This window comes from Peromyscus eremicus, chromosome 20, assembly GCF_949786415.1.
Source record: "Peromyscus eremicus chromosome 20, PerEre_H2_v1, whole genome shotgun sequence".
NCBI classification, from domain to species: Eukaryota; Metazoa; Chordata; class Mammalia; order Rodentia; family Cricetidae; genus Peromyscus; species Peromyscus eremicus.
Genome location: NC_081436.1, coordinates 31,806,199 through 31,878,287, shown reverse-complemented (window position 1 = coordinate 31,878,287; position 72,089 = coordinate 31,806,199).

Sequence of the window (72,089 nt, the reverse complement as noted above, 5' to 3'; positions counted from 1 at the left end):
TCTCTGCAATAAAGATAATAGCCTCTGTGGAGATCTAACTTCAGCTTGCTAACTAAATGCACTGTCATTTTGGAAATAAACTGCTTTGACTTGAAGCAAGTATCCATATGGGAGGAAAGGTTCTGTTAATATACTCATTTCAGTCCCATCATTGTGCTGTCCCATTAAGGTGCCTAAAACATTTCACTATTGATTTACACACGCATGCATAAACATTTTTGGCAAATTTTTAATGATGGGAAAATATTCACCCTCTAATATTAATTGAAAATGGGAAGACATAAAATATGTACTGCAAGCTTGTTCCTGTATAATGTAAAATTACAAATTACAGACTAGCAGGAAAGTCATTAAATATTAACACAGTCTGACTCTGTGTGATTTTAGATATGATATTTAAATATTTTTACATTCATTAGTGTTATTTTTCAATCCATATAATAAATGCCTATTACATTTGTAATTAGAGGGATCAGATTTTGTTATATAGACTGACGATCTAAATGTTGTAAGCACATATTATAAATTACTAATGTAAATTAATATTTTATATGAAAATTATCAACATATTCATTTGTTACTTATAATATCTTTATTTTTTTCAAATAGAGGGAGTGTTGATTTATTAAGGGAAATTGAGGACAACTTGCATGCATTAGTTCTCTACATTCACAAGGTGGGTCCTGGGGATCAAACTCAGGCATTAGATTTGGTGGCAAGTAACTATACCTGATGAACTACCTTGGCAAAATTAATTGCCAAAATTTACATTTATTTATTTTGTTTGGTGAAGTGTGCACACATACATGCTACAGTGTACATATGAGAGTTAGAAAACATCTTTTAGGAGTTCCTAAACTCCTAAACCATGTTGATCTCAAGAATTAAACTAATTTATTAGCTACATACAACTGTTCCATATTCTGATCGAGCCAAACACCTCACATAGAATCAGAGAATTGGCCAGGGTCATTGGGGCCTAAGAGATGGGACTATGTTAAGGAGACTGTCTATGTCTGGGCCAGCCACTGCCATAGAACACATGCTTTCAGTTCACTCAAAATTAAAACATATCATGTTGCCCAGATGCTAAGAAATTGCAACTTACTCAAGGAATGATATTTACATGGGCTGGAGACATGACTTAATAGTAAGTAGTCTTGCTATTCACATGAAGGCCACACACACACACACACACACACACACACACACACACACACAAATGCCAAGTATGAAAATGAATGCCTGTAACCCCAGGGTTTTGGATGAAGAGGCAGACAGATCAGATCATGATAGCATACTATAGAATACTGGTCCCTAACCTAGCTGAAATACTGAGCTTCTGATTCAGAAAGACTCTGTCTCAAGGAAATAAGCACTAGAACAGCACATTGATGCCTTACTCTGACCTCTCTTTATGTGTTTAGGTGTATACATCCACAAGTTCATGTGCATGATCTACAAACACCGCACTTTGTGCAACACACACACCCCCACACATACACCACACCACACCACTGTGTGACACACACCCCCTGCATTTCACACATTACACACTACACAAACACACCTTCCCACAACACAAAATGCTTGCTGCATGCTTTTGAATATAAATAATAAGATTTTCTGGATAACAACAATCATATATACCAAAATTTTATACACACATACATGTAATACAGTGTCTATAATACTAAGGCATAGTAAGTTTCCTTATTTATTTGATGTAATGGCATTTCTAATGCTGATTATTTGAATAAGTCTTGAAAGTATTTATTGGATTCACGGGACACATGAGAATGACTTGATATTTTGGACCTAGTGTCCTACAGAAAGATAAGCTTGAGATAACCTCAATAAGAACAACAACAACAAAAGAGTTCCAAATTAATGATCTCAAATTTCTGAACAAAGATGCCCAGGGCAACCACTATTACTGGATTAATTATGATCCTAGACTCTGTCCTGTGGATGTCTGTTATGCACACACACACAACTTGGTCACCATGGGAAAACAGTCTTTTCCCAGAGAAGTTCCGCATTGCTCAGACTCATCCTTTCTTATCATGTACTGTCTTTCTGTTTCTTCCAAACTTCTGACATATTATTTTCTTCTATCTACAAAAAGTCCCTATGAGGTAGAAAAGGAAGAATGCTAATGTACGTTTACTAGTTGAATTGAAGATGACCTTCACTAGCATGAAATTTCCCACAAATTAGCTACAAAGCTTGGAGCATTGTTGGAGCTTGAAATCGAATTTCTTATAATCTGTTTTTGGTTGCTCATCTATGAGGAGTAATATATATGAACTTGGGATGTGCAAAGAAATGGTGTGTCTGGTTGGACTATTTGTCAACTTACCACAAACCAAGACATATCTGAGAAGAGGGAACCATAACTGAGAAAATGCCTCCATAAGATTAACCTGTAAGCTGGCACATGGGGCAGTTTCTTTTTCTTTCCTTTTCTTTTTTTTGTGGAGGAAGGAGTGTGTTAACTTGTTACTGATTCTTTGTGGATTTAACACCATGTAGCGCTATTCTACTCACCTCCTTGTCCTCTCACTTCTGGCCTCTCCCTTGCAACTTCCTCACAAAATAAAATTTAAAAGTTAAAAAAAAAAATCTCAGCATGGAAGCTGTAATGTGGTCCAGTGAGTCACCCAGTATCCCCTTAGCCTTTACTTGTAAGTGTTCATTGCAAGGAGTCATTGGTCTGTGTTGAGGCCTCTGGCTTCTGCTACACTATCAATACTGGGCCTTTACTGGGACTCCTCTTGGATACCCTGTTGCTGCCTATATCTTGGAGATCCTGTAACTTTGGATCTTCACATCCAGCTCCTCCACACATTCAAACAGTTCATAGATGATGTGGATGTTGGGGTGAGCAAACTCACATCTCTGTTTCTGGGCCTGGGTGATAGTTGGGTTGGTCAGCCTGCCAGCTTTCCCTCATTATCACCGCTCTCAAGCTCTCCAGTACTGCCCCAGCTAGCTCAACCAATAAAGCAGATAGCAGGGAGTGGGGCCGATTCTCCTACTCTCATGCCCTTGGGGCCAGCAGTTTCTTTTTCTTCCTTTCTTCCTTTCTTCCTTTTTTTCCTTCCTTCCTTCCTAACTTCCTTCCTTTCTTCCTTCCTTTCTTCCTTCCTTTCTTTTTTTTTTGGGAGGGGGGAGATTTTCGAAACAGGGTTTCTCTGTGTAATTTTGGTGCCTGTACTGGATCTCACTCTGTAGCCCAGGCTGGCCTCAAACTCACAGAGATCGGCCCGGCTCTGCCTCCCGAGTGCTGGGATTAATGGCATGAGCCACCATCGCCCGACCTCACATATTTTATTTGTTTGTTTGTTTTTTATCATTCTTTAAAGTGGAAAAGCCCAGCACACTGAGACTGGTACCACCCTTGGGCAGATTGTCCCAGGTGCTGTAAGAAATCAGGCTGAGCAAGTTATGAGAAGTATGCCAGTAAGCAGCATCCCTCCATTGTTTCTGCTTTAGTTCCTGTCTCCAGGTTTCTTCTTCCTGTTCCTAGTCTAACTTGCTTCAATGATGGACTGTGATGTGGAAGTTGAAGCAAAATAAATTGCTTCCTCTCCACGTTGCTTTTGGTAGTGGTGTTTTATCACAGCAATAGAAACACTGAGACAGAGAGATCTTTCAGTTGAGAATTACACATACAATGTGTTTATATGAAATCTACCCCAATTCCCTCTCTTTCAACTCTTCCTCCATCCTCTCTTCACCACATTTCTTTCTCAACATTGTGTGATGTTGCTTTCTGTTTGTTCTTACAGAGGCCACTTACCTCAAATCCGTGTGGATTTAGGGTGATCTACGGGAGTATTCAAAGCTTCTCATTGCCCATATCTCTAAAAAGAACTGACACTTCCCTCCCGCAACAGTCATATGTTTTAATATCTCTCAGCTAGCAGTGGATTTTCATGGCCATTTCCATCTCTCCAAGGTGGGATTTTGTCAGACTTGAGATTGCTTAGGTTGTGAGCATGCTGACACAAATGCTCTGAGGTCATATGTGGAGCTGACTAGTGTTTTCAGAAAATACCATTTCTTTGTATTCATCTACCACATTTGGATCTTACAATATTTCTAATACATCTTCCATGATGACCCTAAGCTTTAGGAAGATGAGCATTGATATAGATATTCCATTTAGGGCTGGTTACTCTACAGTCAGGGAGGGATTCTTTTGTTTATTGTCCATTTATTACTGGGCTTGCTATTTCATTAATATAATTATTGATACACTCATTCATTTGTTCATTGACACACTTATGGACTGTTAAAATTATTTAGTATGTAGCTAGTTACAGGGTTTCCAACTTAGCTCTGCCAGTATTGAAACATATATGACTCTAATTTCTTTTTCTAAGAAAGAAGTGAGTCACAGAAACTACATCATGTTATTGAGGTGATAAAAAAGTTAATGAGCATAAGGACTCAGTCAGTACTTTCCTGAACTGGACCTTCTGTACCTCTTTATATGACTCTGGACTGCCTATGCTTAGAATCTAGGAAAGAGCAGAGAGTTAACTTTTAACCAGCAGTAGAGAAATAGATCAGGAGACAACTAGTAATTGCATTTGGAAAATAGATTCACAAAAGTTTGGAAAATGCTGTGATGGGATTAAGTGCATTCTGAAACCAGCTGTCCCTTTTCCTAAAATTTCTACAGTTACATGATTTTTAAAACTAATGCCTTTGAGTTTTGAAAACATTCATAGAGCATTAGGGCAGGTGTATTCCTGAAGTGTCCTTAGAGAGAGTCTCATTTAAAATATTTCTGCTGTATGTCACACAAACTCTTAAGTGGAATATTTCCCATCCAGTGAGCAGCTGCTGAGTGGCTTTAGTGGAATCCTCCACGTTCTGGCTTTGTTGTGCCGTGGTTCACTCTTTCTAACCATGTAGTAGGTCCACATTGTGTGCAAATCTGTGAGTAAAGCAAACACCATGGAAGAAAACTATAAGAAGAAAAAATATTTTAGGTGTATTTTGACCTAATGAGTCTATTTCAGTTCTAAGTCAGCTGAATTCTGGACTCCACAGTAATTAGCTCAACTGACCCATGAGCAATTTCTATTGCCAAAGTGAGTTCAGGGTGCACTATGGCTAGCAACCACATTTGCCCTAACTCACACACATCATACTTTGGATTTCTGTTACTGGAACAGTAGAGTGAATGGAACCCAGGAAAGACACCTCAGCAACTAGACAGTTTGTCCCATGCAACAGTGCTGCCACTGTGGCCATGCCAGTACCTATGGCCACATAATACACCAAATCCGCCATAAGCCTTGACTTCAGCAGATGTTCTCTTTAGTCTTGGGTTCACCTATGAAATGAAAGTCTTCCACTTCAATTCACATCTGTTCCTGACTTTCTTGTCTGGTTGTCCATCCTCCAGACAACTGTATAAAAGTCAACTCTACTCCATATTCCATATTCTTTTCATTGCACATAATATGATATTCATTTTACCTTTTGATAGCACATAAGACTTGCATACTTATGGATATAATAATACTAATGCACACATTTCCATATTTTTACAGAAGAGCAAATACCAGGAGGGTAAATGGTAAAATAAAACGTTCCATCGTCATTATACTAGCCTAATTCTAGTAAAGTCATTCCAAAATTCTGCTGTAAACACTTTCTTTCTTTTATTTATATTGTCTGTCCTCTCATGTATTGGAAATATTTCTACATCAAAGGCTGGCTTATTTCTTTTCTAGTAAAATACTTGAGTATTTTAGAGTGCTCACAGTTTTCTTATGTATCTATCCAATCATTTCTAAAACAAACTGGAAAATCTTGCCTTTTCCTTCTGCATTTTTCTCTTCTTTTGACTAATTCTTATACTAATTATCTTATAAATTAAAATATCCATTTAAAAGTTGGATCATTTTTTCCCTGTATTATTCTGTCTCTATTTTCTTGCCTCTCTGATTTCCATGATGACTTCAGCAAATTTACTTCCAATTCTTTGTGGCAAATGGAATTTCCTTAACCTTTCTCTTAGGTATGTTACAAAGGATATTACTCACAGTGCTTAATTCCTTCCTGCCTTTCTCACAATTTTATGCTCAGTGAAGTACTATTAAATGCTACAGAGAATCCATCAAGTGATATATAACCTTAAATGTATTCAGAAGAAATAGAGCCCACTATGGTTGGCCTTATTTTAAGAGCTGTAGCTGCTGTAGTGTTTATTCTATCAGCTCTGAACTTCGGACTATTGTGCTTTGTCTTAGGTAGAAGCAGAAGAGGGTGGAGTTATTAAAATACCCTAGTTTTTCTTAGAAGATCCATGAATATAGGAACTTAATTTATGAATACTTATTAATGGATACTCATTTTTTTGTGCTCAGCAATAGATACACATAGCTTCTGTACAAACATACACCTCCAGGCTCTTGTTTGGTCCTTCTACTTTGCTTTCCAGTGTTATGTTAAAATTGTCAAGTGCAAATTAAACTCTTTCTCCTCACTCTCCTCCCCTATTAGTTCCACTGAACTCATAGCCCTTGTTTGGATATATGCACAATCCACAAGTGTCTCTATACATTTTTTCATTAGTATCTCTTGAAATGTTGTGGATTTTTACCCTTCTCATCACAATCACTGATGTTCTAAGGAATAATGAACTCTGGCCTAATTCACTTCTCTCTCTTTTACTTTTCAGTCACCTGCAGATTCCTTCTCTGAGCAACTTTGTTGTGTTCTGTGCACCTTGTAGCAGATGTCCATGAAGTATGTGTGTCTCCTTGCTGGCTTGGAATGCTGAATGTTGTTGGAAAGCTGATTGACTTTCATTGCACTGAGCCAGGAAGAGCTACCAGGTGGAGTTGAGCAGGGATAAACATGGTGACAATTTTAGTCCTCTTCATTTTTTTTTTTTTTGCTTTGAAGCCCTCAGTCTGACATTTGCTGAGTTCTCTAAGATAACAGCTCCTTTTCCCTGCTCCATCTTCTGCATATCCTGCTATTCGTGAGCTCTGATATGGCTCATGCTTGCAGTAATCATTGGTTTCTCATGGCAGTACTGCCTTTACAGTGTTAACTGTTGTTTTACTTCAGCGTTACTCATTTTCCCTCTAAATTTGCTCATACCTCTATCATGCAGTCCTTTCACCAAAGTAATTTCATCAAAACTACATGGAGCATATTTTTTTCCTGAGAGAATTCTCCCAAATGAAGTAATCAACAATAGATATTGTCCAAGGAAAAAGATCCTGAGCACTGTTCCTGCACATTTATTGAATTTATAAATTTTTGCTTAAGGTGGTCTGGAAATCAAAATGTTTCATGTGTTGTCTCAATATTATACAGCTTACCTCCACACATGAGAAATAAAGAGTCCAGTTACAAATTCAAATCACTGGATGAACAATCAGTTTCTGAACTTCATGGTTTTTGAATCAATGCTGATCATAATGTTTATGGCATACAGGTATACTTTAAACAGTTTTGTAAATCTTACAGAATGATAACATACTTAAAATATCAACTTTGTATTCAAAGAGGTAATATGGCACCAAATATTTGTCAGAATCCCTAAAATAATTCATTCTGTTGTGTAATTTTAGTGAAGTTGAATTAATAAACAGAATATGGAATTTATTGACCTGCAGCACCAATTTCATCAGGGGCCTTAATTGTCTCTTCTATCAGGAGAACACACATTAGGAAGCCACAAGGAATGACATACTTGTTAGACATCAGAAGTGAAAGCTTGAAGCCCCAAACCACTTTTAGTACCATGTCTAGAAAAAATAAAGCACCTCATTCCTATCTGATTCAACTTGTTATAACTTTTAATACACACACACACACACACACACACACACACACACACACACACGCACATACAATACATACACCCAATAAAAAAACCCTGCACATACACCCAATAAAAAAACCCTTCAGACTTAAGCATAAGCAGTTGCTTCATACTAATTTGCCTCATTCCATTGACAATTGCTCTCAACACTTTTGTTTTTTTCAGATTAACAGTTACAGATTCCAGTGTGACCAATGAAATCACCATAGTATTCTTTTTGGATGGAGTATAGATATAAAGAAGCCACAAAATCTTGTGAGCTTTATCATCAAAAAAGTCATGTGCAATAGGTCATAACAGAAATAACAATGTATGGATAAACATACACGCAACCAAGATTTAAAATCACATGTGTTAGCTCCAAAGAGAAGTATTTGTCATAGATTATTTTGTTGGTGAAGAGGATTAAATTAATTAAAGTTGGATTAAAGGTACAACTTGGAATGTTCACATTCTATAATTTCATGATCATGAAGTTACCTGAAGGAAATATTTCAATTAAAATAGAGTTTGATCTAGTTTTTCTTCTCTCTCATCTTCTGACCATCGCCAGGGGAAGGCTCAGAGAGAATGAAGCCAAGCTAGAAATCATGATGAAAGAAACAAGTAGAAGCAGCATAATTAATATTTCATGTAGATGTCTTCTAGGAGCAGAAAATGAGCCCAGGAGATTCCCAAAGATCTAAATTTCTTTGGCTTTCTAGAGAATAACAGAATCTCATAGTAGCTGAGTATAGATGAAGTTGGCATCAGAAGAGACAATATTAATACGTTACAATAACATACTTTAAGTTTGGGAGATAAACAGTGATTTTTATCTTCAGGAATCTGGTGGTGGATGGTTGATCCCATATCCATAAAGACGACTGTACCTAGAGCCTACTAAGGATGGTGGTAATCCATTTAAACCATACATCACTATCATAAATCTAATTTGACAAGCTAGGGGCCTTAAGTTATCCTGGGAAACTAACCTAGGTACAGACACTTGACAGAATAGAGAATTGGACACATTTAAAGGAGTGTCCTGTGACCCCTCCCACCTTACATATTCATTGGATATCTTCCTTCAAGATTTCTCCAGAAGTGCTTATATCTATTTAAAAGGTGACCATATGAAAGTGAAGAAATATAGTAAAGCATTTGGGATCTGAAGTCAACATTAGTCCATTAGAAGCCTCAACAGCTATGACAAAGCTTATGGAAGCAATAAACATAAACTTTCACTGAGCGAATCATACAGTTGGGTCCAGTGGGCCCAATGGCTCCTTCTGTAAATATTTTCCCAGCTCTTCCATGTGCAGTTGGAATAGAAACATTCAGCAAGTGGTAGCATCTTATTTTGACTCCTCAATATGTTGAATTAAAAGCCTAGACTGACTAAAGAATAACTGTGTACTGTTGCTCATGTTAGGTGACAGTGTGAACCACAGAACATGGTCTAGGTTTACCTTTTTACAGACTCAAGATGAACAACTACTAACAGCTGATGGACAGCTACCAATTGACTTATCCAATATTTTTTTCTCAATTCCCAATTAATATATTCAACTGTGAATTCTCCAGTTTCACCTGTGAATACCTCTCAGTTTTATTACAGATTTTTATCATTTCTTATATGTTGTTTCTTAGCAAATTTTTAAAGATGTAATCAAATTAATTAATTTATTCCTATATAGTTTGGTAACTAGTTAGGACTTAGCAGAATTGAAGGTCATTGAGGATGAACCCCTTCCCCAATCAGTTCTGGGCAATTCCTCAGTGTCTGGTAAAACACTAATTTTGAAAATGGAGAAAATTTTATGAATTTTCCACCTTGGATCTTAAATAATATGGTTAATTGTCAATAACCCCCTTTATTAATGGGTTGCCTATCTTTGGAACTACTTTTGAAGAGGATAACAAGAATATCCCTGGTCCAAATTTCCTGTGATAAGGAGAAAATGTAATTTAAAAACTGCAGGAAAACATTCTGAAGCCAGAACATGAGAAGAAGCTTCACTCATCAGAAAACAAAATGATGGGAGGAAAAATTACCCATATCAGTTACTTTTCTGTTACTGAGATAAAACACCATAACCAAAACTATCTTATATAAGGAAAAGTTTATTATGACTTAAAAGCACAGAGAGAGAGAGAGAGAGAGAGAGAGAGAGAGAGAGAGAGAGAAGAGAGAAATAGAGAAAGATATTTTTATACATCTATATCTATATCTGTACCTATCAATCTATATCTTTATCTATATCTATATCTATATCTATATCTATATCTATATCTATATCTATATCTATATCTATATCTATATCTATATATCTATATCTATATCTATATCTATATCTATATCTATATCTATATATATATATATATATGGAAAGAGAGAGAGATTATAATGGTCTCAAGTACGAATATGAAAGTTCACATCTCAACTGCACATGAGGACAGAGCATGAATTAGAAGTGGGCTAAGACTATAAACTCTCAAAGTCCCAGCTCCCAGTAACATAATTCTTCTAGTAAATGTGCACCTCCTAAAGGTTCCACAACCTCACAAAGAGTACACCAATCCAAGATCAAGTAGTCAAATGTGGTAGTGTATATAGGACATTTTTCATTCAAGCAACTACATACTTTATAATGAGATATCTACTTGCATATTGTTTGAAGACTCTTCATCTAGGCACCTCTTATAGACCCTCATCACTAAATTTGTTTTTCCTTTTTCTTTGTTGCCTTTCTCTCTTAGTTTTTCAGATACTGGTCAAACTCCTAAGCTTTCTTGTCATTATATAACAAGCACTCTCATTCTCTCCCTGGAGGATGTCCTATCCCTCATCTCCAACACAACATGCATCTCTGCTCAGAATTCCACTGCCAAATCTGCCTACTTTTTGGACTTCTAATGCAGAAACCATAGCTTTCTCCTTTCCTCTTTTCAACGCCCTTCTCACACCAGCTAAGAATATCTTTAGCTTGCCTGCTTGTTTTGTTAGTTAGTTTGGTTGGTTGGTTGATTGGCTTCTGTTGTTTTCCCCTAAATATCAATAAAATTGGCCTCAAATTGTCTTCTATTCCTAATTTAAATTATTTGTCTATGACACAATGATCCCTGCCAGGAGATCCCTTGTTCCCTGGTAACAATATATCATGCTGTCCCTTATCAGAGAGCATCTAACTAATTCATTAGGAGAGACAATCATAAAACTCTACAATCTATGTCATATCATGCTAGAGAACTACCACTGACTGGTATTTGTGCATCAATTCATTTTCTAAAAGTCCAACAATGTGGATCAAGTGTGTATATATATATATATATATATATATATATATATATATATATATATATATATATATATAACCAGATGTAGTTATACCCATATAGTCCTCCCATCCCCAAAATAAGAACTCTGGAGTATATTATACATAGTTTGACAGGTAACTAAATGCTTTACAAATCATTCAAGATGAATAAATGAATAGAATAAAGGATCTGCCAACATTTAGCTTGGCTCTCCAGCAATGCTTCTAGAAAAGTGAATATCAGAGGAAGTCTATAAATTTGAGAAACTGTGAAGCAATACATTTCAACCAGTTTCAATATTGTAGTCTTCTTTCTAACATCTATCTTATATGGTCTTCTGATCCCTTGTGTTCTTATGTATTTTTTACCAGCAAAATACTTCCATGGGCACTAGAGATTCACAGTATCTGTTGCCTCACATATGTTTGTCTTCTTATTAATTTCCATACTCATTTTTTTAGTAAGTTTCATAACCAGTAGTTGCTCATGGCTATCAATTATAGTTTTGTTCTTGTTACTTTCTTACCTCTGACTCCTGAATTTTAGTTGTACAGGAGTTTCATATCCACTTACTTCTCATTCTTACAATTTTGAGTGAAACACTGTACACAATAATGAATAATTGATGCTTGTCATGTTGCTTTTTGGATCTGAAGGGCACACATTGGAATCTCCAGGTTCTTTTGTTTCAATAAAATGAGTTGGACTAGGTACATGTAGATCCTGGTAAACATAGAGACAGTTTATTAAGAAATACAGGTATTCCAAGTAAGGAAATTATCCAGAGAGTTAGGAAAGTTTTGGTCTCCATTACTAAAGTCTTTAAAAGGATTCTGTTTTTTTCCTTATTCTCACAGCTTTTGAGCCATCCTTGTAGATGATCCTTTTTACACACTTTTTCTGTTACATGTCAGTGTTGATGGGGAAAGACTCACAGTTTTGTTGTTGTTTTTATCAACTTTCTTCTTTAATGAGTATATCTTAATTCCACAATTCATACCCTACTGTGGTCACATTATGATGAATGAATTTCTTAATTTGTATTCACACAAAAAGCAAAGAACCAAAGAGGTATTTGTAAAATGGAAACAATCAGTGAAGCAAAGGGCACATATATAGTTTTCAATGCTCATTGCAAAATCACTATGTATCAACTATGGGGCTTTGTAATCTTAACCTTTAAAAAATGACTGAGTAGGTAAAGGTGTTTGTAATATTAGCTGGAAGACTTGATGTCAACTATAAAATCCATACTGTGACACATAGGGCCTAACTTCACTCTACACAAACATAAAAAGAAAATAAATAACTGTTTTGGGATGGTTTTTCTTTATGCTATGAATATGTGTTGCTTTCATTGTTTGATAAATACCGCTGTTTGGCCAATGGCAAGGCAGAATAAGTCTAGGTGATACTATCAAACTGAGGATGGAGATGAAGAAGGGCATAGGTGGGGCAGCCACCATCAGCCACTGAACGAACAAGATGCCAAAACACCAGTAAGCCACAGGTCAGATGACAATACAAAGATTAATAGAAATGAGTTAATTTAAATGTAAGAGCTAGTTAGTAATAAGCCTGAGCCATTGGCAAAACATTTATAATTAATATAAGCCTCTGAGTGATTATTTGGAAGTGGCTATAGGACAGGGCAGGACAGAGAAAAGCCTTTGCTTACAAATAACTGAATAAATAACTAAGCTACTTTTAAGGTGTGAACTAACATATACTTTACCTAAAAACATGAATTTAGCCATAATTACATTATTAGTAGGCATTTTAAGAAATAGAAACTTTATTCTTTACTTTGAAATAAAGAATTTCTTAAGAGAAGTTTTCTATTTTCTAAAACCTTTATTGTCTACTTGATTTCTCTGCTTATTCTATCTTCTCTCAACCCTTCTGGGAACTCATTCATTTGGCCAAGTGTTTTATCTTCTCTTTCTTCATTTTCCCAAACAGATGTAGATCTTTTATTTAATAACCGTTTCCTTCTCTTTTCTTCAACTTTGAATCCCAATTGCCATTCTTAAAGGAACTCTATTTTTTGATTGATGCTGTTTATGAAGAATAAATTATTGCCTTTGTTCAAGGAAACAATATTCAAGCATCACAAATGCCCAGGGTTGAATGGCGATTTAATATTTGTAATGTATTTTGTTCACTTTATGATGTAGTAGCCAAAGTGTTTAATTATCAAATTGGTTGAGCTTCAAAAACGTTCATGATGCATCTTATTTCCTTGTTCATATCACCATCTGGTCATATTCCTTGCATCTCTTTTGTCTTTTTTATTTTAATCTAGGTCACTACTTATGAAACAAATATATAATTGCATGATAATATTAGAAGGAACTCTGACCTACATTTATTAAACTGAAGACTTCTAGTATGCATTGCCTCCACTCATTTACTCCTGACAAGAAGACACCTACTATCATCAAACTAAGAGAGTGAACCTGTCTGTGATCCCTAACTCACAGCTGTTTGTTTCCTTTCTAGGGATATTACTCTCAGGAATATTTTATTTGCATTTAGACTTCTGTCTGTATCATGATGAAGTGAAAACCTTTTGGAACTTGTGTAGAGTGGGTAGAATTTAAAGAGACGATGAACTTTAATCTTGCAAGTAACCAAGCACCATTTCATCAGCATCTCCATGGGTGATCCCAAGACACTGGTATTTGTCAATAACCAGTGTTCCTATACTGATAGATGAGCTTTAGGTTTCTATACTTAGCACAAAATTCATTCTGAATTCCTAAACCAACAATGGGCTAGATTAGGTATTACATTTTTCAAATGTATTAGGAGATCATTATATTCTAAACCAAAGGCATTGTGTCTTTTTGTTGTTTTATTTTTAATATTTCCTCTAGGACTCTTTATTTTGTTTTATTTTTTAATATTTATCTTATATTTTCTATATCTTTTTCTTTATATGTACATTGTTTGACTCCATCTCTGTCGTGTGTGTGTGTGTGTGTGTGTGTGTGTGTGCATGTTTTCATGTACATTTGCCTACAGAGAACAGGAGTGGACCTAGGGTCCTCTGGAACTGCATGAAGTTGTGAGCTGACAAGCCTGGATATTAGAAATTGGAATCTATCCTTTTCAAGAGCAATCAACATAAGCTCTTAACCACTGAGCATTCATCCCACCCTACATAATGTTTTTTTTTAAATCAAACTGAGTATGCCTGATCATCTATTAATAAATAAAATGTTTCCTAAGTATTCATAAGCAATTTCCTTATTTTAAAATTTCAGCTAGGTATGACACTCTGGTGTTACACTTGACTATTTCTTTCCCTAGCATGTTTTATTTTAATTTAGATTATGTACCTCCCTAAAATAACTCTTCACTGGCTCACTACTGGCTTATCTGTTCTGACTAAAATACCATAGAAACTGATGGCAGGATTCCATTTCCATCTTATTAATATGATTTCTCTAACACTGTAAGAGTGATGATTTTGAAATACTTATAAGCAGACCCATGTATTTTACATCTCTGAGTATTTTATTACCAGTAGAATAATTCCCAGAATCTGCTTCTGTGGGATATGTTACCAAAGTCTCTATCCAAGTAAATCTGCTATCTAGAGTCTTACCTTTACCTGTCCAAGCCTAGCCTGACCTTTCCCAGTCTGTGCTTTATTCATGCTGATCAATCTTCTTTGACAATTTCATTTTTTACCATTTTCTCATACTGGCATGTTTACTCAGCTGTAAGTCAGCTCATAGGTAGAACTTTATTCAGATTATAAAGAAGCAAGACTGTCCAGTGTCTCATGACAAGCATGCATAAAGAAGATCATTGTGTAGAGCATGATATAATACAATTTTGTCAACACTTTTGGACCAATTTAAAGAATTCAGTTATTAATATGCAATGTGTAATTAGTTCCTACATATATAAGAGCCTCTTAGTACCTATATTCCATAATGTAAATACAATGTTTTATTACTAATTTAATAGTGTTTCTTTGGTTCTTTAGCCAACGTTTTAATTGCCTTGGTAATGCCTCCTTGAGGGAGCACAAATGATTATTGGTGCTTAGTAAGTGTGACAGTAGAACTCTTATTTTTAACAGTAATTTGTCATCTTTGTTATTCCATATTAATAAATAGTCATCTGATATTTTTATTATAAATTGACTAATCTCAGTTTCTCCAAAATTAAATGCCTGTGTTGGCTATGTTTTGTGTTATATATTGAAAAGTTATAGTTGATGTTTCCCTTAGCACACAGGTATAAACTACTGTTCTAATGTAAACATTCCACAGTTTATTAGAGTTGATTTTCTGTGAGTTGTATTTTCCCAGTCTGTTTCACAGTTCCTTTAGGCATAGAAGTGGGAATATACATTTCAGAAACAAACAAAATAAAATGGTGCCACAATTTTATACCATGCAAATATCCGGAATCATAAGATTTGATCCTCAGTCTTTTATATTGTCTCTCATTAGTGGTTTCATTTCCAATCCCTTCCATTCACAGCTAACTGCTGTGTCTCTGAAGTGTAGAATATCAACTAGTTGATTTGATTGGATCTTTATTTCAGGCCTTCAGTGAAGATTCACATATATGACACATAGAATTTAGGACAATTTTGGCTAGGAAATTAAAAAAGGAATGACCTTGGTATTGAGTGCTGCTCTAGATTGGAAAGAGGTAGGAATGTTCTGGTCAAAGAAACTCAAAGCATTAAGAGTAGGAACAGAACACCATGTCATATTGGCTTCATCAGCTTAACTGTGACAGCAATTGTTGGGAATTTTAAACCACAACTGAGAAGTTTCCAAAGTTCTGGGTAAGATTTAAAGTAATATTTATAAACTTTCATTAAAAGTAGTGACACAATTTGGGTTTAAAAGAAAAAGCAGGCCCCTTTTTGGTCCAATTGTTAAAAGCATGTGCAGGTACCAGCCCTCTCATAGAATTCCCAGCACCAGGTTTAGGACTCATTGTAAATCCCTTAATGCTTATTTTATTCAATTGGCATAAGAAATTGACAGCTCATTAGAAATAATGAAAATATAATTATGAAAACAAACTGAGAAGAAAGGATGGAGTCTCAGCTGGGGAATTAGTACTAAGTGTATATTTTCCTACACATTGTCACCTTGTTGTTATTGACATTAATTAGATTGTTTTTCCTCTAGAATCTTCACTCTAAGAAATCAGATAATGAAATGGAAATACACAAGAAAAAAGTAAAACAGTAGATATAGGACCAGGGAAATTTAAAGCACAGTAATGACTTGACATCGTATTCCCAAGTTGAGGATTCATTAATGATGTTAAATTTATGCCAAAAGATATAGGTTTAGCTCAATTATAAAATTGCATTAAATTTTACTGTGAAGATTATGTGTGTTTTCTAAATTAAAAAGCATGCTAACAATCACATGAGGATTCTGATGCTATTTCTAGTGACATAAACTGCACCAAATCAGAAATGATGGCTCGTACCACTTATGCCGGTAATGAAGACCCTAGGATGGAAAGGTACCATGAGCTTGAGGCTAGCCTGGGCTACACAGTGAATTCCAGACCAGCTAGAGCTATATAACAAGATCTCTACTAAAGGCAGACAAAGAAATCCACACTCCATTTTTTATTAGTTAACTTATGACTATTTCTTCAATTAATCTATATTTACTGTACATAGCAAAACTTCCAAACAAAGCAAAGTAAAAGGAAATAATATTTTAAAACTCAAGAAGGCTAGGACTCAACGTGGTAAAGGTATTTGCTTTGCAGGCATGAGCACCTGTGTTCAGGTTTCAGGTATCCAAATGAAAAGATGTGCATGACAGCATGCTCTGATGACCCTAGCATTTGAGAGGGGTAGGGTGGACATGGCAGATAGATACATGTTGGTCTTAGAGTTTTGATGACTAATATAGTGACCTGTAGAAATTTGCCTCAATCTCAACATGAACATACACAAACAAACATCTACACACACACACACACACACACACACACACACACACACACACACACAGAGAGGTTGACAGGAACACACCCAGAGTTCAGTAATGCATTAGTAGTATGGAAGTATGCCTTTTATTTAGTTATTTTTTAAATTTAATGTGTGTGTGTGTTTGGTTTGGTGAGACAGGTTCTCACTGCATACTCCTAACTGATCAAAAGCTTACTCTTCAGGATTGAACTTGTGGCGATCCACCTGTCTCTACCTTCTGAGTGGTGACACAACAATAGGTTCTACCACACCCATCTGAAGACTAAAATGTAGAGACCTACAATGATAACCACTCACAGGATTAAAAATGAACAATATGTGATGAGACAGCTCTGTTTGTCAGTTCTCTAAAGGAACACAACTGAGAGAAAACATTTATGAGAAGATTTATTAGAGTGGCTTACAGGCTGTGGTCCAGCTAATCCAACAGTGGCTGTCTACCAATGGAAAGCCCAAGAATCTAATAATTAGTCGTTCAGTCCATGAGGCTGGATGTCTCGGCTGGTTTTTAGTGTATGCAATTATCTCAAAAAAAAGTGGGCTCTATTGCCAGTGAAGGAATGACCTGCCAAAGACAGCAAGCATGCAAAGAGCAAAAAATTCCTTCTTCCATATCCTTTATATAGACTTCCAGGAGAAGATGTGGCCCAGAGTAAAAATGGATCTTCCCTCCTTAAAAATTCCATATTAAAGGTCAGTTTTTCCACATCAAATAATTTAATAAATAAATATCCCTCACAGGTGTACCCAGCCTTTTAGGTTTTAGTTATTTCCAGATATAGTCAATTTGACATAGAGTGTACCAATCACAATAGCTTACAGAAAACGAAATACCTTTGCTGTATCCTATAATTGTTTTAGTAATATTAGGAAAATGGATGTTTGTTTACATTAAGAAAATGCAACTTGAAATCATATTAAGAGGATATATGTCATCTGGTCCTGATGAGAGGGTTCTCTAGAGTCCCTATGCTCTAGATGATAGAGTGCTTGCTTGAATTATGAGATGCCCCTGAGTGAAAAATTGAACATTGACTAAACACATGCAGAAAATGATACTTTTACCTGTGAGGATCTACCTAGAGCACATATAACCCTTCTGTTTACATGCATATATATGTATCATCAGTGTACCTGGTACCCAGGGAGGTCAGAAAGCATGTCGGATTTCTTGGAACTGGAATAGTAGACAGCTGTGAACTTCTGTGTATATATTTGTTCTGGGAACTGAACCTGGGTCCTCTGAAAGAACAAAAAGTACTCTTATCCATTGATCAATCTCTCTACCCCTTCTAGTTTTAAATTAGATAGGTGACTTGTAGAAAATCACAAAATGTGGAAGGTTGGGGAAAATAGTCGGTAATTAAAAGAGCATAGGAGCTGCTCAGTTTGCTCACTAACTGTTGAACTGCAGGTGTATGAGAAACTCTGAGTATCACAGAAAATATAGATAAACATACACTCTGGTGACTGCCCATAGTGTTTCTAGAAATACTGACGCCTGAGTCCAGGCATATGAAATAGTTGTTTAAAAATGAAGCAATATGAAACAAAGAAAAACAAAATAGTAGTCTTGAAAGAAGGACAGCAATCTCTAACATATGTCACTCAGCAGGATATAATTTTAAACTAACTGAATTATTGGAAATTTGGAAGAAGAGGAAAACATAGTTATGCATAAGAGAGAGGAATAAAAACAAACATTAACATTGATGTGACTCACCCAGTTCAACTTTCAGATACTGATTTTAAATAATTTTGTAGCTATAGTTAAGAGAGAAAACATTATCATAGTGAATGATAAATCCTCCCAAAATATGGAATATAAACAAACAAATAAAATTCTAGAAGTAAAAACCATGATATTCTGGAAGGAAAGAAGGAAGGAAGGAAGGGACAAATAGGCCACTCTTTCTTTCCTGGGAGTGGCCAACAGGTTAAAAAAAATGAGAGAAGAGTCAGTGAAATTGAAAACAGACCAAGGAAGAAAATTATTCTATTGGAAAAATTGACATGTAACTACTGTCTGTATGCTTCTCACTTATGCATATCAGAAATGCAGTGATTTGGGAGACAATATCGAAAGTCTAATATACACATAATTGAAGTTTCAGGAAAAGATTGAGAATCATTTGAAATATTTAAAGAGTTATGGCTTCCAAATTTACATAAATTAGTGAAAACAAAAACATAACGATCTATATGTTTGGTGAAGTCTCAGTATGATAAAACTCCAGTGAAGACAAATCTATCTTTCTTGAGAGATGTCATTAGACTGGATTGTAATCCACATGAGACTTTTAGCCCCCAAATCAGAGGATTTTCAACTTGTTTTCAGGAGTGAGATCGCAAGATAGAAAGAAGCATCATAAGACCAAAAAATTAAAAACAAAAAACTTAAGAAAAAAAAACTTCTTAGAAGGTAATAGTTTATAATAATAAGGACAAAATAAGTTATTTACAGATAATTAAATTTCCAGGTCATTGGTTACTGGAAAGCTAACTCTGTTGAGACCAGGAAGATATTTGACATAAACAAAGGACATCCCAAATAATGTAACAAAGAAAGAAAACAATAGAGTCTGAGAAATGACAAATGGGTGGATAAATGCTAGTTTCTCAACCTTATTTTATATATATATATATATATATATATATATATATATATATATATATGTGTGTGTGTGTGTGTGTGTGTGTGTGTGTGTGTTTGTGTGTGTAAAACTAGAAATAAAAAAGAACAGCATTGCCTTTTGGATTTAAACTTTATTTCAATGTAACATTTATGAGAGGGCAGTAAGCCAAACATTTTTACTACAGAGTTTTAATGTTTTTAAATGATGTTGAAATAATATCTGTATTGTATTATTTCAGAGAGCACACGAAGAGTTATTAATAAAAAGGATACTTAAAAACAACTGACACTCTAAAAGGATACTGAGATTACAGAAAATGCACTTAAATGCAAATAGACAAAAGGGGGAATAGCTGGGCTTTAATGTGCTTATAAATATTTTGGCATTTAAAAACATTCACATTCAGAAAAAATGAGTATAATATCTCAGAATTTGTTAAAGATAGGTAATTCCAACTTTCTTGGAAAATAAATGGAATGTTAAAAACTAGCAAAATGCTCAGGAATGATGCTGCATGCCTTTAATCCCAGCACTCAGGAGGCAGAGGTAGATGCATCTCTGTGAGTTCCAGGCTATCCTTGTTTACACAGTGAGTTCCAGGACAGTCAGAGCTACACAGTGAGACCTTGTCTCAAAAAAACAAAACAAAACAAACAAAAAACAAATAAAAAACAACAAACACATACACACACAAAACTAACAAAATGGTACATTTGAGGTGTTATAAAAATATTTTTAAAAACTTAAGAGATATGTGCTTATGTGTGAGTGTGTGAAATCTTGTGAAATTTGTTTCTTTTCATTTTAATATAACAGTGCAAGTAATTGAATACAGTAAGATGGAATATAGAAACTGTAAATTTTACTCTTAATTTTTAACTGTGATTGGTAGGTATATGGAAATACATCAAGGGGTGGAGAAAGTAAGAACTTGGTAATGTAAGAGGGACAAAAGCCAAGGAGTCAAGGAAATGTGGTCACCAGAGTCACATGAACTGGAGGTGTGAACTGAGACTATAGAAGGACATGGAATCTGCAAAGGGAGATGTACCATTCAAGAAAGAGCAGAATACCCAAGATCTCTCTGATGAAACTGTACAGAAATTTGTTTAACTATGAACCAGAGAGAAGAAAGATTATTAATGAAAAATGGGTGACCATCTAGGTATGTTGGAATACATTCTTGAAAACCTCATGATTTTGACAGTAGTCTCCATGAAATGATGTCATCTAGGTGTATGACTTTAGAACCATAGATGTCTTTTATTAATTTCTTCTCCCCTGTTAGCCACTTTATATGTCCTGTAAGAAAAGTCACTCACTCCTACAATCCTCTCATTAGTCACAATGCTTCCTTTTCACAGGGAAAATCTTGACTTCCTTGAATATTCTCCTCCAATAACTACAGGTATGCACAGTGGAGTTAGCAAATTCTTATAGTGAGTTAATCAATTAGACATTTTTCACACAAAATTTAAAGTTATTATTAGAAATTCATAACTAAAGTTATTAAATATTTGAAAAAACTTTGCTTATGTGTTATGTATGTGTTTCTGTGTATGTGTGTAGTGTGTGTGTTTGTGTGTGTGAGTGTGTGTGTGTGTTTGCATGTGTGTGTATGACTGTGATTACTAGAAGAGCATGCTACTTCTGGAGCTGAAGTTATGAGTGTTTAAATCTGATGTGGGAGCTGGGAATTGTACTCAAGTCCTCTATGTGAGAAACAATAATTCTTACTTCATAATATGAGTACTGGAGACTTGGAGTAATAAACGTCTGACAGTTTATTTAGGAGCTCTTGGGAATTGGGTGTCTGCTTAGGTAAAAGAAAGAGAAATGCCTGGTGCATCGTTTTGGCCACATTGTCTGAGTTCTTCAGGGAGGTATAGAATTTCTGCTCATCTAGCATAGTCTACACTCTAAATTCCCCATTCTTCTAGGGCTTAAGACTCCTAAGCATATTTCCTGGTATATGAGCTCAGTTATGATGCAGACTGTCTACAATTTCCAAACTTAAGATAAACTAAAAAGTGTCCAGACAAGCAGAAACCAACTGCTGACGACGGAAGAGGGCTTGAATCTGAGCTTCCTGTGACTGCCATGTTGTCTATCACTGAGTCACATCTCCAGCTCATTTTTCCCCAGGTTTTTTTTTTCTTTTTGAGTAAAGAATGATAAAACATGGTAGCCATTTTTTTTTGTTTGTTTTTAAAGATGCATGTCTGGCTAATGATTCCAAACAAAAGAAAGATAACCAAATAATTTTATGAACTCTTCATTGTTAAGTCAAATGTGTTTCAATGCAGTAGTACTTCTGAGCCAGCCAGCTATCGGGGCTCCAGTCTATTTTGAATATTTGAAGAGGGCATTTGTGATACAAGACAATGTGTGTTCAGTACAATTGTCCAGGGTCTGCTCTGAGATTTCACATTGCATCCTCACTACTCCCTGCCAAGGTTTCCTTCCATTGCTTATCGCAGAGTGCTTAGATTTAGAAGGAAATCAGAATTCTTTTTTGTAAGAATTTGAGTGAAACTAGTCTGGATTTCTTGGGGCTATTTTTCAGTTAAAGGTTAGAAAGCAATATCATTGTTTAGTTAGTGTATATGTAGTTAATAGGTTTGTTTTTCTAGAACTTGAAAACAGTTGACAATAAATACAAAAGAGGGATTAAATTGAAATAATCTCTTAAAGATATAAACATCTAAACTTTATTGTTTCCGCTGTGAAAACTCCCTGTGGGCTAAGTTTCTACTTATTCTTCACGGTCTTTAGTTGTTTTCAATATTTCATCACCTTCTAGCTGTTGTGTGACCATCTGAAGCCTTCCAACAGCCTCTGTGATGCATGTAAAGACAGACAAGGCGGAGTTCAAATAGAAATCCCCACAAGTCTTAGTTCAAGTGAATCTAGACATTGCCAGAAGTCCAGACACTGAAGCCATGTGACATCATGAGCATTGCACCAACATTGTTCCTTAGATACATTCCTCCACTCTGCTCATTTTGGCAACAAAGAGGTTTTCACGAGGATCAGTTTCAATGCACTCACACACTTGCCCTCCTAACTGGAAATAACCACCATCTTCATTCTGAGTTTTACCACAACAACCATTCTTGCTGAAGGCTGACAGAGCTGTGTTCTGGAAGTCAGGTGTCTTGTTTAATTACCTGTTGCACAGTTTCAGGCTTACATCTCACAGGGAAACTTAATTTTTATTATCTTCTTTCCATGGTGGCTAAAAATTTTTTTTTTAAAAAAATTAAAACATGGTAAGTGAAACTAATTTTAAAAAAAATGCATGTCTAACTAATATTCATTCCAAATAAAAGAAAGGTGACCAAATATTTTTTATGAGCTCTTCTTAATTATGTCAAATGTGTTTCTTTCTAGTTGTACTTCCAAACCTGCTAGCCATTGAGGCTCCATCCAGCAGTTCTCCATCTATTGATTATAACCCCTTTGGTGGTTAAAAAACTTTTTCACAGGGGTCAGCTAAGACCGCATGCATGTCAGATATTTACATTATGATTCACAACAGTAGCAAATTATAGTTATGAAGTAGTAACAAAAGTAATTTTATGGTTGGCAGTCACTACAACATGAGGAACTCTATTTAAGGGTGCCAGCATTAGGTTGAGAACCACTGCTCTGGCCCATTTTGTGAACAACTGAAGAAGACATTTGTAATACAAGACGATTGTTTGTTCAATACATCTGTCTGAAATCTGCTCTGAGACTTCATGTTGACTCTATGTATGCCTCCAGTTACTCCCTAGTGATGTTTCCTTCCATTTGCTTATAGCAGAGTGCTTAAATTCAGAATTTCAGCTAACATGGGCAGCTTTTGTCTTTTAATTCTTCCTACCAAGATTGTAATTTATTGTGTTTTTCCTGAATGACAAAATTCTGATATACTCCTGCCTTTTCTCGGCAGCATCTGCAAAGACTCATCATGCAGTTGCTAAAGGTTCTCTTGTATAACTGGAGCTTGAACACAAAGCAACTGGGTCTGGATGTGCAAGGCTTATCTCATCATTTAAATGAGCCAGCTTCTGGAGACAGAGAGGCAGGCAGGCGGGCAGACAGACAGACCAACAGGGAGACACACACACACACACACACACACACACACACACACACACACACGCACGCACACACACATGCATACATGCACAGGTGAGTGCACACACACAAAGAGAGAGAGAGCATTCATATGGGATGACAATGATGTATGTATATACGCAATAGCCCATCATATGTTAACAGCATGATCACAAAATGACAATCAAACTTATTTAGATAAGCAGAATTAAACCTCTTGGAGATCCTTTATCGTAAAGGTAACAAAATGTGTATTATGTTGTCATCAACATATGTAAGTGTACATGTGTATGAGTGGGGAAGCAGAGAGAGTCTTTAGAGAAAAAAATAAAACATACACAGATGTGTATATGGAAATATATGCACAGAGTGTAATTAGTGATTGCTTATATTGAACTGCACTTTTAAGGGGAAGCAATAAAGAAAGTATACATGTACTTAGCATCTAACAGGATTTAGAGAATTTGCGAAACATCTTTATTGTATCTTTTCAGTTTTATAGAATTGAGAAGATTGGTTTCCTACACACAGTTGAAATTTCCAAGTATATACACATATTTCTGTATGGTCAATGCTTACTACTCCATTTAATTAATTCTCTACCCTATAACTCCAGCATAAGACATTGCTTGAATTCACTTATACTCCAGGCTTTATCAAAAGGCTTTTGTATTTTCTCACATTCCCAGAATGAGAGCCAACGAAAAAATGTAAGGACATTTTAAATACACAAATTCTAGACTTTTCTTTAAATATTTCTACATTCATTGAATGCAATTGATGATGCCATCTAAAATATTAATCCTTCTGAAATGTGAATTCCAGCTTTGTTTCATTCTTCCATGTCTCACTCAGATGCCATCTCTTTTAGGGACAGACACCTAAACACTCCTCCCCAAACTGAACTCTCTGCACTATGCATAGACCTGTCTCTTAGTTTTATACAACTGTATTCACTCACTGCTTTTCACCATGAGTAGAGAGGCCTTTCCTTTAGAGCAGGGTTAAGTTTTCTGCTGTGTATTTACTCTTATATCTCCTGAGCTTAGCTTGATGCTCATGTGCTGTAGCCACTCAGGGAATGCTAAGTGGATTGAAATTTTTATCCTCTATATGATTTACTTAATTTTTTCTAATAAATCTACATTCACTGACAACTTTAATGTGTCTTCAATCCATACACCATGAAGTTTCTCTGTTAGGAATACTCCAGATAGATATGGAACTAGAAAGTATCACCCTGAGTGAGGAAATCCAGATTCAGAAAGACAAATGTGATATGTACTCACTTAAAGTGGATACTGTATGTAAAGCAAAGGATAACCATACTACAACCCATAGTTCCAGAGAAGCTAGGTAACAAGGAGTACCCTAAGAGGGATGCATGGATCACCCTTGGAGGGGGAAATAGATGAGATCTCCTGGGAAAACTGCAGGAGAGGTAGAGGGGAGGAGATGGGGGATGAGAACATGAGGGAACAGGATGGTCGAGCTAGGGGAGGGATGGAGTGGGAGAGCAATGAAAGAGATATCTTGATAGAGGGAGCCCATTATGGGGTTAGGGAGAAACCTGGTGCTTGGGAAATTCCTGAGAATCCTCAAGGATGACCCCAGCTAAGACTAATAACAATAGTGGAGAGTGTGCCTGGACTGACATTCCCCTGTAATCAGTTTGGTGAATACCCTAACTGTCATCATAGAGCCTTTATCCAATAAGTGATGGAAGCAGATGCAGAGATTCACAGGCAAGCACCAGGCCAAGCTCTAAGAGTCCAGTTGAAGAGAGGGAGGAAGGATTGTATGAGCAGGGTGGGGTGTGGGTCAAGGTCATAATGGGCAAATCTACAGAGACAACTGAACCAAGCTCATGGGAACTCAGGAACTCTAGGCTGACAGCTGTGGAGCCGACATGGGAACAAATTAGGCCATCTGCATGTGGGAGACAGTTATGTAGCTTGGTAGCTGTTTGAGGGCACCTGGCAGTGGGATCAAAATCTATCCCTGGTATGTGAGCTTCCCTTTTGGAGCCCATTCCCTACGCCTTGCACAGAATTAATGCAGTGGGGAAGGGCTTGGTCCTGCCTCAACTGAATGTACCAGGCTTTGATGACTCTCCATGGGAGGCCTTACCCATTTGGAGGAGTGGATGGGGAGTGTGGGTAAGGGGATAGGTGAAGCAGGGAGCAGGAGGAGAGATGGGAGAGAGAACTGTGATTGTTATGTAAAATGAAATAAAAACTAAATAAAATAAAAAATATTAAGAAAATTCTACTTGTGGATCTGCAGGTCTAGCCCACTTACACCTGTTGAATTTTCCTCATTCAGGTCGCAAATGCCTTCCATCACATTTGCCAATGGAATCAAATAACGTAGACCAGGAATACAAGTGTTTTGTCAAAGTAGGAAACTAAAGTAAAAATCATGGAATATAGGGTAAATGGCAACCTTTTTTATATATACATGTATAATTTTTTTCTTTGATGACTTCATTAGCGCACACTTGACATATAGTAGCTTGTGAAAGTTTGTGAGTTTTTATGTGTTTAAATTTGCAAAGTTACTTCTGTATCATAACAAGAACACCTTGATTACTCTTGAATGTTGTCTTGTCTTCACTTATGGATCTAGTTCTAATAGAAAAGGATAGGAAGAAGCAAAGTGCTAGAGAGGCCCACAGAAATCCACAAAGATACCCCCACAATAGACTGCTGGCAATGGTCAAGAGACAGCCTGAACTGACCTACTCTGGTGATAGGATGGTCAAACACCCTAATTGTCATGCTAGAAACCCCATCTAGTGACTGAGGGAACTGGATGCAGAGATCCATGGCTAGGCCCCAGGTGGAGCTCCAGGAGTCCAATTAGCGAGAAAGAGGAGGGTTTATATGAGGGAGAATTGTTGAGACCAAGTTTGGATAAAGCACAGGGACAAATAGCCAAACAAATGGAAACACATGAACTATGAACCAATGGCTGAGGAGCCCCTAACTGGATTAGGCCCTCTGAATAGGTGAGACAGTTGATTGGCTTGATCTGTTTGGGAGGCATCCAGGCAGTGAGACCGGGTCCTGTGCTCAGTGCATGAGTTGGCTGTTTGAAACCTTGGGCTTATTCAGGGACGCTTGGCTCAGCCTGGGAGGAGGGGACTGGACCTGCCTGGACTGAGTCTACCAGGTTGATCTCAATCCTCGGGGGAGGCTTTGCTCTGGAGGAAGTGGGAATGGGGGGTGGGCTGGGGGGAAGGTGAAGGGGGCGGGAGGGGGGAGAACAAGGGAATCCGTGGCTGATATGTCGAACTAAATTATATTGTAAAATAAAATAAAAGAAAAGAAAAGAAAAGAAAAACTTCTTGTGGGTACATATGTTTTGAGACTTCTCTTTGAAGACATAAACAAATGTTTATTTACCCTAGTTTGGGGGCCTATGACAGATCAAAGAAAGGATTCTACCAAATACTCAGTGAACCAATTATTTTATTGGTCTCAACCAGCAGGAATATAGGTAAGTAGGTACTTTTAGGAATGTGGTTGACTCAAAGGCAGCTGCATTATTCCCGAAGCACATCCAAATGGGGAAGGACTCACATCCTTGGAGCTGCAGCCCTGGAGCTCTGTGGTTGGACTTCAGGCAGCCCATCTAATTGGACAACCTCTCCTTTCCTTGGCAATTGTTACTGTTTGAAGAATGTAGAGAAGGAGCCCAGTAAACTTTGTAGGTTTCACAAACTTCCTGGGTAGACACATGGTTTGTTTATTTCTCCAGCTTCATCCTTGTTGTCTATTTCTTACTTCCAGAGACTTAAGGTGCTTCTATCTAGTACGGCAAGTTTCAACTGGGAGGGAAATTTCTATACAACATTCACAAGTTAGCCAATCTGTCCACAGGATCTGAACATGTTTGTTCTCTCATACCCAAGATTCTGTCACCATCTGTTACATAATGTTCTTTATGAAGAATTCAGAGAGATAGCATTCCTGGATTGATCAGCTAGAATTCACAGAGACAGAATTCCAGGATTGACCAACTAGGCTATACCATTATTATGTCTTATGAAGACCAGTTGGAGACTTCCCTGGAATCACTCATGACTTTGTATGTTCATGACTTATTGGGAATTTCATCTGTACTAAATCATAGATGAGGTGATTTCTAATCATTAGGCTAGTGTATAATTGATCTCATGAGATTTTAGAGTATTTTTATTTAAAATGGTCAATCCTCACTGTTTTCTCCTGTTGCCCACTGACTATGCCATAGTTCTCAAGTAAGACTAATATCAGAGCCCACCTCTCACTTGCCACCAGCCTTGAGTGCTCCCCTTCCAGCCCTGCAATAGGATGAATGTTCTTCCCTGTGGTTCTCCAGATCATCATTTCTCTTTATCCAATGAAACGCATGATGCTTGAGTTACATTATGCATCAGCTTGGAGATGCTCCATAGGGGAGGCTTTAGCTGTTCAGGCCAGGTCCTCAGTGATGGGCAGTGTTATGGTAAGAGTAGAAGCTCAAAAATAATGTCACTAAATCATTAAAATAACAAACTCAAAATGATTTTAAACCTTCTGTGCTGTATTATGTCTCAGCAGTTGAGCACCTGATTAGCATGTTCATAGCTTTGGAGTCTAGCTTTAGCACGAAAAGTAGTTCACTAAATACTAATTCAGTGGTAATAAGTGTGGGAAGATCAGAAAACAGACAACAGAGGTTGGTACTTAATTTTCAGATTCCTCTGCTATCTTTTCGTGTTTTTGATCTTATTAGATCAAAATGTCCAGCAATGTTATCATCAAACATAAATTCCTCTTACATCAGGAAATTTCTCTTTGTCTTGTCATTATTTGAATAATATCAGTTTTTACCCCATTATGACAGATAGTTGACTAGTGGAAAATGTCTATTCAGTGGATATAAAGCTTGAGATACCCAGGATGAATACATTCTAAGGATCTGCTGTACACCGTTTTTCCTATAATGTTCAGTTGTGTACTTAACCATGTCTTAAAAGGATAAAATTCACATTAGGTTTTCATATCTAAGTAAAAGGAACAAAGAGCAAGTCCAATGTATTTTAGATTAACATAAAAATTTTGGATTCATATAAAAAAGTAGATGAGAACATTAATGCAAGATATAAATTAGAGAAAAGGGAGTTATTAGTTTCTACAATTAGTCCCACATTAAAGTACTTACAAATGGGTTATGACTTAATAAAGATCATATTTATACATCAGTCTACATAGGTATGTAATAGTCCTAAGGTAAAGACATTTCTTTAAAAGTATATGTGTGTGTGTGTGTGTGTGTGTGTGTGTGTGTGTGTGAAAAAACTAATCTAATACTTGAACAGAAAAGTAAGTCAATTCCAAAGAAAATTAAAATAAATACCAGACAATAAAGATATTGTCACATTTATATCAATGGAATTGAATTAAATTTAATAAAGTTATTTAAAAACAAAAATGAGAAGTCTAAATTATTAGACCAAAGTAACTTGAGAGAGAAATAAATGTGATATATGATATGATATGCACAGCAAACCCTTTAAAATCATGACAGTACATATTCAGATTGAACAGAGGCAAGACATCAAAACAGTCAAATTACCAATCAGAGAAAGAAAAATGAGGTTGATATATTAAGGGTAACACAAGAAGATACCAGAAGTGCTTCTACCAGAAATATGTAACAGACATATGTGTAAAAAGGGAATAATGTAAAGAGTGCCACTCTCAGAAATATGCAAGTTCAGCGGGTACTCAAATGCATGAAGCAAAGTTCTACAGCACCTCAGGAAGAAGCAACATGACAGGTGGACGGTGCCTCCTGGCTTTCTCTAGTCCACTGGACAAGCAGAGGAGAACAGAAAGGACAAAAGAATCCTTGTAAATAAACTTGTTCAAATTACATCCATAGGACACTCACCCACCAACATTATAATAAAAATGTTTTTTAAGCATATTAAATATTTACCCATGAAAGTGTATTATGAGCCATAGAGCAAACCTCATAAATTTTAGTAGAATTATAAAACTATAGTGTAGGTTATTTAAAACACACCAAGAACAAAACTCCAAAAAATCCTCAGATACCTTAAAATAAAAGATTCTATTTCTAAATAAACACAAACAGGTACTTAGGCAGAGAAACAACCATTTAAGAAATATTTTAAATTTAAGAAAAATCAAAGCAAAATATATGAAAAATTTTACTGAGCAGTTTAAAAATTCTTAATGAAAATTCAAAGCATTACAGGCTTATATTAGGTGTATTAGTTGCTGTTCTCTTTGCTATGATAAAAATCTCAAGAAAGAAAATTATGAGGGGAAGGCTTTATTTTGACTGACATTTTAAGGGTACATTCTGTCATCGCGGTGAAATCAGGGCAGCAGGAGGGTGAAGCAGCTGTTCACATTGCATCTGCAGACAAGAAGCAGCGAGACATGGGTGTTGGTGCTCATCTTTCATTGTCTCCCCTTCTAAGGTCCCCTAGAGTAAGGGTTCTCCACTGCTTTCACAGGAGTCAACTGAGACCATTGGAAAACACAGATATTTACATTGTGATTCATAACAGTAGCAAAATTATAGGGATGAAGTAACAACAAAAGTAATTTTAGGGTTGGGGGGTCTCTAGAACATGAGGGTTTGCAGCATTAGGAAGGTTAGAACCACTGCTCTAGAGTAACAAGTGCTCTTAACCACGGATACTTTGCTCCAGGTTCTTATTTCACTATTTGCAATGATTTTCTTCTACTAGTAGAGCTGGAATATTAACAAATATTTATTTATTTACTTATGTATTTACTTATGAATTTATGTATTTATTTATTTGTTTGTTTATTTATGTTTTGCTGCACTTGGAAACTTAGGATGAAAGAAAAATAACATTTTAGAATAAAATTTTAATCATCATTCTGTGGTTTGCTCCCTGGATAGATTATCTGAAACTATCGTAGTGATATTCTAAGGCACAGTGTTGTTAAAAGTTACTGCTAATATTTAAAGAAGAGGCCGACACAGTGGTGTGTATTGGTTTTCACGACCTCAATGAAATTTTTGTTGGTTACTATGGTGAAAATAATTATTATTAAACATGTTATACAAGTTTCACAAAACCATGTGGTATTTGTTAATTTTAACTCATTGTTGATGAAAGGATATATTTAAATGTTTCCTGAAGTACAGTGAATATATAGTCACAGATACCTGAAAAGAAAAATCACTGTATCTGTATATTGGCACTGCTTTGGAATCCAGGGGGAATAATTTTCTATAAAGTCTCATATTCTTTCAGACTATTCAGCCGACATAATTTCTGTTCACAATGAATCAACTATGCTATTGTCACACAAGAAAAGCTGTGGACTCTCCATAAAAGATATCATATGGTGTGTTCTAATAAAACTTTGTTTATGGCCCCTGACATGGTTTCAAGCAATTATTTTGCGTCATGAAATATTCTTCTTTTCATTTATTTCAACCACGCTATCAGGTAGAAGCAATTCTTTACTTCCATATTGCATTACTGTGCATGGATTCTAGTACAGAAAATGAAAGACTAGAGAGTATGCAAACAGCTTTATTCCTCCCAGCTCTGATCATTGTGATGCAAGAGGAAGGATCCAAGATATCCAGTGTTTGGAAAGAGACTGTTTTCTGCCTGAAATATGGCCATCTCTATCATTTTGTGTCACCCTCACACACACATTGATCCATTCATGGTAGCCCTGACATCCTGAATTAGGCCATGGGAAAACTTCACTTGAAAACCTCATCTATTAAAGATTCCATTTCACTTCATAAGTTTCAGATTGTAAATATGGAATATAAAAGTTTATGTAATAAAATATTCAATAAGTGATAACAGGGTGGCAATACACTGACCTTTTGCATATTCTCTGAAGTATACTTCAGTTTTCTCTGTGTACAAGACAGATGTTCACCCTGTCAGAAACCAAAGTTGACAGTATTGTACATGAAAGATTAAATTAACCAATAAAAATGTGTGGAATCCTGTAACTATTATAATATAACAATTATTTTAAGCAGAGTTTCCTAGAAGTGGTCTTTAGGCCCCTGGAGTTTGAGAACATCAGGAAGGACATGGGCATATACTATAAAACTCCCATGATAGGCAGCGGGAAGAAAGATGTTTCTCCAGACAGATTTGTATCAAGAGGGCAAAGAGGACAAGCAGATGTTGGAAATGGTGAGACAGAGGAGGTCGTCTGTGCTCTGCACAGTGGTGACTGTTCCAGTGTCAATAGTTTATGTGACATACTCATCTCTCAGATGACCAAGCTGATTTCCATCTCAGAGATGGCTGCTCTTGGGCAATACCCAGTTGTCTGTTTTTATGGAAAGTTCAAGATTCTATCTTTGGTTTTTGGTCTCCTTTCTTCTGGCTTACTTCTACATCTGTGCTTACCATGTGAGTGTTATAACAGGTCTTACTGGCATAAGAATTCCTTTAATTCCTGTCAGTTGCTCAGTTAGCTTAAACTCTATAGATTGGCCAGGTCTTCAGTGACGTCTGAGACTCCAGGGCCCAGGAAAATTATGAAAACTGTTACAGATTTTGTAAATATCTGCTGTACAAAGTGTAAGTGTGGCAGAAATATGATCTTATATTCTGCCTCTGTCAGTCAATATTTCATGATAATCATTTAATCTGCTTTATACTTTCCTTAATTATCATTTTAATAGCTACATAAAAGTTCATCAGCTTTATGTGTCAAAATCTGCTATATTATTTCTGCTATGTATAGCCAAATGATCCCAGTTTTACCATTAATCAAATATTTAATTTGGCATTACTTTATCACAGGGCTTTTAAGAACATAGATATGTGACTTTAAAAAAAGCTTAACTGCTTTAAAAATTTGTAACATAGTTTGATGATTTTTTAAGATCAATGTTACAGTTAATATTGTAAGTAAGAACACATATAAAATGGCATGTCATTAATAAACATGCAATGAAATTTAAGTTTACCAAGTATCAATTAAGGATAAGAAAATTGCCAGGCGGTGCTGGTACACACTTTAATCTCAGCACTCGGGAGGCAGATCCAGGCAGATCCAGGCAGATCTCTGTGAGTTCGAGTCCAATCTGGTCTACAGTGCAAGATTTAGGACAGGCACCAAAGCTACACAGAGAAACCCTGTCTCAAAAAAAAAAAAAAAAAAAAAAGATAAGAAAATTTAAATTAAAGAAATGTTAATTATTCTGTTGGTAAAAAGAATCTACTATGCACGTTGAAAAGTTCAGTTAGGGATCACTGTGGAAGGCCTCTCATGGAAGGAAATTTTTCTTTTTGGAAATAGTTGTGCTCCAGTGATCCTCATCGTTAAGGACTGAAGACATTCAGACTTTCATTCCATCTAGGATGAACTGCTCACTTTCTCAACAGCCTTTGGTCAGGCATTCAGTGGTACTCAATTTTAGGATATCAATATAAAATTATAATTGAAGTTTTTTTTTTCTAAAATCAGAAATTTATTCTGGAGAAGTGATAGTATAATATATGTTAAATACTTTGAAAATAAGCATATGAGTCTCTAGAAATCATGTTCTTGCTTAGGCCTACAGGGTCAAACTAAGTGATCATTGGACCCACTCCCCCATCCTTGTCCTTTTGCCCTGGTACGTTTCTCTCTATTTGGGAAACTTCCACAGCTATGGGTCTCGCCAAACACATATACCATTTAGGGTTATCCCAACACACCACGTAGCATGAGGTCAAGTAGGAAGCCAACACAAAGGAAAATATTGTGCATATATTGACAGAGCACATGGCAGCCCCAAAGTCCCTCAGGAACAAGAGGGCTGTTAGCAGGAGATGAAGACACTTCTTGATGCTACAGCCTTCATTCTGTGCCTTCCGGGGTACAGGGGACCTTTTGTTCTTATCATGTGGCTGTCAAGGGCACTGACAAGCAGAGTCACTGGAATGAAACTAACTGGTGTCAGAATTTTCTCGAAAAGATTTGCAAGCTTTTCAGCAACGTTTTCATCTCATTACAAATTCTCTGGGCCTTGGAGAGTTCTCTTTCAGTGTGTCACCCTGTGAAATCATTTTGTGATGATCTCTTCTTCCAGGGCCGCTGTACAAGAAGGCTGTGTAGTCTATTGGAACAGGGATGAGTCAGGCATGACTCCCTGTTCTATTCCAAGTAGCAATTAATCAAATACGACAGGTGGAAATTCCTGTGCTCAGCTCTCTGGTGACAACACATAGCATATCAAGACAATTGTACAAGTAGATTATAATAGGACATGGCTGAGGACTACTACCAAAGACACAATGCATCAAATATGATAGGTTGTAGATGGCAGGAAGTGTGTTGTTTGCTTACTATTATTTAACAAATAATATCATCATTTCTTGACAAATATTTTCCCACAGCAATAAAACCTGTGTGATGCTCTGTCTATTTCCAGGAGTGAGGAAACAGACATTGTGACTCTCCTTTGATGATCCTCATATCTCAGTTAAAGAGCACACCTACATCATGGGAATGGTGTGTGTTCATGTCTGTATGTGTATGTATGTCTATGTTATGTTTTTCTGTTGCATATGTCTGTATGTACATGTATATGAGTATGTATGTGCTTATATAGGTGTGTATATGAATGTGTAGATACATTTTTATGTATATGTGCATATTTGTGTGTTCATGTGAGTGTCATTTTTATGATGAAACCACAATTCTTTGCCAACAACGTTCACCAAGAAGACCTAAGTCTATAAATACAGAAAATTAATCTGAACAACTAAAGCTTCATGTCCAAGCTTAAGAGGATAGGCTACCACTATGATTATGTCTTTCTCATTCCTCTTCATATTTTTAACCGTATTACAATCTTTCTTACTGTTCCATGGAAACAATGGTTTACTTTAATTGTCATAGCTTTAGAAAAGCACAGAGTGTTCAGATGACGAAAATTCTTCAGATTATTGTTAAACCCAAAGAGATGTCTACTAAAGTGCTTAGGGATTTTAACATACCATTAGTTTCCTAGAAGCAGCAGGGGCAAATCCATCCAGACAGAAACACTGTGGATCTCAGAGCTTTTGGTGTAGGTGTGTGAAGAGACAGTTGTAGGAGTTGGGTAGGGCAGAATCAGCCTCACAATTTCTCTCAGTCTTGGCATTACATCTAGTCACAAGTCTAGCTTTCTGGTCACCTGGTAGAATCCTGATGCTGTCTATGGAGGAGTGGTCTATGATAGCATTCATGTGTAAAAATAAAGGTAATCATCTAAAGAAAAGAGTGGCACTTAGAAATGGCCTAAATAGACAGCTTACACAAAATCATGGGAAATCATAGCCTCCTTCTCCTTTCGTATATTACTAATGTTTCTTAAGGGATAAACTTGCACTGGGGCAGGTCTTTGGAGTAGACTTCAAAAATCATAGTTTTCTGGGTACAGTATATATGAAGGGAGACTTGGGAGGCAGGAGGGTCTGGAGTTCAAAATCATCTTCTGTTGTTGGTTGTTTTTTATCCTGTTGGGGGCCTGACACCCAGATCCCAAATAAATCACACATATGGAGGCTTCTTCTTACTTATAAATGACAGACTTAGCTTGGCTTATTTCTAGCCAGCTTTTGTTAACTTAAATTATCCGGTTTTGTTTTGTTTTGTTTTGTTTTGTTTTTGTCTTTTGCCTCTAGGCTTTTACCTTTTCTTACTTCTGTATATCTTATTTTCACTCTTACTCCATGGCTGGTTATGTAGCTGATGACTGGCCCCTAGCATCCTCCTCTCCTTGTTCTATTACTCCTTGATCTTTCTTTTCTCTTTTTATCCTTCTATTTATTTTCTCTGCCTGCCAGCTCTGTCTATCCTTTCTTCTGCCATGTTATTGTCATTTTAGCTCTTTATTAGACCAGTCAGGTGTTTTAGAAAGACAAAGTAACACAGCTTCACAGAGTTAAACAAATGAAACATAAAAGAATGCAACACATATTTGCATCATTAAAACAAATGTTCCACAGCATAAACAAATGTAACATATATTAAAATAATCTGCAATAATCTACAGCTATGTAGGGAGTTCCAGACCAGTCAGAAAAGACTACCTAAGACCTTAACTCAAAACAAAACAAAAAGATGCATTTTATAAAAAGAAAAATTAATTTAAAGATCAGAAGAATGTGATAGAAGACAGGAAGACAAAGAGCAACTCTTATAGATTGAATCTTTCACAGCCTGGTTAAAGGAATAGGACCCGAGTCATTAGTTCTATTGAAATACTATTTTTGGCCAAAATGAGGACAGATATAGAAAACCATCCAGTACAGTTAATGGTGATAAAACACAGTCTCAGTAAATATTAGCTGTCTTAGCCTGAATTTAATGAATGCCTGGTCAGGCATAATAATTCCTTTCTTTTGATTCCACTGTCATTTATAATACCAATGTAATATGAAAGACATAGTAAAGAGAAATAGTGGGAGATACCAGACTCACCAAAGACAAAGAGACATATGAATTACTGTTCCATACCATCACACTCCCTACTCTATTAACTCAACTTAGGAGCACATGGCTCCTTCTATCAATTTATGTTCTGGTTATTTTATTCTGATTTTTCTAAAGCAACAGAATAGCAATTATCAAATTTTGGAATTATACCTTGATTTTAATTCTGGGTAATCTATTTCCTTTCTGTGTGACTTTTGCCAAAAGTATTAACTACTCTAAACAGATTTACTAAAATGAAGGCACCATTATGCACTTTAAGAGACTATTGAGAGAATCATGATGAGCATATAGTGTAGGGACTTGCATATAATATTTATACATAATGAATATAATGAATAAATATTCAAAGGGCAACTGGGGACTTTCTACTTTCTCACCCACTTTAGTTCAGTTTATTTGCTTGAATCACAGCTTGCTGCTTTCCCAATGCTTATGGAGTGTTGTTGACTGCCTATATCTCCTTTAACATTTGCTGAACAATTAGATAAATGTTATCATCTGCAATGAGCATGAATTTCATGAATTGTAACCCAAATGGGGATGACACCACCTGAGTGTGTTTTTTGTGTGCTGGTCCTTCATTTCTGATCCTGGAGGTTCATTATAGACATGGGCTCTAGAGCAGAGTGGACATAGAAATGGCCCTAAAATCTACCTTCCTATGTTCACTCCTCAGCATCACCACTTGATATACCAGCACATTTTGCAAATGTGGACTAGTGCTAATAAATGAGCTGTTTTGTTCTCCCTTCTCTAGCCTTATATTGGAAGACACATTTTCTCTCAAAAGCACCTCTTCTGTGCTCTGTGCTAGGCATTTCGATCTTATGAGAAGATAAGAAGGTACTAGAGGGATACTAATATCTTAAATTGGCACAAAAAAGAAATTGATGAATCATTTCTGAATGGAAAAGTGAGCCTTACATTGGAAATGGTAAGGGAACACAGAGTGAAGATATTCTTCTGGTAATAATGACAATAGCAATGCTTTATTATTATTGTTGTTGTTATTATTTTCATTTAATTACTGATAATCACAATTTGCTAGACACTCTTGCAAGAATTTCTATTCACTTAATCAGTTTCCAATTTGCAACAAGCCATGAACCATTTGCTTTATAAACCCATGCCTTGATTTTTTTAATTAGATAAGAAATATGAGGGAGAGAGACTTTGCCAAACCAGCCAGCATCACACAGTGAGTGATACATAGATCACAATAGAGGAAATTTCAATTTTCTGAAGATGCTAAAGATTCCTAGAATCCAGTGTATGTGTGTGTGTGTGTGTGTGTGTGTGTGTGTGTGTGTGTGTGTGTGTGTGTGCATGCTTTCTGGTCTCAAGTTTGGGCAATGAGGAAGCTGGGTCCTACATGTCTTTCTAAGATACTGTCATTTCATTTCTTATTCATGACTGTTGACCATCCTGGCCATCTCAGTCTATCTCCTCTCTCCTCCACAGATCACAGTTGCCATTAGGTCTTTCGTTCCATTTGGTCTGTTATTTTTTGACTAGGCTACGTTTTAACCTTCTTTTACCCACTATTCATTCCCTACCTTGCGAGGAAATCAGCAGTAGTCAGGGGAGTAATTAGCTGCTGATTACTGCTTATCTATTAATTGGGAAGTGCTGTAGGCCCTGTTTAGAGTATCTGACTAATCAAATCACAGTGTCTTTAATCAAGGATTTAAACATGTTCTGAACTGAATCAAAGCATGAAAATTGTGTATATTTTGCTAGTGAAAATATTCCTCCCCTTCTACCATAGTGTTTTGTGGATACACACATCCTGAGCCCCAAGCTATGGCAACTCATTAGATATTAATATGATTTCACCTGTCACTGGTTTGTCCATACTGTGAGTCAGGGTCTCAGTATTTTACCTTGGAGTTATCATGTATGGTTCAATACCCCACTGAGTTTAGGAAAATAGTAGGGTGGCTAGAAAATAGAAAGGTGCTTCATAAAGCTTCAGTGTTTGGTACTTTCTTCCAAAGAAGAGACAACTTGTTGGATTATTAACATTATTATTATTAAAAGTTATATATAAAAATTTGGTTATTGACAGAATGAAGAAGTAGTAAGCCATCTTCATCTTATATTTTAATAATTGATTCTTATGAATGAATAAATGAAGAGAGCATCAAATAAATATTGCAATTAATTAACTTAGAGATAACTTATAATTTGGATACATTTTACTATATTAAAGATTAATTAGAAAGCTAGGTGTGTACATGCATGTGATAAACATATACATTCATTCAGGTACAGATTAAATAAAATAAAATTAAATTAAATTAAAAAACAAAGCTCGTTGTGATGGGAAACATCTGTACTTCTATAAATTGGTAGACATAGGAGAAATAAGAGTTTAAGACTAGCCTGAGTTATATAAGAAGCTGAAAGCTAGCCTGTACTAGATTGTAGGATTGTGTCTCCAAAAAAATTAATGACAACAAAGTATGCATTTCTTCGTTAACAAAACTACCTTAATTTTCTCTCTACATTAGGAGAACATCACTTATTGATTCCCTCTTCTACACCATAGTTACTAATTCACATTTTACAATGAAAACAAATGCTTATAAGAACAATACAGCGTGTAGCCATGTGTTAAGTTGTTTCATATTTATTTGTTGACAGATTAAAAAACTAATGTGCTGGATAGGCACTGTGGATTGGCTTACTGCATTAGATTTCATTTTCTTATATTTGGAGAAATAAGACAGTTAAAATCCCTTCTATAGACTACCTTTAAACCACTTTCTGAATATGAAATAGGATCTAGCAACTTAATATACTTATGTGGTGTTGGTGTCTAGATATCGAGCAAAGAGTATACATTTCAACATATTTTTGATGCCAAATAAAAGCACTGAAACCCTAGGTTTTCTGTGCCCTCTTACTACCCTACTCCTTCTCCTCCGTAGGGGGAGGGGCCATAAAAATGTCTTCAATGGTTACATGTCACCTGATGCCCAGTGCATGCTCCAGGGTCAGATAGGAACAATAAGTTGCATCTACATTGTTATGGAATTTATTCCTCATCTTTTTCTATAAACCACGTTTTTAGAACCAATACACTATGCTGAACAACTTCCTTCTAAAAGCCCCAGGGTGGAAATTCATTCATGCACTCAACCTCAACTGAAAAAAGGGTTATATCATCTCCATGTTTTAGATGTCAAAACTATGGTTCTTAAAGATTAATTAGTTCCCACAAATGCCAGCCAGAGCTGAGTCGAAAGAAGTAATATGTGAAGTCATTCTTTTTATGTGCTTCCACATTAAAATGCCACGTTAGAAAAACAGCCTGGGATATTTTGATTGCCCTCCCTCACTTGATAAGAGTTTGGTAAACACACGTCTGTAGAAGTTCTTGGCAGAATTCATTTACAAAACTCTTAGGAAAACAGGGAAATATCATTATGAAGCTGTGTGCATTCGACTCAACTGCATTGCTCCCTTCTTTCTTGAGTCTTGGGTCTAGAACTGCCACTAAGCATAACAACTGTATACTTTTAGCCTTCTTCCTTCTTCTTTAAAGGTATAATGTTTATTGCATATACTTTATACACACTAGGGCATACTAGGCTTATACAGAGGCACACACACCCATTCTCTCAAGTACTGTTGGCATAAAACACTTTCATTCTTTTTCTAGAAAGATCTCCACTTATCACATAGATCATTCATTGAATATATTGTGAGATCCATAGGTATGATCTCTTTATCATAATTCCTATGATTGTAATGGATGTCCTGCCATTTTGGGTGGTGGTGTTGTAATTTGGTACTTGCCTACCCATTCCCTTACTGATAGATATATTACTTTGTTGTTTCCTTAATAAAACAGAAAAACAATCAAATTTCCAATAAATTTTCTTTATTGCTTTACATGTCCCCATATAACCTTATGAAGGCTGATTAGTTCAAAATATGATGAGCAATTGATCTAAATTTTATTTCAGACCACCTAGCACTGTGACTGACAGCTTATCAATGGCTCTGTGTTTCATAAAGTATTTATTGGTCTCCAACTTACAAGATCCAGTTGAAATACTCTGCAATCTTCTCTCTACTGTATGCTTGTTACCTGGCAACAAATCCTTGGGGATAAGAATTGGAAAGAATAGTGTCCCCCCCCCTACCCTTGCCTCCTGCCAAGTAACATCTGGACTTCAATGAAAGTAAGATATCTCCTTACCAGGAGCATAACTTGTAAATTATTCATTCACCATTTATTGCAGGTGGCACAAGTAGATGGACACTGTAGAGAAAGCAGTAAATGCCAAATACTGAGAATATGAGTGTTGTGGTGTCAGGTGGAGAGGAAGAAAAGTGCTCTGGTCAGGCAGGATAGGTCCTCAAGAGGACTGTGGTTTATAATTGCTTGTGAAAGTTGATAGCGGTTAAGCATGGGCACAATAGTGTGGAGAAAGCATTTTTTTCAGCTGAAGGTGGGGAGGATGGAAAAACTAACCATGGGAATATTACAACATATCTTACTTACTTTCCTATTGCAGTGATCAAATACTCTAACCAAAGCAACTTAAGGGGGGAAACATTTTTTATAGTTCACATTTCATGATGCATCCATCATGGCAAGGTGTCATGGCAACAGGAGCTTACTGCAGTTATCCCTGCTCCACCCACACTCAGCAAGCAGAGAGGAGAGGTGCAGGCAAACTAGTGCTCAACAAGCTTTCTCCATCTTAGACAAAGATCCCCTAGCTAGCGAATGCTCCTGCTCACACTCAAGGTGAATCTTCCCATGTCAATTAATGTAATCAAGATTACTCCACAAGCATGCCCAGAGGCCCATCTCCTACTAAGTGATTCTGGATGCTGGCAAGTTGACTTTGACTATGTCACTTATTCTCTCATTGCAACAGAATGCAATCTTCAAAGACGGAAGGTAAATGTTCATGAAGGTCCTCTTTGCTTTCCATATTTTTCTTTCTTTCTTTCTTTTCTTTTTTTTTTTTTTTTTTTGGTTTTTCGAGACAAGGTTTCTCTGTGTAGCTTTGCGCCTTTCCTGGAACTCACTTGGTAGCCCAGGCTGGCCTCGAACTCACAGAGATCCGCCTGCCTCTGCCTCCCGAGTGCTGGGATTAAAGGCGTGCGCCACCACCGCCCGGCTCCATATTTTTCTATCTTCATTTAAATATTCAGATATTTCAAAATCCTCTTCCTAATTTGCAATCTTTCTGGTGTCTTAGCTTTACTCCTCTGGAGCACAAACAAAAGAAAGTTACTGCGTTTTGAAGACTGTTGATTTTAAACTGTGATTTGCATTTTTATTTATTTATATTAGGGGACACAGTCTCCACTTTATATTTCTTAGTACCCAACCGTAAAACACCATCTATCTCAAAAACTACTACATAAAAAACTGTAGCCTTACATGGAAACGCGCCGTGTGTCAAGTATCTCAGTACAGGATGGAAAAACAGAGAGAGAGGGGGAGAGAGAGAGGGGAGAGAGAGAGAGAGAGAGAGAGAGAGAGAGAGAGAGAGAGAGAGAGAGAGAGAGAGAGAGAAGTGATCCACTATTTTCTTAGTTCTAGGAATATGAAGGATTGAACATGAAATCCCCAGGCATCGGAGGTCTTCTCTTGTTAACTGGAGAAGCACTAATGGAAATGATTGTATTCTTGATATCTTATTATCTCATTTTAAGAGAGTGACAGCTGCTACTCTTCTGTGGGATTAACTGTCTTGTTCTTATCATACTGTTCCAACTCTCATCCTGACAATGTTTCTCAGGTCATATATATGTCTAGCTGGATTCCACAACTCTATGAAAAATCTCATCTCTTCTCAGTGGTTAAATTCATGTCTGAGAGGGCAGACTATTCTGCTTCTCCATCACATTTAATTACTGTTCCTTCAGAATGGTGGATCCCTGATTCTTCAATATTGAATTGGTAGAATTTATGTCCTCAGATATGATAAGATTTTGTGCAAGAAGGATAAAAAGAAAAAAAATATGTAAAAGTAGAGATGCAATATAGGGGAGTTCCAGGAGATCTGGAAATCAGTAAGTAACCCGATAAATAAGTTTTCATTTCTGCCCCTGAATAGTTCTGCATTTGCATTGTAACACCATATTTAATTACGTAAATTAACCTTCATGCTGCTATAGTACCTTATTTTTGTCACATGGAATTTTTAGTTTAGGAGATATGAGCAATTCATCTACTAGACAGCAGATGTTTTGTCAAAAGAAGTAGTGTGCAAGCCAGGTAGTATCTTGTCAAAGGAACACACATCTGTCCTGTGGTGTGTTCCCCATTAACTTTTAAAAGGCAGAAAGCTGTTGGTCTTCAAGCCTACTGAGTATGTCTTTCCCCTCAGATCTACACCAATGCAGTCAGAAACCTTCACTTTGTTCATTCCCAGGTCTTCCTGGAGAGGATTCTTCCTTGTATCTCACATCTCTTATCAGCTGAAGAGTCGAGTATGATTGGCAGCATGCCGTTTGTTTATTTCACCTAAGAAACACAACCTGGCCATGGAAGTTGATTTTCTGTGTTGAAATATGATAGATTAGCACCATTTATATTTAACCTTTGTATAGGTACGGGTTGTCAAGGAATATTAATGCAACAGATGTTTACCATTTAGTCACCGAAGTGGCAGGAACTTTTGCAATGTGAAAAACAGTTGGCTTGATGATCCATTGCTGGGTTTAGGCTCCATTTTCATTTTTATGTCCAGCAAAGTTCTGGATACTTTGCCTTATTTGCTAATAATGAGGCAAATGATAAAAAGAATATAGGTTGTCTCTGAGTGACTGACTGTTAAAATAATATTTTTTGCCAATTATAAAATGGTCAATTAGAAGTTATGGAATGGATTATTATTTGCAAAAATGCAAAAAAGAACACCTTCTATTATCAAGAAAAGCACTCACTAAAAATTTGGAAAATTACAAAAAGTTCAGAAACATTTGACTTTAGAGATGAATATAGACCAGAGTTTAAATCAACATGAAAATAATGTGTTGGTGGCTAAATATCTAAGACTTGGAGAATGTGAAGGAGGAGACAAGTGTTCTGGGGAAAACTTTTCTATTGCTTTATAGAGGAGGAACTACTATACTGTCAAAACCAGTGTGAGACGTTCAAATGGTTCAGAAAATGCAGAACATTCTACAAATCACAAATAAATAATGAACTAATGAATAAAATGGGGCATGCATGTTTTCAGAGGTGTAAGCATGTCAGGTGATTAGAATGCATAGTTCACCGCAGATTATGAGTCAAATAATGGGGATGCATACAGCTCATGTAATTTCTAGGTAAGTTTCATGCACTGTGTCTTAAGATACAGAGATTAAAGATCACACTTGTGTGTTCATTTTTATGTGACATATGTCCAATCCAACATCTTTCTGTGCATAGTAAGTTTCCTGAATACAGATTCCTTCTCAATGCAGGAGTCATATCAGGTTGCTTAATTAGTTTTACCAAATCCCACACTTGATGTGATGTCCATTTGGCTGATTGGATCCCGTGGCATGTCCATGTACAGTTAAAATGCGTGGAGATAGCGCTGATCACTAAGAAAAATATCTGAGTTCACAACTTGGGCTTTTGTACTTACTCAGCTATTAGTTAAATAACAAGATAGAAAAACTATTTCTGTGCATTTCACATTTCAGTGAGGACACCAAATGTATACAGCTGCAGGGTTATAAAATCATTTTCCATCACTTAAAAATAGAGAATTTAATGAAAGCCACTTCTTGGGTCTTTTTCACACATTAGCAGCTGGAGACTGAGATATAGACAGGGGTGACTACCGTCAAGATAGGAGCTCTTATTTGCCACAGTCCACTCTACACTTTCTTGGAACTTTGATGCTCATAACCATAGATCCATTCTTGATTTTTTTGTGGTTGTTTAGAGTTACAGAGCAAAGGAAATATTTGTCAAACTTGACCCTCTATAAAAATGTCGGGTGGTGGGGGAAAGTTTTGATAATCTGTATGTTTCAAGATGATAAGATTGTGTTCATGCCTTTCTTTAAAGTGAGAATTATTCATCTGATTTTAACATGGAAGACAATTGCTTGCAAATAAGCATGAAGTACTATCGTGAACCCTGCCCTAATGTATTTCTTTCCTTGCTTACCCACTACTGAGAATTTTCATGCTTGATGGAGGTCCTTTGGATTTTGGATGTGTCTTTGCCTTATACACAGGGTCAAGATCACCTACACCCATCTTGTCCATGCAGATCTATATACCTGGTCCAAATAAAGTTTGTAACAGAAAGGGGCTTCACATATACCAAGCTTGGCTCCTTTCATATTCATAAATCTTTCTTGCCTTCCATGTTTCTATCTTTACAATGTAAATGAAATCCCCACTTAATTTATTCTCTTAAAAGAATTTAAAATTTTTGAATTATTAATAACCAAAGAGTAAATTGTACCACTTATTTACTACATTATGTATACTATAATTAAAACAAGATATGTAAGTCTTAATAATATAATAATTGCTATATAGAGAAATATGTTATTAATAAGCTTAGAACCGCTATGTATCCTATTGACATAATTTTGTTTTAACATTCACCCTATAATTCAAATCAGCTTTAAATTTATGGTGATCCATCTGTCTGAGTACTGGGACAGCAGACATGAACCACCATGCTTGTTATCACTATCAGTTTTACCCATGAGGATCAGAAGCCACATGATCAGTCCTTGGCTGATCTGCATCAGTTCAATTGTAAGTATTTTGCTTCTTCAGCTCCATCAAATAAGTCCCTGAAACATCATACAAAGTATATGATGGAACCAATATGAATGTTTAACTCAGCTGTTACTCACTAGGTTTGACCTCATTTTTATAATTTCTTGTCCTAGATTGATTACTAAATGCTAGAGTCTGAGATGCTTATAATTAATGATTTAATGAATTCCTGAGTCACATAAAACACAGTTGCATTCACTACAGGCATGGATTCAATCAACCAAAGGGAAAAGGTATTATTTAAAATTTAATACCTGTACACCTGTCTCGTTAACATGTAATAAATTTTCTTGATGTTTCCTCAAACAACATAGTATGATCATGACTTGGCATTTACATTACATTGAGTATTAGAAATGGTATAGAGTATTTAAAAATACCAAAAAGTCTAAGGGTGTAATAAGTAATCTTTATCTTATATTAGGTACCTTGGTACCTGTGGAGGGTCTTGGAACCAATCCTCCACAGATAGCAAGGTGTGCAAGCATATACATGCTCTGTAGAAAGATTATGTACAACCACATGTTCATAAATACATTGTAACATTTTAAAATTATTTCAGCATTTAGCACATTGCAAAACACATTTTAAGTATTTTGTTTTCTACCAATACTATCTTCACAGCTTTTGTCTTTACATAATTTTGAGGATAAATATGTGTGTTCAAATTTACTTTAAACTTTTACTAAAAATGTTCCCACACTAACCAAATAAACACAGCCATGTTTTTTATATGATAAAATCATTGATGGCATGAAGTAACATACACCCATATTCTCTGTTGATTGTGAAATATCTCTGTGAACTAGCAAGTTTGAGCACTTTTTTTTCTAGTAAGGAAACTGGATTTCAAAAGAGTTGGTTTCTTTATTTAAGGTGTCATGGTTAACACATTTCAGAACTCTGTCCTCACCTAAAGTATCTACATCAAAATACATTCTGCTACCACTGCATCAATGCTGAGCCATCTCTAAGGTATGACAGACCTCCATTGTACAAAAAAAGAATTGTTGTTCAAAATTCCCAGTTGTGATTTGGTGACCAGTCTATAAATAAAAATTTTTGGTCTAACCATCCCAAAACAAGATATGATTACAGCAGAAGAGATTTTTTTCCAATGTGGCTTTGAAATTGTTTTCTGTATGTCATCTACCAATGCTTTTCAACTCATACGTTCTCAGAGAAGAGAAAGTGTGTGCTAATAAATCCTGATATATCTGTCAGATCCACGCTGGTGCAATGAAGCTGACAGACATTAAATCCCTTTCTTTATGCCTTCCATCTTCACTTGGGCCCTCACCTGAACATCTTTAGCTTGATTTAACTGAAGATTGCATTAGGAGTCCACAGGGCCAGAGTATTTGTAGCTCAATGAATGCTATGAATGGTGACAGACCTATGATGGATTAGACAAATGAAACACTTCAATCTGAGGGTATGCCTATCCCAACCTGCACAGCAAGGAAAGAGATGGCACCTGCAAGCTCACTGAAGCTTTGTTTAAGATTTCATCAGATTTATGTAGTGAATAAGGAGAAGAGGGTCCTGAGACTAACTAGACCCCTAACTAACAGATAGGTGTCATCACATATAAACGGTTCATCAAGGCTGTGACTCAGTTTCCTTTGCTAAGGAAAAAATAAAACATCCATTTCTGAATATTATGATGATAAAATGAAATAATTGCTTTGAAGTTCGTAGTTTAACTAAGCAGTTGTTAGTAATTGACTACTAAATAGGAGAGAACGTTATCATTGTATTTTATATTGCATATGTGTATTATATAATATCACAGGAAGTATTAACAACAAAGTGCCAATCCAGATGGGTTTGAGTATATAAAGAGTCTGATGGACAGGGAGGCCAGGAGCACACCTAGAAAACCATAACATAAGGTAAACAAAGGGGATCATTCTGTAGTGACTGAAAACCAGGACTTTCAAGTCAGCCAGGTGGTCTTTGTCCATTTAATAGCTGAAAGGCCTTGGTTGAGTTACTCCTTGTTTAAGCCTAAATATTCTTATCTTTTTTCTTTCTTTTGTATTTCTTTGTTTTGTAATAATAAATATATTATTCTTTAAGATTTCCCCAAATAAAATATGGCATATAGTTTGGTTATTTTTCTACTGCATTGCACTTTCTCATCCCTCTGCCTCTCTAGTGAGACACTTCTTTCTTATAAGTTCTCTCATATTTTCATGTCTTTGTTGTTGCTTGCTTGTTTGGTGTGAGCCTCTGAGTTAGTCTTACTTGCATAGCGTAGGTGGGAGGTTGTTTGCTGGCACACATAGCACAAAGCTCCAGCACTGGAGGAAGGGGCACACCTTCTCCAAAGATCAGAAAATTCCAAGAATCCCACTGGGAGGTAAGGAGCCTAATGTGGTCCCCTTCCATCTGTGATGGAAATTTGCCAAGCATTATTTCCTACAGATCTTATGTAGGTCAACACAGATGAGTTCATCAGTATAACTGTCATATCATGTCCAAATGCAGCATTTGCCACTATCCATTATGTACCCTCTCCCGTGATATATCTGAACCCTCAACAGGGCAGTACAGATGTCCCATTTAGGATGATTCTCAGTTCTTTACCTAATTATGAGTGCCCTCATTCAGTGCTACCCACTGTCCAAATAAGCATCCTTGCTGAAAGTAACCATAATGATGAAGACTTGGCTTCAATTCTAAAATTCCCCATCTTTGAATTGGGTAGAATAATAATTATCAAGTCATAGATTTTTAGCAGGGTGATTAAATGAGGACATTTCTAAATTTATAAAGAGGTGATGATCCAGTCAACCCACGGTTGATTTAAAATAACCTAAACTGACAATCTATTTACTGTATCTCATCATTTAACCAAACATAGCAGCACAAGATGCTTGTAGAGTATCTACTTTTCACCTCATGATCTAGTAGCTGACTGAGACAATAGCTTGCTGCCATGTTTAACATCAAAGGACTTTGCCGTCTCATATACATTTTTTGCTTGAGTAAAGAGCAAATTATGAGAAATTATGACTTAACTCATTTTTCTTAGTATCATTATAAAATTAAAATGTAGAAGATAGGTGGAAAAAATTCAATAAAAGGATAAACTTGAGAGGAGAGAAGGAGAAGAAGATGCTGAGTTTTATATAGCGATCAGGCTGGGGGAAAAGAAGCAGAAGCTCAGTCCCTGGGATGGTAGGAGGTGGGGTGAGAAGTGCTGGGATGAGCCAGGGGTACTGAGTAATTCTAGGAGAGCTGAGAAGAAGTGTTTAGTGAGACCTGTCCTGGGTTTGAGATCTAAAAAAGATAAAGAATCGGAAGTCAAGATGTGTATGTATGTGTGAGTGTGTGTGAATTAAGTAAACACACATGAAAATCAATGTAAGTCAAAAACAATCTGTATGCTATTTATCTCAGTATGCGGCAGATGTTAAAACCACATTCACTAGTATATGTCACTGTTATTATCACTAATTGCCATGCAGTATTAGCACCTGATCACAATAATCAGCATTTTTCACCCTAAACCACCATGGCTGCTGTCTTACATGGTGGGTGGCTAAGTTCCTACAGAGTACATAGTCTTGCAGAACCTGTGGAAGACTGCCAGCATTCCCAGGACTTGATCTGCACAAATACATGTCCTTCTGTTGGCTGAGCATGTCAACAAGGCTAAATGGACAAAAGAGAGGACAGGAATTAGGAACAGTCTTTCAGTGGAAATGGGAACAGTGAATTTTCAGCTTTCTTTCATTGCTTAGAAAGAGCAAAGACACAGTGCCATAGAGGCACGGTAGTAGTCATACACAAAAACGCCAGTATGGGTAGTCTAACCAACATCAATGTATGTCTGAGTAAGTCTGGTAAGGAGAAATGTAACATTTAATTATCAGAAAAGACTGTTTCTGGTGAGAGTGCTTCCCGTGCCTGTGAACACCTAACTGAACTTCACATTGATACCTAGACACAGAGAAATCTTCTCTCCTTCTTACAATACCAATCCCACCAAATGAAAATCTCAACAGTTTCACCACACATGGCCTTAAGTGCATCAGAGATCCCTTCTCCATCCTATCCCTGTTTTATGAGGGGAATTTTGGTTGGGCACCCATCAATTCAGAGCAGAAACAGGGAAAAACTGAGCAGATCCACAAAATAACTGTTGCCACACAATCTTGCCTGAAGCTGTGTCTATACCAGAACTCTGCAATAATAACAATCCATAAATTCTATTTTGTTTTGTACAAGCCAATTTTGATCAGAGCATCTGTTGCATATTTGTAACAAAAAGGGATCCTGATTGATAGAGCTAACCTTTTTTTGTTTGTTTCCTGACAATCTGCAGACTGACAAGAGTAAGCTGGAGATTTATAAGAAAGAAACAGACCTCTGCCACAGACATGCAGACAGGAAATGAATTCAGTGAGCTGCCAGGATCAGAGGAATAAAAGACTGTGAAATGACACTTCCAACAGATCATCAGTGGGTAGCTGGGAGCTAGTTAGCAAGAAGGATATGAACTTTTTAATTTACTGTAGAGAATCTTAAACACACAAGTCAGCACCTGATCAACAAAGGCAAAGACAACACAATTGGCTCACAACGCCTTCTGAAATGTAGCCCAGATGCCCCTGGACTGAAAACCTCCAGCTTGATTACACATGCATTTATTCACAAGAGTGATTATGGTTAATTTCCTCTTTTAGAAAGAAAAAGTAACAGTCAGAGAGTCAAAGCAGTTCCCTTTGTATCCTGGAGTATAATACTGGCCTCGACAATAGAGATCTTGCCTCCTGTTTAACATAAGCATGGTGTTTTGTGTACTTCAGAAAGCAACAGCTACCCTTATTATAACCCTGCCCTGCCTCTGATTACTCTCTTCAAAGGAAAGACAGTCAGGGTGAGCCAGTGACCCCAACTAGTGCTAGGAAGGGAGAGAAATAAGGGAGTGTCTCCAGCAGCAAAGGTGACCTGAGGTTGCACAAGGTATGATGCCGGGAATAGATGCCCATTAATCCTTGTCCAATGGGTCACAGACACCTCTGTCACCCACAACTTGTGGCTGTGTACCTAACGGTGTGCGCTCAGCCGGGATATTAAGGCACAGAAAGCAATACATCTCTCCTCACTCCCCTCCTGCCCCTTCTGAATGCATTAGCTCAGCACCCTACATTGATTGTCGAGGAGAATATGATGTGTGGGAAGAATGACATAGAAAGAAATGGATGTCTTGGAGGAGAAATGAGTACGAAGTACATTTTTCATTAAGTTAAAGAACAAAGAGGTTGTTGGATAAATCAATACACTTGAAATTTTAATGAAAAAAAATTATTCAAATGTATGTATGATAGACATGTTCTGTTTAAAGGACATTTACCTAATGCAACCTTTAAAAAGATACTGCCATTTTACAAAAGCCCTAATTACAACAGACATTATTTGTTATCCGAAAATGTTCCTTCCTTTATTTCACATGCAATGCTTATACAAATGTAAATATATACATGAATCTATGAGAAGTAGAGTGTGAAACATGATATAAATGTGAATAAAATTAATATGTACATGCCCACATCCTAATTTTTATAGTTGATGTCATTTGTTTATCTATTCCCTGTATTGTGTTGTTCTTTGCAAATTCTGACTCAAAACCCCATAAATCTGCAGTTAGATGATTTGGGCTATGAGAAAAAGAAGATATATGAGCTGAGTACCTAGAAGTTCAATAAATTCTGTTTATTTTAATAAGAACTTGAATTTGTTGAAATGTTAGGGGCATTGAGACACTTCAGAATTGGGTTTTCTGTAGAAGAGTGTCCTGTTTTCAGCTTGTAATGGAATGAATGCCTTCATAGGGAGGTCCCTAGTCTTCCTCTATCAACACTGCCTATTTGCATCTTTGCTTGATGAGCCCAGCCCATTGATGTCCTCATCAATGTTCAGTGTCTAGAAGTTGATATTGATATATGTTTTTAGATGATGTTTCTGAATTTACAGTGGAAACACCCATATACCTATATGGTTTGTGTAGAATACTATTATACTTTGAACGTGACTGATGTGTTAGACAATACTGAGACATGTGACAGTTACAAACACCTGCTGTAATTTATTTTCTCATGTGTATTTGGGCCTTCAAAGCAGTAGTCCAACTTCCTTAGGCAAAATTCATTTCTGAAAAAAGACACTACAGGATGCCAGGAAGCCCTCTGGAAGATGATGAGCTGCTAGGTAAGCATAGAGCTTCTCAGACACCAGTATACCTGCAAGTCAGACATGAACTTTGAGAATGACAATTCCCACTCATTTTAGGGTGCAGGGTGTGCAAGTCTATATTACTAACATGATGGTTGGCAGGGCAATGGACAAAAACTTCCGCTGGTGACTTCACCAGGCTCCAGCTAGTGAAGCCTTTCAGTCAGCACTGGGATTCCAAGACCTGGCCCTTGATACAGTCAGCCTCTGTCAACAAAGCCCACACTTGAGATTCTTCAGCTTCCTTCCATGCATGAGATCCACAGTGGTGCTGTGCTCTGTTGCTCTCGTAGACTGGTTTAATAAAATGTTGATTGACCAGTAGCCAGGCAGGAGATATAGGCGGGGTGAGCAGACTAGGTGAGAATGCTAGAAAGAGGAAGGGCAGAGTCAGGAGTCGCCAGCCAGACAGAGAGGAAGCAAGATGAGAAGGCAGAACTGACAAAAGGTACCAAACCACATGGCTAAACACAGAGAATAATTATGGGTTAATTTAAATGTAAGAGCTAGTCAGTAATAAGCCTGAGCTAATGGCTGAGCATTTTAAATAATATTAAGCCTCTGAGTGATTATTTTATAAGCAGCTAGGGGAACCACAGAGCCAGGTGGGACCAGAAAAACTTATGACTATAGTTGCTCTTGCCTAAAGCCTGGGAATGAATTAATGTTTCTTTTCAAAAAACACTCAAAGAACTTCCCAGGGCCTCAATGGTTAGGAATGGCCTAGAAAGTGAGTTAGTTTCTTTCTTTTTTGACTAAAACATTTACACATCAGGCTTTCTTTAAAAATTGTAATTTTAATTGACTCTAAAATTATTATTTAAAATCACTTATTTTTATTTATTTAAAATGAGAAATATATATATATATTCTACTGCTTATATATAACAACAAATTAAAAGTTTAATCTACAATCTTGCTATTCATAAACAATGGCTTTGTAGATTTTTTCCTTTTAGTCATTTTCTTGTGCATGTGGTTGGTTTTATTCATAAATTTTATTATGTTGTAGAAAAACACTAACATTACTATGAAACATGTTATCTATATTTAAAAAGCATATTTGTTTATACTTTTGCATGTGTGTTTTGCATATAAGTATGGCACCATGTACATGCCTCGTACTTCTAAGACAAGATTCTCTAGAACTGGAGTTTTAAGTAGTTGTGACACACTGTGAGAGCTGATGATATTACTCAGATCCTCTGCAAGAGCATCAGGTGCTCTTAAATGAGCCAGCTGTCTTGCTCCCATTATCTATACTTTGAAAATGTATACATGACCACATAAACTAATTTACCATAGATTAATTAACTATTTTATTCATGAGTTTTTCAACTTTGAAAATTTGGCACTGGTTTATGAATTTTTATACTTAAAAATAAAAGTGTGAATAGTATACTTGTGTGACAATCTTATTCTGTAAATCAATTCGATGCAATATATATATATATATATATACACTTATTATATATACATATGATATAATAAATTAGAGTAGGCCATTTGTAATAATAATTGATTCTATTATACATATAGCTTATTCTTCTTGCGATCTGATTTTCATTCTTTAGTTTTTATGCCCAAACTTATGTCTTATCTTAGAGATCATGCTTTAACACAAAATCTCTTACACTATGAGAACTCAGAATAACAAAAGTAAAATAATTGAAATAATTATCCCTTTCAAGCCCTTAGTTTAAAAAAAAATCACCTCCAGATGAGTTCTCTAGTTTAGTCATACTTCACCATCTTTCTCTGCTGCCCACGGCTTGATTAAAACACAAGAATGTAATTATCTATTAATTTGGAGTCTCAGCTGATTAAAATAGAGAGAACCCACACAGGTTAGAGGTTATCACAGTGCATAATTAATTGTCCAACATCATCTTAATCAACATCTCTTCAGTTTGAGCATCCTGCATTTCTTGGACAGGAAGGAGGAGGAGAGATGGGCTATTTAATCAACTATGCCTGAGTTGTCAGAAATGGATTTGGGGAGGCGGCAGTCACTGGTTATTAGAGCAGGAGCTGAAGTGTTTCAGCCTACAGCGATGGGCTGTACATTATCAAGTATGTAAGATACAAAGTGCATTACTGAACACAAGGCTTACGACATGAGGTTCCATGCCACTTGGTTAATAAATGGAAGTATCAGATCTGAGAAGGAAAACTATGCAAATGTGAATGTAATCCAGTCTGTTATGAATCACTAACCTCAAAAAGCTATTGATTTCTCCCAAGGGTAGATTTGCTGTACTATAAGCAATGTGTGCTAAAATATAGAACCTGTCCTTTCCCAAAACAATCGCAATAGTGTGACCTGTCATGTTTTTATAAAGATGCAATAGGTCGAAGAAAATCATAACTCATAATGTATGTCTGTCCTTGGAGAGTCAGATAACAATGTCGAATCTTATTTGCTGATGTAAAACATTGCACATGTGTTCTGTAGTGAGTCAGAAAAATGATTGTGTGTTTTCACCTTATTTAAGCAACATAGCCATGTGGTAAGGAAGGGACTAGGTCCTCTCATGAGATTCATGGTGAGAGTCCCAGTAACCAACTTTGAACCAACATCCTTAGATTTCTCAAAGTGTTGGACAGAGTGTACAATTAGCTATCAAGGCTAATTCTCTCTTCTAGTGGGGCATCACTGCGCATTCTTTCTGCTTGATTCTTTAGCCTCTTTTCATTTGTTCTTTACTTTTACAATGTGCTATGCAGAACATTAGCTAGAGTCTGAATTCCAGAGTCTGAAGGGTTTGAAGGTCATTTTTTTTTCCTGAAGCAAATGGCTGGTTTTCCCTTTCCTTTGATCTGTCTTTTTTAAGCATTTTTTTTAATTTAAAAAATTCATACAATAAATTTTGGTCATGCTTTTGTCTCCCCCAACTCCTCCCAGATCCTTTCCAACTCTCTATCCACCCAACTTTGTGTTCTTTCTCTCTCTTTAAAAAACAACAAAAAAGAAAGAAAACCAAAAACAAATTAAAAGTAAAAACAAACAAATGAAAGACAAAAAAAGACAGAATAAAAAGAAAGCAAACAAAAAACCACAAAATGACCATTGAGTTTGTTTTGTGTTGACCAACTGCTTCTGGTCATGGGGCTTGCCCTGGTGCATGGGTTGATATGTTTAGACAGTCCATTGCTAGAAACTGATTTTCTCATTTCCACAGGGATCAGGTACAAATAGATTTTGGTTAGGAGTAGAATCCTGTTTCCACTTACTCCTCTTGGTGTTGTGAACCCTTATGGCTTGAACATGTGAAAGTCATGTTCATGCTGGTACAGTCTCTATGAGTCCATGTATTGTATCAGTCCTGTTCTGTCTGGAAGACATTGTTTCCTAGGAATCATCCATCACCTATGGCTCCTAAAATCTTTCTGCATAGACCTCTGAGCCTTGAGAGGAGGAGTTTGATTAAGACATCCCATTTAGGGCTGGAGAGATGGCTCAGAGGTTAAGAGCACTGCTTGCTCTTCCAAAGGTCCTGAGTTCAATTCCCAGCAACCACATGGTGGCTCACAACCATCTGTAATGAGATCTGGTGCCCTCTTCTGGCCTGCAGGGATACATGCAGACAGAACACTGTACACATAATAAATAAATAAATCTAAAAAAAAAAAAAAGACATCCCATTTAGAATTCAGTGTTTCAAAGACTCTCACCATGCACATTGTCTACTTGTGCAGTCCTGTCTGCTGCAAAAAGTTTCTTTGAGGAGGGCTGAGAGAGGCATGAATCTGTAGATACAGTGGTATGTCATTGGGAGTCATTTTATTGCTATGTTCCTTTGTGTCTCTTTCAAAATATGGATCATTTGTGGGTGAAGTCCTTGTCATTCACTTGTAATATTTTGAATATTTTAGAGATTATATCTACTCCTGGCATTATAAATAAAATAAGTATTTGTGGGATAAAGTAGGAAAAGTGGAAAATACATGAGTACAGAAATGAATGAAAAATAGATAGACTGATGAACAAATGGAAAAGTATCAGAAGCAGGTCAGAAGTATAGAAAGAAAATGTGGACCTTGGAGAGATGTTTCAGTGGTTAGGAGCCCTTGATGTTCTTGCAAGGCACTCTGGTTCGGTTCCCAGGTAAAACAGTCACAACCACCTGGAACTCTAGCTCCAAGGGATCTGATATCAACTTCTGGCCACCTAAAACACTCCCATACATATACCATCCACTCAGAGAGCCACAGACACACACATATAAATAGAATAATCAAAATAAATACTAAAAAATAAAAACAGATAGGGATTTGGGGAGAAAGCTTGGTTGTTATGAGCATGTACTGCTCTTTCAGAGGATCCAAGTTTATTTTCCAGCATCCTGGTCAAATGGCTCAGAACTGACTATCATTCCAGATGCAGGGAAATACAATGCCTCTGGAGTCCTCAGACAACTGCAGTCATGTGCTCTTTAACTCTCCCCAATGCGCGCGTGCGCGTGCACTCACACACACACACACACACACACACAATTTAAAATAAAATAAAATTTAAAAATAGTGAGCTAAATGGGTTGTAAAAATGAGAACGGAAGAATGTAAATGAAAGAAAAAGTGGGAGAATATACACTTATCATGGGAGCATTTCCCTGTTTTTCCAATCAGAATTTCAGTTTTGAATACAGACTAATATCCTCATCCCCCTACCTGATATAACAATATTTTTCATAATTTTGAAAGCATTTCCTAATAAAACACTTGAAAATAAATTGTCACTGCAAACTTAGTTTGACAAAAGCTAACCGAGTCCAAATTGACTTTGTCGCTCTTATATCTGTTTTTGTTCTGCCTGTTTAAGAATGCTAAACCATCCAGGTGGTGGTGGTGCACGCGTTTAATCCCAGCACTCAGGAGGCAGAGCCAGGTGGATCTTTGTGAGTTTGAGGCCAGCCTGGGCTACCAAGTGAGTTCTAGGAAAGGCACAAAGCTACACAGAGAAACCCTGTCTCAAAAAACCAAAAAAAAAAAAAAAAAAGAATCAGTCAGCTCTTGCTCCCACTGTTGGGAGTCCCTTAAGAAGACCCAGTTTCACAACTGTCACATATATGCAGAGTACTCAGGTCATTCCCATGTAGGCTCCCTGCTTGTCAGTTCAGTCTCTGTGAGCACCTAGGAAGCAAAGATAGTTGACTTTGTGAGTTTTCTTGTGCTGTCCTTGATCCTTCTGGCTCCTACAATCCTTTGTCCCCAGTTCTGCAGGATTGCTTGAACTCTGCCTAATGTTTGACTGTGGGTCTGCATCTGTTTTCATCAGTTGCTGGATGAAGCCTCTCTAAGGACATTTGGACTAGGCACTAGTCTGGTCACAGAAGATGACCAATTCAGGCTACATAACCACTATTGCTAGTCTTAGCTGGAGTCATCCTTGTAGATTTCTGGGAGATTCAAGGTAGGTTCGTTGTCTGACTGCAACTTAATGTGCCATTTTTTTTGTTGATATCCATGGGAGGTCTGCCTTTTTCTGAATAGAAATGGAGGAGTGAATCGTGGGGAGTGTGGAGTGGAAGTGTCTTAGGGGGTGGGTTTTGGGAGGAGAGGAGGGAAGGAAAACTGTGGCCAGGTTTTATATATATATATATATAAAGTGGTCTTGGATAAACAGTGATGGAATTTATTCAATGTTACTTTATTTTCATTGGCAACTTAATTCTTCATTTCTTCATTCCTGGCACAATGCCGGATTATCTACAGCACTGCATGCCTCTAGAACTCAGCAAATGCCTTATTCTAGGAAATTCTTATTGAGGTGACTCTGTACTCCATCTCAGAGTGGGACTCCATAGACATGGCTTTTTCAAATGTTTGATTTCAGCAGTAGGTACCTTGAAAGACTTGAGTGATGCTAGATTCTTTGAGCTTGGAGAAATAAGTGTAGGTAGAGAAACTGATGTTTACAAAGACTTCTCTAACGGCATAGTCATGTAGTCATACTCAATAGACTTGCAGAAAGTGAGAAGAAAATGTGAGTTCAGAATCGCTGCTACAAAAAGGCATATCAGCATGTTTAGCTGGGTGGTAGAAGGCTTGTCTACCATGTGCAAAGCCCTGAGTCAAACATTACCATAAGCAAAATAAAATAAATGTGAATGTTAATGGCCTCCAATATTTTAGAATGGCTTATTTTAGATCTGTAGCTCAGTGTCACTTTACCTCTATTAAATCACCACATACGTGAATATAAAATATATTTTCACCTGCTCAATTGTATCTTAGTACGCCTGCTACTTTGAAGGATAAGTAACTTTTCAAGAATTCTTCATTGTTTGAACACTCCATACATGCATATAATGTATTTTGATCAAATCCACCAACCTCTCCCTATACTCTAATTCTTCCCATATGCTCTCACCTTCTCCTTCCTAATTCCATGTACTTTATTTCTTTTTTCCCTTAATCCACTGAGTTCACTAAGTACTTATAGTCTATGTATGAGCATAGAGCTGTCTTCTAGAGCACTAGTAGCCCCAAGGTCTACATCCTTGAAGAAAATTGACTCTCCCTTCCTCAGCCTTATGAGCCCCTTCCCCATTCATGGTGGAACTTTGGGTGAGATGGTCTTGTGTAGACATTCTGCATGCTGTCCCAGCTGTTGTGAGTCAATATATGCATTAGCCCTGTCATGTCTGGAAACACTAATTGCAGCACTCATTATCAACTACCATTGGCGTTTACAATTTTTTCATGTCCCTCTTTGATGATGGTCCTTGGGCCTTGTGGGGAAGGTGTTTGTAGAGAAATTTTATATATATATATATATATATATATATATATATATATATATATATATAAATTTGAAAATGCATTTTCCAGATAGTTTCTGAGCCCTTAACTCATGTAGTTCATAGTTCTACTATATTGAAATCTCAAGCAGTGTAACTTGTTATTGCTCATAAGCAATATTGGAGCAGGAGGTATAGCGAGAGGCCCATTGGCTTTATGACTAATATTCTCAGCTCTGAATTACTGCCATTTATTGTCCATGTTTCAAAGGATGTGTCACTACTGATAATTGATAAGGTTCTAGTTTTCCATTTGTAACAGGCATTATGATCACATATGAAATGAATTACTGTTGTTGATATTATTTTTGATTATATGTCTGATTTTGTTATATGTTTACTTTGGGAGGGTAAAGTAACAAAATAGATATAATACAAATTATGACCCAATAATGATGATAGATAGTACCATAATCAAAATCTCCATAAAGATAATTTTTAAAATAATCACTTCCACATAGATAAGCATATCTTTCTTCTCAGAGATACCTGGAGGAAAATCTGTCCTATGCTTTGTGATAAATTTGTTGTAGAAGATTTAGTGGTCTGCAAGGAAGGAAAAACCATATTTCCATCCACTGACATGAAGAACACTTATTTCCTAAAAAATATATCCAATTGTATTCTAAACATTTACATTTATAGCTGTAGATTTATGCAGTACCCAACACTGGTCATGGAAACTTCTTCTTATTGCAGTGGTTAATGGCCATTGCAGATATTCATTGCTGTTTCAAATACTGAAAATAAGTGATTATGAGCATCCAGCTATAGATGGGGCCTCTATATCAATGCCCCACACTGCATAATACTCAGGGATGATGCAGGAAGAGGGGGTGGAAAGAAGAGAAGAGCCAGACAATGAGGAGGAGTGCTGTGAAGAAGGATGCTGGCCTCTGGGCATGACTTGACTGCATCACACGTGAACTCGGAGCAGTTATGGTTATCTACATAAGACCTGAACAAGGGCATGACAGTTAAAAATCGCAAGATGGATTGAGGAGGGACTCCCAAGGCCCCACCTTTAGTTGAGGAGCTCTTTGGAGCAGAAGGCCACTGGAGTGGGTAAAGTATGGCTACTGCTAGGCTCCCTGTGCCCTAGTATATGAACCCCTGCCCATGAGCAAATGAGAAAATTTAATTGTACTTAGTAGATTAAATAAATAAATAAATAAAAATATAAAAGGAAGACATGAATTTGGAGATGTGATGTGATGGGGAGTCCTGGAGAGAATTAGAGATGGGAAAGGAAAGAGGTATAATCAAGATATATGGGATACACACAGAATTTTCAAGGAATTAATAAAAATTATCTATAAAATACTATACACAATATATCATATAAATTATATAATATATATAATTGTGAATTTTGAAATTTGCAAAAATTGAAGACCATTTTGAATACCCATAATTGATAAAAATTTCAGAGAAGCTGCATAATAGACAAGCATTTAACATGAACCTACTAAGTGTGTAGACTTTATTACCCAAGAGGAGAGTAAAGATCAAATGCTGGATATAAACACACATGGGTTATTTGGCTTTATTATTCTGGACTGAGAATACTCTTGTCAAAGGTTTCACTTTTAGAACTCCTTTTGCCATGGTTCTTTCTTAAAAGCTGTCATATGAAGTAGCTATGTTAACATCTTAACCAGTGTTAACTTGATTCATGGAAATCTGAGAAATGGTGACTGCTTTTGGATTACCAAGAACACTCCTGTAGTTGCTGTAAAATCTTTGGGTCTTCATTTCTAAGTTCCAAAACTAGGTATTGTCTTTTCAAACTTATATCCCAAGAGTATTCTCTTATGTGATATTTTTTTTGTGTTCTGACAAAGTTTGCCTGGAGATTAGAGTGTGGAGATAGCCACTAGTTAACCACGGAGGCCAGGTGGTGGTGGCTCATACTTTTAATCCCAGTACTCACTCTGAAGGCTCATGTCTTTGATCCCAGCACTTGGGAGGCTCATGCCTTTAATTCCAGAACAACCAGGGGGTGAAGATGGGAATATAAGGTGGGTGGAAACAGGATCTCGGCCCCTTTTGGTCTGAGGATTCGAAGAGGTAAAAAGTGACTGTGGCTGCTCCTTTGCTTCTCCAATCTTTCAGCTTTACCTTGATATCTGACTCTTGGTTTTTATTGACAAAACTAATTAGGATCACGCTTCACTCTTCAGTGACCCTATCATTTATCAGTGAACATAAAACTTTCTATCAATATAACTAAAATTGAGCATTCTGACCCCACATTTGCAAAGGTATGAAGTGTTAAGATTCCACCCCCAGAACATGATCTTCACATATTCAAACAGTTTTGGTAAGTTACCACCTTAAGAACTGAGTTTGGTGCTCTGGAGTCAGAAGTATTGCTTTGATTCCTACTCTGTAACTGTGTGGCTTTGGAATCTCATTCTGTGTCTGTTTGCTCAAAATTTTGTATACAATCTCTCAATACCATTTCCTAAGTTAGAATAAAAATTAAATCTGAAATTGCCAAGGAGTTTGCAACATTATTCCATCCCAACTCTAATTTTCAACAACACTATGACCCTACTGTTTATAAAACAAGGAAAGAGATACCATGATAAATGAAGACCCCATGGGAATAGGAAGAAGCAAAGTGCTAGAGAGGTCCCTAGAAATCCACAGATACCTCCACAGTGGATTACTGGCAATGGTCGAGAGAAAGCTCGAACTGACCTACTCTGGTGATCAGATGGCCAAACACCCTAACTGTCGTGGTAGAACTCTCATCCAATGACTGATGGAAGCAGATGCAGAGATCCACCACCTGGCCCTAGGTGGAGCTCAGGGAGTCCAATCAGTGAGAAAGAGGAGGGATTGTATGAGCGAGAATTGTTGAGACCATGATTGGAAAAAGCACAGGGACAAATAGCCAAACTAGTGGAAACACATGAACTATAAACCAATAGATGAGGAGCCTCCAACTGGATCAGGCCCTCTGGATAAGTGAGAGAGTTGATTAGCTTCAAATGTTTGGGAGGTCCCCAGGCAGGGGGACCTGGACCTGTCCTTAGTGTATGAGCTGGCTGTTTGGAGCCTGGGGCTTATGCAGGGACACTTTGCTCAGCCTGGGTGAAGGGAGGAGGGGACTGGACCTGCCTCCACTGAATCTACCAGGCTGAGCTGAATCCCCAGGGGAGTCCTTGCCCTGGAGGAGATGGGAATGGGGGGGGGGTGGCCTGGGGAATCTGTGGCTGATATGTAAAATTAAATTAAATCATAAAATAAAAAAATCTATCTTAATTAGTTCAAATTATAATTGATTGTATTTATCCCTGGAAATCCAGGAAGCTGGACTTGGTATCATTACTTTCCTCCGAATACCCTCCAGCAGCTTTCAGATTCTGTGACTGTGAGTGATTTAAAAATATTCTCTCCTTCTAGGTGAATGAATCTTCATCAGTAGATGCTTCTGTAAAACATCTAAGCAAAGGATATTCCCCCCAAAAGATTTTAAGATAAGCATAACCACACACTAATCTAGGCATTGATCTTGTAAAAGGAGCTCAGAGTCAGTTCAAAGGGAGGGAGTAAATTAAATAAGCAGATGATGAAATGACACCTCAGAGGCTGGGATCGAACAGACAAGTGTCAGAGGATCACATCCTTCCCTGCCTCACTTTGCACACTTCTGATTAATAAATCAATTACTTTAAATCAGGGGTTTTCTGTGCATCTTTTACTATAAGCCATAAGCTAAACAAGGACAGAAACTCTAGTACTTGATTTATCTCTCCATTTCTTCCCTCTGAGAATAGTAGTTTCTGGCATGTACTTGACATCTGCAAATTCTGATTGAGTTAATGAGCGAAATGCGATAAGAGTTCAGTGATTTAAGAGGAATGACACCGGATGTTTACTCTTTCCTCAGACAAGCTGGAATCTACGTGATCCTTTTACTCATTCTGTTTCCTAAATAAGATCAAGATGGGCCACTATGAGCCACGGAATAGACAGCTAAGAAAGGACCACAGATGTGGTGATACAGGAGTCTATCCATTATATCCAGCACTGGGTAAAATCCAGTTTGTCTGTGAAATAAAGCCTCATTAGGTTTACATTGGCCTGGTTTGGGGAATCTCTGTCTGAACTCAAGAGCTCAATCTCTTCAGGTCTATTGTGAAAATTAAATTCGACACTGTCTACAGGGCAGAGTTGAGCTCTGAGAAAGCAGATTGCTGTGGGAACTAGAAAAACAGCAATACAGCTCTTCAATTTTTATTTATGTGCTTATTTCCCATATTTTTATTTACCCTTTTAAAAGATTAATTTATATATTTTATCGGTATGTGTGTGACTGAGTGCATATATGTGCATCATAGGCATGCATTGCCCACAGAAGCCAGAAGAGGAAGAAGGTATTGGATCTTTTGAAATTGCAACATATCAAAGAATAAACATATAGCTGTCTCTCTATGTTGTAGTGGGTGTTTTCCTAAGTGCATTATTTTGGTGCAGGCCTGCCTGATTTTAACTTTGGCAGTCCAGGTAGTATCCATCTGTACTTTGTACTAGAGGGAAACTGTCTTCATCTGATTTTTGTTATTAAAAATCTTTGGATGAAACTTTAAAATGTGGGATAATCTAGATCAAATATATTCAGACATATGGAATAATTGTTGCCAGCACAAAAGCTAAGTGTGATGGTTTGAATGAGTAGTGTCTCTTATAGACTCCTGTGTTGGAATACTTGGTCTCCACTTGGTAGACTTGTTTGGGAAGGATAGGAGGTGTGACTATGTTGAAGGAGGTATACCACTGAGGTGGGGTTTGGGTTTCAAAAACCCACAACATTCCCAATTTGTTCTCTTTCTCTCTCTGCCTCCTACTTGCCAATAAGGACGTAAGCTCTCAGCATCATATATAGCATCATTCTTGCCTGCTGGCTGCCAGCCTCCCTGCCATCATGGCCATGGAATTTCACCTTTCACAACCATGAGCCCCAAATTAAATGCTTTCCTTTATAATTAACCTTGGTCAGGGTATATTGCCAGAAAAATGAAAAGGTAACTAAGACACCCCCAGTCAGCCTTCATGCAGGTAGGAAACAACTTCCCAAGAAGCTGCTATAAAATGACTTATGTCATAACTCTGGGCTTGAAGATATTGCCATAAAAGAATGTTGGTCTGATCTCCTGAGGATACTTGTGAGCTCTCTAGAACAGTGCACTGCCTTCTTTTGTCTCTCTCTACAAGGAAGAAACATTTGTCATAGATTCAGTATAATTGTTTAAAATCTTATAACACTGATTCTCCCTGTTCTCTTGGATAGAACAAAAAACAGACCTAAAAATAGGCAACACAAATTAACACAATAATTAATACACAAAAATACAAAAATATTGATGTATTGTTATGCCAATATTTATTTTTTACGCTAAAAATAGCTGTTATACCTACATTATTTTTTTCCTTTTGTCATGCTCTCTCTCGTGCTAATATATGGCATTCTTGTTAACAATGTGAAGTCACTGCTGGTCTGCCTTGAGGTTTCACGTGAGGATGTTGTGTCAGAGAGGCTCTGTGAGTTATCCCTCAAGACAACCAGTGAAGGAACATCAGGCATAAAAACTAGGGCTTCAGACCATAAAAGCATTGCTGTTCCCACTCCTGGTCATTAGCTTTTCATTACTCTTATCAATTTGGGGACTGGACTACCTGTGCCACCTTGTTTTTACCTGTGCTTTGCACCTGGCCTTGCAGCTTGCATGTATGTAGGGCAGGGGTAAATGGTAAATAGTATTAGAGTATATGTTATCTGAACTAGAGTCGTAGAAGGCTGCTAATGCAATAATCTTTCAGGACTGTTAAAGCCTATGCCTCTGGATCTTTACCTTCAGGATGAGATAGAGAACCTGTGCTTCTTTCCTTCACCTTTTGTACAAAAAAAAAAAAAAAAAAAAAAAAAACAAAAAAAAAACAGGTGATAAGAAAACACTCTGAGCTCTTAACACACTAAAAGAAAGGACTTGGTGCAATCTGAAAAGTTTAAGTTCAGAAAGTTGAGTGGTGCTGAAGTTGGAGCCAGGGATTCAATCTCTCAGCCCACTGCCCTTATGGCACGGCAACAAGAGTCATCTATCCATGCTGAAGCAAGCCCACATCAGTTGCTCATTTCATCCAAGCATCATTGGCAAGCCCACTGCCAGTGGTGATGAAATGACTGATGGGTCAGTGCTTCAGCACAGCCTGTTCTTTTTCTTCCTATTCCTTCCTATTTCCTCCTTAGTTGACAGTCTTCCCAACCTGATCACAGATTTCTCAGATGCCAATATTTCTCACATGCCTTTTCTTGAAAATGTTAAAGGTTTCTATGGTGAAATGCATGGTCATCTTCAGAAATGTGGTGTATTTTCTCCCCATGCTCAAGTCCACTTATTTGTGCTTTTTGTATGCAATACTTTAAGAGATATTGGAGATGATAGTTTTGACATAACTTTGCCACCTTGCTTCTGTCACAATAAGAAGGAACTAGAAATTTCTGTGTCTAATATTAAACGCTGCATTTGGTAGAAATCTGCCATCTATTTATTTAAGCAGAAATGTATATATATATATATATATTTATCATATATATATTTATCATATATGTAATATATATATACATGTATATATATCATCTACATATCTAAATGAACCTTTGTAGTCAGAGGTACTTGAATCTTCAAGCAATATGTTTCTTCATAACATGGCTAATGAGAAGAATAAGAAGTTATTGTCGCATTTCACAGGATATGGTGTTGTTAAATCATGGCTATTCTCTATATTTTTAAATTCACATATGTCAAATGTGTATAGCCATCAATAAATCACTTAAGACGTACAGGGACTTGGTAACTCCATTTCAGTATTTTCTTAGTTGTAAACCTTTTGTATAGCCACAAATGTTAGTGTCCAGAAACACCTAGCACCTCAATCTTGTCCTTGTAACATAAATAAAAAGATCAATTAGTAAGTTGAAAAGCCCTTTAAATGATGCATTGTTTTCTCTCCTTTTATTTACTCTCATGTCCTTTACTCCATCTACCTTTTAATCTACTGTTTTTATTTCTCCACAGTGATGAAGATCAAGATGCAGATGATGATGATACCATTGTTAAAAGCAGGTGAAGTCTTAGTAAGCTTTGCTCTCAGCAATTTTGGTTCAACTATCATTCTACTACTATTTGGTTAGAGAAACTAGTGATTTTTCTAAACAGGTATATCATGATCTACAAATAAGAAATAATGCATAGATCTCAAAGGGCTCTTTAGAAGAATAAACAGAAACATGAATTCTTATTAGCACAGATTTGACAGGCAGTGGTATTTCAATGGATGAAAGCTGCTGTTGTGACTGACATCATCATTCTTAACTACAACTCATATATCCTCTGAATAGGGAGCGTGCAATCCTAAATCAAGGCATTTCTAAGCATTGTCAAATCCCTTGCTGTCAGGGTTAGAAAGAGTATTGACAACATATTTAGACACTCAAAATTAAAACACTAGAGAACTGAGTTATAATAAGGAAAAGATGGGTTATTATTGCTACCGGGAAATTTATACTAAAAACCAACAGAAGAAATGTTGGATCTAAGTTATCCTAAAGTTCAATCACAAAAGAAAAATAAGTTCATTGACTTACTGACATATTAACCTGTTTATGTAGCTTCTATGTTGAAAGTTGGCCTGGTACAAACAACCATACAAAAGAATTATTTGCTTTAATTAATTGTTTAGAATTTACTAAAATTATCTGCACTAATTATCTATCAGAGTACTGTCCAAATTTAGAAGAGAAATACACATTTAAAATACATTGTATTCCTTTATTTTTAATTAAAAATAAATATTCACTCAGTGCAGAGAAAGACAAATACTGAGCCTAATTTTAATTAAAAGTTACATCAATGCATTTTTCTAGTACTAGGCCAGCTTTGGAAAAATAGCCCTGAATTATAAGTAGACAAACTAAATGAAACATGCTATTATTCTTTCGGTAATAGGTATTTTGGTTTGCCCTGGAACATTTTATGATGTATTACTTTTTATATCATTGGTTATTTTAATTTGAAAATTTTCTTACCATGAAGACTATCTAATATCTGATATTCTCCTATATTCTATTTTTTAGCTGGTATAATCCTCTTTATATTTTATCTGGTTTTTACAATGCTCATCAGATCAAAAAATATCTTTGTCTTCTTTTGATATTATTTGTCCAAGGTGAATATAGCAGAGAGACAGCAAAATCAGGGTATTAATTTGATAAGCCAGAGAGTTTTACCTCCTTTGTTTATTTTATACTGGCATAATTTGGTAATGTATTGTGTACCCTAGACTCTCAGGACATTTATTTGGACCCCGCCAGTATTCTTTCTTAAATGGTCTGCACTCATGCATTCTTAAAGTTCAACTTTACACTAGAAAATGTAGTATGTGTTATAAACTGTTAAGAAGTAGCATTAATTAAGTCACCTCTTTTTTTCTAAAATAATAGTTTGAACACTAAAATGCCTCATGTAGCATGGAGCAAAGACAGAGACAATGCCAATCCCAAATGAAGATAAAAGAAAAATAACAGAACTTATAAACTAACATGATCCATCTCAGCTGATCAATTGCCTTTTGTTGTTTCATATGGAGAAATGCTCTCTATATATAATTATTCCAAAAAGACTGGCAATTTAAAGTATTAGCAACTTGATGAGATAAGCTATAATATAACCCTTGAATAATCACCCTGTCACCAGGCTCCTTGACGCTAGAATGCTAGAAATATTAACAAAGATTTAATTTTCACATTAAAATTCTTGTTTGAAATGTTTTAATATTTCATTCTATCAATTTAAAAAGATTAATATTTACTATAATCTACTTTATCTTGAAATTCAATACACTGTGTTTGAGGGGCATTATAATTTACTTGTACTTGCTATGCTCTGAGAAAGACATAGATTAAATCCTTGATGTGTGTCATTAAACATTATGAAAATGGCTAATAATCCTGATAGAGAAGAATACCCAGTTATGATCTGTTATTATGAAGGAACACTAACTTACACACATAATATAATTGTCATGGAAATCCTGGAGAAAATGCAAATATGAGCCTCCAACTTGGCACCATGTAGGAAGATGCTGTCTAACTTTTTTGGAGGGGCTCTTTTTTTTTATTAAGAAAATTTCTATTCATTTTACATTTACATTCCAACCATAGATCCCCCTGTCCTCCCTCCTCCCAACCCTCCAGCCTTCACTCCTAACCCACTCTCCATTCCCACCTTTTCCAAGGCAAGGCCTCCCATGGGTCTTCAGCAGAGCCTCAGACATTCAGTTGAGGTAGGTTCAAGCCCATTCCCCTGCACCGAGGCTGTGTAAGGTGTCCCACCATAGGCACTGAGCTCCAAAAAGCCCGCAGATGCACCAGAGATGGATCCTGATCCCACTGCCAGGGGACCCCTTAAGCAGGTCAAGCTACACAACTGTTTTGCCTACTCAGGTGGCCTAGGCCAGTCCCATGGAGGCTCCTCAGCTATGGGTCCACAGTTCAAATTGGAGGTGAGGTCACTGGAGAGTAGGGGATGGGGGATAAGAATATAAGGGAATAGGGTGGTCAAACTAGAACAGAGACAGAATGAGAGAGCATGGAAAGAGATACCATGGTAGAGGGAGACATCATGGGGATAGGGAGAAACAGGGTTCTAGGAAAGTTCCCAGGAATCCACAAAGATGATTCCATTTTAGACTACTAGCAATAGTGGAGAAGGTGCCTGAACTAGCCTACCTTGGTAATCAAATTGGTGAATACTCTAACTGTCATCATATAGCCTTCATCCAGTAACTGATGGAAGCAGATGCAGAGATCCACAGCCAGGCACCAGGCTGAGCTCCAGGAGTCTAGTCAAAGAGAAAGAAGAGGGATTCTATGAGCAAGGGGCATCAAGATCATGATGGGGAAAACGTACAGAGACAATCAAACCAAACTAGTGGGAACTCATGAACTGTGGGCCAATAGTCATGGATTTTTATAGCTGTTCATTCCTAGGAATGACAGGAGCAGCCCCACAGTAGGGACCTGAGAAGACAACATCATAGTGAAGGTCATTGACCTGACTTGTCTCTTTTTCTCTGACACAATCACTTCCTATGCATGCCTTCCATCACCCTTTCTGTTAATGCTTCTCTAATGTCTGCAGGCATTTCTATACTTATTCATCTTGGCACCCCCCAAATAGACAATCCTTAGTGAAATCATGATAGAGATTCCAAGGATGTGTTTAGTGAACAAGACAAGAATGAAAGGGAAGTTCAAAATTTTCTCTAAGAGTAGTACTACTTTAAATTCCAATTGTATGTCTCTTGGTGAACTGTAATGTAGCATGATTTTAATCTCCTTCAGCCTCAGACTCTTAAGTAAAGAGTCTCAAATTATAATGTTGATACCTCTCTCTGTGTTTTGTCCTCATCTTAAAACCTAGTGTTACTTATGATCTCCTTTGGTCAATATCTACTGTATAGTGGGCATACGTAAATGGAGATATCTCCTTTAAATTGACCTACACAATAATGGGATTGTCAACATTTTATAGTGGGTGGTATCATAGCTTTTACTCTATGGCTGTTAAAAATATCATGAAGAAGAAAGTGTTTATTTGGCTTACATGTCTCAAATACAGTCCATCATTGAGGGAAGTCAGGGTAGAAATTCAAAGCAGGAGCCCATGAAGGCAAACTGAAGCACACTATAAAATAATGTCACTCAGTGGCCTGCTCCCAATTGTATGCTCAGTTTTCTTTTTATACAGAATGAAGCCACCTGTCCAGATGTGGCACCATCCACAGTAGGCTGGGCACTCTCACATCAATCACCAAAGAAAACCATGCCCTACAGCTTGCTTTCAGGCCAGTTTGGTGAAGGCAATTCTTCAGTTGATATTCCCTCTTCTCAGATAACTCTGTCTTTGACAAAACCAAAACTAAAAACTAGCCAGCACAAATGAAAAAAAAAAGGTCCTTCCTAAGAAACTATTGACAGTTAATGATTATTAGGGAAAATAGATACTGCTTTCCTCAGTGGCAAAACCACAAATAAGTTGACCTTGCTTCAGTAAATAACACCTCACCCATGTTTGGGCAAGAAATTAACTCTAAATTAACTCAGTCACGAAGAAGAAGAAGAAGAAGAAGAAGAAGAAGAAGAAGAAGAAGAAGAAGAAGAAGAAGAAGAAGGAGAAAAAGAAAAAGAAGAAGGAAGAGAGGAAGAAGAAAAGAAGGTAAGTTGTATAAACAAAAGGTACAGACAGTGAGGGAGAGAGACAAGAAAAAAATGGGAAATGGGAATCACTAAAATTCTTTATATATGTGTAAAAAATTGTCAATTTTTTTCTTTTTTTAAGAAATGGAAAAAAAAACAGAAAGACAATGGGAACCAATCTGTATTCTAAGGACCTAGTGGTGTCAGGATGGAAGGACACAAGAGAGGAGTGATGGGTCAAAGTCATATCTGAAGTAATATCACTGGTCTATAATCAAAAGTTGAAGTATCTAAGGCAAGTTTCAACAATGTCATGTGACATAACTGAATAAACTGTTTAGACACTAATTCTTGTATTATAAGCATCAATTATAATCTGGGTAAATAGTTTTGAATCCAGGCTTTGTTCTGATTGATTGATTTACCTGTAAGTCATTTTATTTTCAAAAGAAGTACAGGTCAATTTGAAACAAATTTTCAAGCACTTTATTAACTTGAATCTAAAATTCTTTTCCATTTTCACAATATTTAGTACAATTCTGCACTACATCAAAATAAAAACTTTCTGCTGTTAAGAAAAATTTAGAAGAATGCTGTAGTCAACCAGAGATAAAACAAAAACAAGGAAGGATCCAGCCACCAGTTCCTTCAATGGGACTGTAACAATCATATGTGTGACACTTCCAGAAGGCAGAAGACCTGAGGCCCTCCACTAGAACCCTAGTTCCTTCTGTTTAAGGCCTCTCATCTGGTTTGAACACTGGAGTTGAAATAGTATCTGGGGCTAGCTCTGGCTCCTGGTATTTTGGGAATATTATGGTAAATATCAGCTGAAAGAACCGTCTTACTTTCTCATTCATGGGTCATGTGTTTGGTACTTGCTGTGGATCAGCCCTTGAACTTTGTATCTGAATATGAGGCAATGTGCCCATTAACCCTAGGTACCTGGTAACCATAATCCAATGGTAATTGGTGTAATAAAACAAGATTGGTGAAGGGCATTTATTTTACATTTTTAAAGACCTTAAATGAGTAAAATTAAGAAAGATATTAAATTGTTGAAATTTGCAAGAGTGATAGGAAATAGATACTCACATATAGTGAGTGAAACAACTTGAGTTTGCAAAAGTTGATTTTTGCTTCAAAATTCAGCAAAAATATTAGTGTTTTAGGGGGATCAGTGTGAAGATCAATGACATAAGCCAGTATAAAAAAGTTCACTGAAATAACTTTTGGAAGTCAAAACCCCTACTTCAATATATACCATTCATGTGACTATGTTATTGACTGTAAGTTTGATTTTTAATTGAGACTATATGGAAAATGCAAAATCTGGTATCATTTTATAACAACTACCACATCATCATGTTCTGATCTGACTTTCTTATTGTTTTATCATGCATCATCATTAAGCTCACTCCTTTAAATAATTGTTGTTTGAAGTATTACGCATGAAGTGTACTTCCCAGGTGCCAAGCATAGTCCCACAGGTGTTAACACATACAGCATATGGTCTATACTTAGTACCCACTATAAACTTCAAGAAAATTTCCATGTTAGAGACAAGGATACCAAGGTTAGGAAGCTTTGTATCATGTGACCAAGTTCTGAGGGGATCTACAAGTCTCTGACTTGAATCCAAAGCCCATATTCAACACACAGTGGAGGCGATATTCTTTCATTTTAGAGCTTAGATCAGTTCAGATACTTAAAAGGAAAGTAAGAAATGATTTGTATCTTAATTCTTTTCTCACTGTTACCTACACACACCTGTAAACAAGGAGACACATGATGACTCATATGAAAGCTTATTTATTTGTGAAATGATGGTAATACTATCCACTGAGTTGAGGTTTACAAAAAATATCACTCACAGAACAAGAAATATGGTGGCCAACAGACATTGGAAATGTTAATGCACATCCTTGTCTACTGCTCCTCAGGGAGTAACAACATGTACTACTCTGAAGCCTCAGCCCTTGATCTCAGGACTTCCTTCTGTAGATAAATGTGCATATGAAAAGGATAAAAAGTTTTGCCATGAATCTTTGCACTACCTATACTAAGTCAATGAATAGAATTTAAGAGCTTAACAGCCATCTGATAAATGTTTGTGTAGGTCAAAGGCAGGGTTACAGAACACTCTTGTTTTAGTCATGTTTCCTAAATTCTGTTGCAACAGGTATTTTTCTGGGGAGTTTTAGAGAGAAGTTCCTACTTGTGTGGATGGAAAACAGGTCAGGAAGAACAGGGCGGCTATCTAGGACAATCTTGTGATACATGAGACAAAAGAAGATTAAATAGAAAACAGAACTATGGAGAATGTATATTAAAACATGCAAAACATAGAGGAATAGTTGAGCACAAAATAGGTCTGTGTGCTTCCTCATTACTATGCAAAGAACAAAAGGAAGCAAAATGGTATGTCTGATTTTTAGGAAGACAACTATCTTTATTTTTTTGTGACATAATTATAAAATCAGATCATAGAAGGGCCCACCAAGTGCTGAATTCATAGGAAGATATCTTTGGAGAGCTCCCAGCTGAGAGCCACAGCCAGTTCTCAGCTTTCATCATGCTCTGCTCTGACACTGTGTTCCAACTTCTAC